Here is a 72,089-nt window from a genome sequence, read left to right on the forward strand (position 1 = left end):
CGGCGTTTTCTGCCTTTAAGAAGGAAGTATTGGTGACAGAGAAGCGCAATCGAACCGTCATGAACACAGTATTGCCGGATACGAGCTCCATCTTCGCCACTGATACACACCACTGATACACGCCACACCACATACTGATACTGATACTACACCACACGCATCACTACGCATTTCGTTCGATCCTATTACTCGCAATACCTTTAATCTTAGGCTTATGGATCGCACTCCTCCACTTTTGCGCACTCCTCGCAGGATCCACTTTTGCGACATAGGTTCCCACGTACCGAGAACACTAGCGGGAAGTTTAACTATCATTTGGATACAATAACACCATTTTCGGGCAGAAATCCAATTCTTATTTGTTTGCGGTAAAGCTAGGGACTATACGGCCATTCCTTCGCGCGACCTCCCGGAGTTTTGCCGTCAACAGATAGTATGATCAACGCAACGAATAGTATGCGAAAAGGAGGGGACATTAGTGCACCCAATGCAAAGAACAGTAAGCTGAAAGAGAAAACGACATAATACGGCGCAACGCGAAGAAGAGCGGACAACAGGAAGAGTGGTTCATCAGCGACAATTTGAGTAATACTAGCAGTGTGTAATGACATCAAAGCTAGCACGCGGAAAGAACTGTACGAGAACTACACTGTGTCTGAACAGCGGTAACGACTAGAGGTGGGTCGTACGATTAATTTTACGACCCGCCCCGGAGTCGGGTGCGAGCCCATCGGAATCGATTACGACCCGTGGGTGCAGCGGGTTCACTACGTCTGAGTTCGACCCGTGGGTGCAAGCAGCCTTAAGCGACTCCGACCCGTGGGTGCAGCGAGTTCGGGTCGGAATCGCTTATGCTTGCTTGCACCTACCGGAATCGTTGCACCTACTTGTACCTACGGGTCGACCCGAACGGGTTCGGGTCGCTTATGGAGCGCTCCGACCCGGTAGGTTCGGTTCGACCCGCACATCACTACTTTGAATCCTCATATTAATAGTGTTTACAAATGAACAATATTGTTACTTATGTTCTTTTTGAAAATACCAATCGAATGATGTATATACGTCGTGACCAGGTATGTAGAATTAAGTACAGGAGCCTCATAAACGTGCAAAAATAGCGGCTCAATGGCAAAAGGGATGCGTACATAGAAAAACGTCCCAAACACCACTACAACGATTTGTTAGAAAAACCAACATTTTTCAGAGAGTTTTGAGCTTAGCGAATGCATGTTATGTTCATCAGTCCATAGATACTTGGATACACATTTTCAACACATAATACTTTTTGGAAATTGTAATTTATCTATTTATCACGACTATTTAAACCTCATCTATGCACCAATTAGTTCTGCTATAGGTCTAAACTTTGATGCGCTAGTCCAAAGTCAGTGTTAGAAACGAGTGTACTCATGAAAATGGATGTAGAATGAAAGCTTAATGTTTTGTAGGAATTTTCGATTACTTATGTCTCCAGAATATTATTTAAAAATTATCCTAATTATTTAAAAGATTTCAAATAACAATAATTATAGTTTTAAATAATGTTTTGACCAATTTTAAAATTGCTCTGATCCCGTCCACCATTAACCTTACCAGTACGACATACGATATTTGCAAATCGTTTTCGTGTTCAGGATTCCTAGTCCTGCAAATTTAAGTTAATTTTTTCTGATTTTATTTTCTTATAAACCCACGAATGCGCTTTTCCAAAAAAGTCAAGCATTTTCAACCTACAAAGCTGAAGGGACCACTATCTTAAGGAGCGTCCCGACTGTAGACCATAACAGCCATTCATAACAAATTGTTGATATGTTGATACATGTTTCGAAAAACAAAAACAGAATAGCGAAATGTCGAATCCACACCATAACATATCCTCGAAATTGGCAAATTCCAGACGTTTGGAAACGGAAGTTATTTATAATATTGGTGATTCAACTAAGCACTGAAAAATATTTACTTAGCAGGCCTGAATGGGAAAAAAATTGTAATAAAATAGCCGACACGAGCTCATTGACGAACCCCAAAACATTGCTACCTTAGAGAGATATTGATGTACAAGCATTATGTGCAGCTTATTCATTGCATTCAAACGCAAGTAACTTCAAATTCATTGAGAATGGTGCACTATGACCAGAATTGCACAAAATAAAATTTTCCCGGTTTCTCGGTGAAATTCCCGGCTTTTTCCCGGTTTTTTTTTAAATTTCCGGCTAATTCCCGGTTTTCCCGGTTGAGTGGCCACCCTGTTTATGGAATGTGCCACTGACATCAATATATATCCACGTTGGTTTGGTTGAACCTTGTAATAAAACATTGCAGAAGGAATTTCCAAAGCTTTTCTCTGGTAAGCTAGGTTGCTGCACTAAGGCGAAACTCCAGTTGAAGCTGAAGGAAGGTGCAACGTGTATAGCATATCTGCTATACAGTCTTAAAAACATTCACCCCATGTCTTATGTTGAAATTCACCCCATGCTCCTCTATCAAGATATTAGAACCAGAACTGCAATAAACAATTAACGCAAATAGCATAAACCTCAGGCGCAATTAAATCAAACATTAATCGCTCACAAGTTACAGGTACTCATTCAATGCACACAAGTTGCAGGTACAAACCCAATAGGCAAAACATAAAAAACATACACCATAGAAGCGTCGACCGCGCAAAGAGCTTACGCAAACCCAATCCATACCCGATCAATACGCAGCGTCAAAAAAAACCCATCGCGACCTCATTGCAAGACAGTACAGGTGCGCTTCACGCCAGAGTTGCAACCTTTGCAATATAGCAATAGACCCTATTGCTTGACTTGGTTCAAGGTAACAACAGGAAACGACCTGTCCATACATAGCTTATATGAAACAGAACTAAGCCGCCCAATAAATAAGAACTAGAACTCAAGAAAACAATTAAACCAACCAATCAAAATTCAGACAAACAAAAGCATCAAATTTCAACTAGTTCGATATCTAGGTTAATGGAAATTTCCATCAAATTTGTTCTCACGATGTTTACCCGTAATTATGTTATAAAATAAAGATTGACAATTGACTAGGCAGTCACTCGGAGGCACTCGCAGCTACGTGCACACGCTGTTACTGTCGTAGTTGATCGTTATGCTCAACTAAAGAAGTCTAGTGTTTTATTGGGGACTCTGTTCCTATCCGTACTGAAAGAAATGTAGACCTATACATGGTGTGTTGTCCCGTGGTGATCACGTATGACCGTGTTGTATCTATGGGACAAGCAGTTATATTACATGGCGACCGTGACCATAAGCTGCAATCGTCGGAAAGCAAAACGCAACAGTGATCGACCTAAAACGAGCGATGAAAAGTGTTGAAAAAAAAATTGACAAGTACAGTGCCCGTGGCATTCGTCTGTGGTCTTCAGAATGTAAAGTGCAGTTACAGTATGATCAGCGGGAATCGACAAGTACGAGTGTAAAAGAAAAAAAAAACTTTACGTGGATTGAACGCTACGTCGCAAGTGTAGAAATAGGAGATCCAAAGTGAAATATGGCAAATGAGTAGCGGAGAAACAGACTAGGTGCATACCAAATTGTTACAGTTTAATCTGCAATCTTGCAATGGAAAAGTGCGTGAATTCAATTATAAATCGCTGGATGTGAGGCTAGAGAACCAATCATTCTGCATAGAATTATAGACTTGTTATTGAGAACGGATCATAAGTGACAGACGTGACAAATACTTTATTCGGTGTGTAAAAGAGCTATACGTTTACTAGTAGCGAAACACTAAAAATGACATACAACGGCAGTGTAACGTTTTTAAGAAATCAGATTATTACAGTGTAATATGTATAATTACAATGGTGCGCAGAAAATGTGTAAACGACGTATAAAAAATTTCATCTCGCTTAGTGAAAGATATGTGCAAGATGATACATGCAAGTAGCATGTACACTAAATTGCGGTTATTCCGAAATGAATAGTGACAAAGAAGATACAGTGAGTGTGAAAGTGATACTAAAAACAATGAAATAGTACTGGTGAAGGAAGAACAACGCAGTGTTAAGAAGAACAGAGCAAGTGGAAAAAAGACAGTGACTTTAATCTAATAATAGTGGAAACTGCTAGAAAAGTGAAGTGAAAGTAAAATGCAGAAGGAAGTCAGAGTGTCGAAAACAGGGGAACCTCAGTTTATCACAATGTTCGACAAATTCGACCATAACCCTTCGTTTAGTGGGGACGCCCAAGTAAAAGTGATGAACATTTTAGAAAATCACAGTCAAGCCCACGAGAACCATGATTGGAAACTGTGGTTAATCGTAATATTGTGTGTGTGTCAACTAGTATATGCACTATGGAAAGCATATAAAGCAATAATGAAAAAACAGACTGTAAGAGCTATACAAATTGCAAACGCAGCCCGAGTGTAAATCGACAATGGGCATAAGACACCTATTGTGTAGTAAAACAAGTTAAAAAAAAAGTAAAAACTAGTGGAAGGCGAGACCACGGATCATAAACTTGACCGGCGGGATCCCAAGAGACAGGAGTCTCCAACGAGGAAGAAATACATGTACATATGGATGAGGATTATCCGGAACAGCTACAAGCGACGAGGATGACATCGAGCACCATCAAACACGCTATATTGAGTAAAGTATGAAATAAGCGATTTTTATATTAAAATGAAATCAGAAATAATCATAAACAAAAGTTAAAGGTCATGCAAAAAGTAAACGATTCAGTAACGAGTGCAAATGGACATTATTGACAATTATATACACAGGTTGACAAACATTTTAAGCAACTTTAAAAAAGCACCTAATCGACGATACAGGCATTCTACATTAACCAATAGATTGCGCGAAGTTAAATTAGTATATAACAACATTATAACATTAGTAGAAGACTTGGAGGAAGATAAACAAAAATTTGCACTAAAAGTAGCTAGAGAAATTGTTGCTAATATCAGAGCAATTATATTACAAAAACTAGAAGGAACAAAATTAATATCGTTTAAAACAATTGCACTAATAATTTTAAAACTTGTAATTTGGAATAAAAAAGCAAAAATGGCTACTCTTGATATGAAAACAGCCACAGCATTGGTACAGGTATACTATGGAGATGCTGACAAATTAAACACTTTTATTGATTCAGCACATCTAGTGAAAGATTCTATACCAGTTGAACAAGAAGCAATGCTAGTAAGATTCCTAAAAACAAGATTAGCAGGTAAAGCAAGAATTGGTTTACCACAAAGTATAGTAACATTTAAGGAATTAATCGAAGATGTCAAAAGCAGATGCGAGGAAAAAACAGATCCTCACAAAATCATAGCAGAACTAAAAGCGGTTAAGAAAAGGGAACCGAAAGCAATGTGTGACGAGATAGAACTCCTCACAATGAAACTGAAAGAGGTCTACTTACAGCAAGAAATACCAAGCAAAATAGCAAACGAAATGGTAATCACAGTAGGAGTAGATACCCTCATAGAAAAAACCACCAACCAGGAAACAAAAACATTACTGAAAGCCAGACCCTTTACCTCAATATCAGAAGCAGTACAAAAACTGCTAGAAAATGAAAGCGCAACCACGCACGCTCAAGTGCTATACAATAGGCAAAATAGATACACACCCCGTTTCCACTCTCAAAACAGCTACCAATCGCGATTTAGTAGTAATATCAACTACAATAACAGATACCCACAAAACAATTACGAAAGACCCCGAAACCCTAACAATAGAATGCAAAACAGCGACAATTACAGACGCAATTTTTCGCAAAATCAACAACAGAACAGGTACAGGAATGGAGCATATAGTTCCAATCCTCGAAACATGGGATATAACAACCCAAGAAACAGGCTAGCTATAACCCATTACAACGGGAATAACACCAATGCTAGACGAGTCTACATTGCTCAAGAGGAACAAGAGGACGAAAATTTTTGGAGACAGAATTCTAGATTGAATTCCAATATGGCCCAAGGCAGAGAAACTTACCGTAACAACAGAGGTAACAATTTTTTAGAAGATCGAACACAGTCCACAACAGATTGCCAATCCTTGTAGTAAATTTATCTGCATGTAACTATGTCAAAATAAAACTTGATATGGCTAATGATGAGTATTCAACTCTCATTGTGGACACAGGAGCTGACATATCACTATTTAAAGTTGATAAAGTCAAACCTAAACAACAAGCATATACGGACGAAAGAATAAATCTGACCGGAATCTCAAACAAAACAATCAGCACTCTAGGCACAACCATGACTAAAATACATTTTGAAAATAACTCATTAGAACATAAATTCCATTTGATAACAAAAGATATTGAATTAAATGCAGACGGTATTCTAGGAAGAGATTTTTTTTACAAAACACAGATGTAACATTGATTATGAACACTGGTTATTAAATTTTATGCATAAAGGAGAAACAATCTCACACCCAATCGAAGACAATAGAGAAAGAAATTTTATGCTACCAATGCGAAGTGAGGTAGTACGCAGGATTTATTTACCAACATTGACAGAAGATTCAATAATTTTCTCTCAACAAATCCAAGCAGGTGTATTTTGCGGAAATACAATTATTTCCAAAACTAATCCATTTGTAAAATTTATAAATACAACTAACGAAAATGTAGTCATCAATGAAAATAATTTTTTCCCTACAATAGAACCACTGAGAAATTTTTACATCCTAAATACAACTCGTAGCGAGCCAATGAAAGATAATAGCCGTCTTAACAGTATTTTAGAAACCATCAAGATTGAAAACATTCCTACATATGCACAGAAAGAATTTAGAAAAATCATAAATACATATTCAGATATTTTTTGCACCGAAAATGATCCAATCACTACAAACAATTTCTACAGTCAGGACATAATACTTAAAGATAACATTCCATCCTACATACCCAATTACAAACAGATTCATTCTCAAACTGAAGAGATAAACAAACAAGTCCAAAAGTTGTTACAAAATGACATAATAGAACATTCTGTATCATCTTACAACTCACCGATCCTTTTGCTACCAAAGAAATCGGATGACGTTAATAAAAAGTGGAGATTAGTCGTAGATTTTCGACAATTGAATAAGAAAATCCAACCAGACAAATTTCCATTACCACGGATTGACACTATACTGGATCAACTAGGAAGAGCCAAGTACTTTAGTACTCTAGACTTGATGTCAGGCTTTCACCAGATCCCTCTCGAAAATGACTCACGCAAGTTTACAGCATTCTCAACCCCGTCTGGACACTTTCAGTTTACCAGAATGCCATTTGGATTGAATATTAGTCCAAATAGTTTTCAGAGAATGATGGCGATAGCCATGGCCGGGCTAACACCAGAACTTGCTTTTGTATATATAGACGATATAATCGTTACTGGATGTAGTGTACAGCATCATATCAGTAATTTAGTTAAGGTTTTTGATAGACTTAGGAAATATAATCTAAAGCTTAATCCGAATAAGTGTAGATTCTTTAAAACAGAAGTAACATACTTAGGTCATAAAATAACAGATAAGGGAATTTATCCGGATGACGCAAAATTTGATACAATCAAAAGCTATCCTATTCCAACCAATGCAGACGAAGCAAGACGTTTTGTCGCATTTTGTAATTATTATCGTAAATTTGTACAGAATTTTGCTAAGATTGCAAAACCCATCAATAAATTAATTAAGAAAGATGTTAAATTCGAATGGACCCATGAATGCCAAGAAGCTTTCGATAAATTGAAACAAACTCTACTTTCACCTACAATTTTGCAATACCCAGATTTTACCAAACAGTTTATAATTACCACAGATGCATCGGATATGGCATGTGGTGCAGTACTATCACAAATTACGAATGGAAACGATTTACCAATCGTGTTTGCGAGTAAAAGTTTCACACCAGGAGAAAAAAATAAGCCAATTATCGAAAAAGAGCTTACTGCTATACACTGGGCAATCAATTATTTTAAGCCTTACGTTTATGGTCGAAAATTCAAAATACGAACAGACCATAGACCACTAGTATATTTATTTGGTATGAAAAACCCTACTTCTAAGTTAACTAGAATGAGATTAGATTTAGAAGAATTTGATTTTGAAATTGAATTTTTAGCGGGAAAAGCTAATGTTGCAGCAGATGCACTCTCAAGAATAGTACTTGATTCTGAGGAATTAATAGCATCAATCCCCAAAAACAAAGAAGCCGCTCAAACCTTACCAATAAAAAGTACGATATTAATGGTAACAACCAGAGCAATGACAAACCAGAAACGAAACGAAACAAAAAAGGAGTGTCATAAAAAGGAAGATAACCAATCGCGGATTGATCAACCAGCGATGTGGCAAACAGATAAACCCACAGAGGTATCCAAACTATTGAAACTAAAGTCGACAAAAACAATGAAAGGAATAGAACTCGAAATATATAATCACAAAGAGAATAAAGCGCTAGGGTCGATAATAATCCCCATAAAAGAAAATTCACATGGAAATGGAAGTCAAACATTAGAGTTTGCTCTTCTAAAAATGTGTAAAATTGCAAAACGATATAAAAGAAACAAAATAGCTATGTCTAATGAAGACATCTTATTCAAATATTATTCCCATGAAACCGTAAAGGAAATTGCCAACAAATCCATTTCAGGTTGTAACATCATTCTGTACATTCCAACTAGATGGATAACAGAAAGGGAAGAAAGGCTGAGAATAATCAACGATTATCATATGACCCCTTCGGGAGGACATATAGGTCAATACAGACTATATTTGAAATTAAGAGAAAAATACAGATGGAAAAATATGAAAGAAGACATAAAAAAGTTTGTGAGAAATTGTCAAGCATGCATAGTTAATAAGACAAATAGGCATACGAAAGAGGAAACAGTTGTGACGACAACTCCCTCGAAACCATTTAGCGTAATTTCAATAGACACAGTAGGACCATTACCCAAAACCGACAATAATAATCGTTACGCAGTAACAATTCAATGCGAACTCACTAAATATGTAGTAATAATACCGATTATTAACAAGGAAGCAAATACAATAGCAAGGGCTTTAGTCGAAAATTTTATTCTTACTTTCGGAAACATCTTAGAAATGAAATCAAATCAAGGATTAGAATACAATAACGAAATTCTTAGCAAAATCGCTGAAATTTTAGAATTAAAACAAACCTTTGCTACAGCATACCACCCACAAACAATAGGATCTTTGGAAAGAAATCATAGATGTCTCAACGAATATTTAAGATCATTTTCCAACGACCACCATGATGATTGGGATAATTGGACAAAATTTTATGAATTCGTTTACAACACCACAACCCATACAGACACCAACTATACTCCATTTGAATTAGTTTTTGGCAGAACAGCTCATTTACCCCAAGAAATATACAAACAAAAAGTAGATCCAATTTATAATATTGAACAACTATAATAAAACTATAACTATAATGAAATGAAATTCAAGCTTCAAAAAACACACGAAATAGCCAGAGGAAACCTTATAGCTGCAAAAGAAAAAAGAAAAGTTGCATTCAATGAAAAATTAAACCCCATACACATTAAAATAGGTGATAAAGTATATTTATCAAATGAAAACAGAAAAAAATTAGATCCATTATACATAGGACCATTCATAGTAACAGAAATTGAGAATACTAATTGCACCATTAGAAATAGTACCACACAAAAGGAAACAACAGTACATAAAAACAGGTTAATTAAATATACAGGAGAATAACTTCAATCATTATCATTCCTTACGTTATTCTACTAAAAGGGGGGAGGTGTAGCATATCTGCTATACAGTCTTAAAAACATTCACCCCATGTCTTATGTTGAAATTCACCCCATGCTCCTCTATCAAGATATTAGAACAAGAACTGCAATAAACAATTAACGCAAATAGCATAAACCTCAGGCGCAAATAGAACGAACATTAATCGCTCACAAGTTACAGGCACTCATTCAATGCACACAAGTTGCAAGTACAAACCCAATAGGCAAAACATAAAAAACATACACCATAGAAGCGTCGACCGCGCAAAGAGCTTACGCAAACCCAATCCATACCCGATCAATACGCAGCGTCAAAAAAACCCATCGCGACCTCATTGCAAGACAGTACAGGTGCGCTTCACGCCAGAGTTGCAACTTTTGCAATATAGCAATAGACCCTATTGCTTGACTTGGTTCAAGTTAACAACAGGAAACGACCTGTCCATACATAGCTTATATGAAACAGAACTAAGCCGCCCAATAAATAAGAACTAGAACTCAAGAAAACAATTAAACCAACCAATCAAAATTCAGACAAACAAAAGCATCAAATTTCAACTAGTTCGATATCTAGGTTAATGGAAAATTCCATCAAATTTGTACTCACGATGTTTACCCGTAATTATGTTATAAAATAAAGATTGACAATTGACTAGGCGGTCACTCGGAGTCACTCGCTGCTACGTGCACACGCTGTTACTGTCGTAGTTGATCGTTATGCTCAACTAAAGAAGTCTAGTGTTTTATTGGGGACTCTGTCCCTATCCGTACTGAAAGAAATGTAGACCTATACATGGTGTGTTGTCCCATGGTGATCACGTATGACCGTGTTGTATTATGGGACAAGCAGTTATATTACAGGTGCACTATGACCAGAATTGCACAAAATAAAATTTTCCCGGTTTCTCGGTGAAATTCCCGGCTTTTTCCCGGTTTTTTTTTAAATTTCCGGCTAATTCCCGGTTTTCCCGGTTGAGTGGCCACCCTGTTTATGGAATGTGCCACTGACATCAATATATATCCACGTTGGTTTGGTTGAACCTTGTAATAAAACATTGCAGAAGGAATTTCCAAAGCTTTTCTCTGGTAAGCTAGGTTGCTGCACTAAGGCGAAACTCCAGTTGAAACTGAAGGAAGGTGCAACGTCAGTTTTTCGTCCGAAGCGGCCTGTGGCCTACGCAATGTTTGAAGCGGTAGATAATGAGCGCTGGAAAGGCTGGAAAATAATGGAATAATCTCCAAGGTAGATTATTCGGAATGGACGATGGCAATTGTTGTTGTGCGTAAGGCAAATGGTAAGATACGAGTGTGCGGAGACTATGCCACGGGTCTGAATGACATGCTGCAACCACATCAATACCCGCAACTACTTCGCAAGACGTAGTTGCTAGTATGGCGACTTGTACGATATTTAGCCAGGTTGGTTTATCGGATGCATTTCTCCAAGTAGAGGTTAAAGAATCTTGTCGGATGCTGCTTAGTGTGACTATTCATCGTGGATTGTACATCTATAACAGATTACCTCTAGGCATGGATACTGCACCTGGTGCATTTCAGCAGCTGATGGAGATAATGCTAGCAGGTCCAGATGACGTTGCTGTTTATTTGGACGACATAGTGGTTGGAGGATCAAGCGAGGATGCCCATATGAGAAATCTTCGGGCTGTGCTTAAAAGCATAGAAGATTATGGTGTCACAATACGGTTGGATAAATGTTCGTTCCAAAAGAAGCAGATTAAGCATTAGGGCCATTTGTTAAATTCGAAGGGACTTCGACCAGATTCTGCAGGAATTGAAGCTATCCTCAACTGATTATGCCTTAGAGCAGTGAATTATTACGGCAAGTTTGTAAGGAACATCAGTATGCTACGTCGACCACTGGATAGTCTACTAAAGGAATGAGTTACTTTTACGTGGACAAAGCAATGTCAGGAAGCTTTTGACCAGTTGGAGGTAATACTTTCTAGGATTCGCTTTCGAACAGCCGAGCAGAGCAGACGTGTTTGCATCAAGCTCCGCATCGGTATCCAGGGTTCTACTTGGCTTTTCTACACGGGTACGGGTGCGCAGAATTAAGTCTTGTGCTCTGTGTGTGATCCGTCTAGTCTGGGACGCAGCATCAACGGTGGCAGGAGTTTCTTTGAACTCTATGCTACTTAAAGGACCAGATATGTTGGTTCATTTACCGAAAGTCGTATGTCGATTTCGGGAACGAGCTTTCGCCTTTGGAGGCGATTTGAAAGAGATGTATCATCAAATGCGCGTCAGAAATGAAGACAAACAGGCGCAACAATTTTTGTTCGGCAGCGATACGAAGGGCAGGCCGCAGGTCTAAGTTATGGACGTAGCCACGTTCGGGGCTACGTGTTCACCCTGTTCAGCGCAATTCATCAAGAATTTAAACGCCCTTGAGTTCAGTGAGCAGTATCCAGAGGCAGCGCGAGCAATTATAGAAAAACACTATGTCGACGACTATTACGATAGTGTTGATACAGAAGCGGAAGCCATTAAAATGGCAAAGGAAGTCCGGCACATTCACGCCCAAGGAGGATTTCATATCCGAAATTGGTTGTCTAATTCAGAGGCATTCTTAGATGAGGTTGGAGAGAGGAGCGATAAAGCAGCGTTGCAGTTTTCAAGCGACAAGAGCACCATATATGATCGTGTATTGGGCATTAGCTGGAGATCAACTAACGATGTTTTTAGCTTCAGTGTGCTGTCGGATGCGGATCATCAAAGGTTGATCGCTACATGTTTTTTTGCGATGCGAGCGAAACGACGTTTGGTGCAGTTGCCTACTTCAGAGCAATCATCGGTGGATCAGTGAGTTGTACATTGGTAATGAGCCGTGCCAAGGTGGCTCCCCTGAAGCCGATATCGATACCTCGTCTGGAACTTGAGGCTTCAACTCTAGGAGTACGTCTATCGACAAAGGTGCTTGAGAGTCATTCGTTGAACATCTCTTGTACATACTACTTGACCGACGCAAAAGTAGTCTTAACTTGGATACGCTCCGATCCGAGACGCTATATAAGCAGTTTGTTGGCTTACGTGTAGGTGAGATTCTACATACATCGAGCGTTGAGGATTGGAACTGGGTTCCATCGATGTCCAACCCAGCGGATTTATTGACGAAGTGGGGAAATTCTCTGGACATGACACCGGAAAGCCTTTGGCTAAAAGGACCTTCATTTATTTACGAAGAAGAGAAGAATTGGCCGCAGCAGGAGCTTCCACCGAATAACACTGCTGAGGATTTAAGAGTCCATCTCTTAATTCACGACGTGAACATTCCCTGTCGTATTATTGATGCGAATCGTTTCTCAAAGTGGACGGTATTAGTACGCACCATGGCATGTGTATTTCGATTCATCTACAACTGCAGGAAGAAGGCAGAAGGTAAGCCTTTAGAAATGTTGCAAGCGACTGATAGACAACAAAAATTGCTGATGCATTTGAAGGTTGAGACGAAACGGGTTCCGTTTCAAAAACAACAAGAGTATGAGAAAGCAAAACGAATGTTATTGAAGATGGCACAAGTCGATTGTTTCATCGATGAGCTGAAGATATTGATGAAGAACAAAAATCGACCAACTGATCAATGAATCAGTTTAAAAAAAACAGTGCTTTGTATAAACTTTCGCCGATGTTAGATGAGCATGATATTATTCGTATGGAAGGTCGGTTGGAGCGAGCGGAATTTCTTCCTTTCAGTTTGAGATTCCCAGTAATATTACCCAGCGATCATAGGGTCACCCAACTGATAGTGCGACATCATCATGAGAAGAGCGGACACGGTTACCGCGAAGCTGTGAAGAACGAGCTACAACAGCTTTACTACATCATACATCCGTGCGAAAGGAGGCTACAGCTTGTGTCTGGTGCAAGGTACGTCGTAATCGCCCTAACGTACCAAGGATGACGCCGTTGCCGGTGCAACGCTTGACACCTAATCGACGCCCCTTCAGTTTCACCAGAGTTGATTACATCGGGCCGTTCGATGTGACCATCGGACGACGTACAGAGAAAAGGTGGATAGTTCTTTTCACGTGCCTGGTGGTACGTGGAATCCATCTTGAAATCGCTTATGGGCTGACTACGCAATCTTGTCTGATGGCTCTGAAGCGATTCATTTGTCGAAGAGGCTGGTCTGTTGAGTTCCTGTCCGACAATGGGACCAACTTCAGAGGTGCTAGTCGAGAAGTCACCGAGGCGGTCGGGAACATCCAGAACGAGTGTGCTGACCAGTTTACGAACGCGCGGACAAAATGGAGCTTCAACCCCCCCCCGTCACACCTCACATGGGAGGCGTGTGGGAACGATTAGTGAGGTCCGTTAAAGGTGTTCTAGCAACAATCGATGACGGAAGACGACTGACAGATGAGATCCTTCAGACGGCCATCGTAGAAGCTGAATACATTATCAACAGTCGACTATTGGCTACGGTGACACAAGATGGAAGCGATCAGGCGACCCTGACACCAAATCATATCCTGCGTGGGGTTTCTAATATGGATAAGCGTACGATTCCACAAAGGAATATGAAGGAAGCGTTGCGGGATTCTTATTGTAGAACACAGCAATTGTCCGATGTAATGTGGGATAGATGGGTAAGCGAATACGCGCCGACTATAAATCAGAGGTCCAAATGGTTCGGGGAAACCAAACCGCTAGAGTGCGGAGATCTTGTCTACATAGTAGATGGGAAAAATAGGAAATGTTGGGTGCGAGGCGTAATAGACGAAGTAGTGGTAGCAGGAGACGGGAGGATTCATCAGGCCTGGGTAAAAACGAATCAAGGAAGATTTAAACGGTCAACTAGTAATTTGGCGGTTCTAGAGATAGAATAAGGTAACACCAGCCAGGAGATAGGGACTGGGTTACGCGCCGGGGATTGTTGGGACCGCGGTGTGAATCGTGTAGACAGAACTTAAGAAATTGAACGCTACGACGTTTTAAACTGTCGAAAGGTTCCGTGAGATCCCTGTAAAAGAATATAAAAAGAATATATTTTTTTTAATATATTTTTTTGAAACCTATGATTCATTCATACAAAGTTTTTCAATTGGATTAATGGTATAAAAGATACCCGCTGTGCAAAGTACCCCATTTCTAAATGAACCAAGCCTTAAAAGACTTTTATCAGTTAAATAGACTATTTGAGTGGATAATTTAATTGTTCTCGGTTTTTTGTTATCCAGAACGAAAGAAGCGAGTGCGGCGGTGCCGCAACATTGACTGCCAAGTCTTTTTGAGCGAAATTCTTTGTCAGGCCACGGAAATCGCTATAGCGCGAGTGCAACTCTCGCATATGCCTTTGTGCGAAGCGCTTCGCCTGCTCATCACCTGTGACCATTTCTCCCGATACGATACGATAAGAGCTTTATTTTTAAAAACAAGCAATTCAAACATACACAAACAAACATATATTCTTATTATTGTACCGGTCTTATTACGCTTAATTAATTTCATATTGTCAGGTTTCGTGCATGTGACCGAAACAACAGTAACAATGTCCCGTCAAAGGATTGTAATAACGTAAAATCTAAGCCAAAGATGTGTGAAGAATGCTTCACCATCTTATACCATAAATAATACTCCTAGGTCGACCGAGTACACGGTGTTCTTTCACTGTTTGGAGAAGGAAATGTCTTCAAACGAATGTGAATTGTACAATAGATTAAGTTACCGTTAGTTGTAAGCAATACGGCACTGGCCGTCTGGCAAGTCTGTGCTGTGTGCGCAGAGATAGCTGGGAGAGTTGGGATATTGCTATTTCCTGTAAGCGCTGTGTGCGCGAGGCTGTGCTGTGCGCACGAAGATAGCTGAGCACGTGGAACACTGTGATTCCTGGTAAGCGCTCTGTGCGTTTTATTGGTGCTTTGTGTAGCGTGTAGGAAAAACAACTTTTACGAGAGTGCGATTAATCCATAACAATTGAGGTGTCAGACAAAATAGCGGAATCGACCAAAACGTTCACTCGAGCTGGCTTGGTTAAAAAATGCGAAGAGCAGAAACTTCCTACATCGGGAACAAAAGAACTAGCGTCTCGGATAGCCAACATGAGTGAAGCGGAAGGAAAATGTAGTGAACCAAATTTACTGAACTCGACCAGCGCGAGCGAATTCCTTGACGCGCAAGCCGTGTCCGAGCCGTCAAAGTCTATAAAGATTAACTTTAACGATGATAAAGACGCATTGCCAACATTTGCGGGTGATGGTAAAGGACTAGACATAACCAAATTTATTACAGAATTTGAAGAAAACGCCATATTATTTGGTTGGACCGAGCTACACAAGTTGGTATACGCCAAGCGGCTTCTTACCGGTCCTGCGAAATTGTTCATTAGCAGCGCTAGTGGTCTGTGTTCCTGGAACAAGCTGAAAGACACGCTTGCTGCAGAATTCCGGGATGAGACAAAGAGTGTAGATATTCACAAAGCGATGCGCGAGCGAAAGAAAAAAACAGAAGAGTCATTTATTGAGTACGTGTACGCTATGCAGGCAATTGCGAAAAGAGGGAAGATTGACGAAGAATCAATTTGTGAGTACATTGTTCAGGGCATCGAAGATGACCCCAGAAACAAAGTGTGTTTGATGGGTGCGGCAAGTTTGGCCGAACTAAAGGTACCAAACACTGAAATCACAGATGCCCAGTGCGCGCATTGCAAGAGATTCAACAACAAAATCCCATCTGTCATTTGTGAGTTTCTGATGTGTGTCTGTTAAGCTCCGCTTAAATTTATAAAAAGTTACGTGCAAAAGCATCTTTTTAGTTATTTATTTGTGTGCGCATAGTTGATCTCGCGACCTAGTGTTCGTTCTATCTATCGCCCCTAGTACCGGCAGCTCAGTGTGACCAGGATTTGTCGATTAAGATTGGTGCAGTACAGCATCGCTATTTGTTTACGCAGTGTTGAGAATGGTGGCTGTGTGCTCCGCCTGTGCAACCGTCGCCTCCGCTGACGCCGACATGATTTGCTGCTGCTTCTGCGAATCAGTGTATCATAAAAGCTGCACCACGGTTCCGGATGCAGTTCTGGCCAGCATCAGCCCTCTTCATAACATTCATTGAAGCTGTCCCGCCTGCACGGAGGCCTGGGAGATCCGTCGCAGATCATCAACGAAGGAAGGCAGCTTCCAAGCGGGTTTCCAGACAGCACTCAACACTATCGTCGCGTCACTCAAAGATGCCATTCTCCAGCCTCTCTCGTGTGAGATGCGCGCCCTGATGTCTCCGTTGAAATCAATCGCCTCTCAGCATCGGTGCACTGATCTCACCTCCTCTCTAGGTGGTAGGTCGACAGTCCAGTCTGCCGGCCAGACGCTTTCATATGCAAAAATTGCGAGTCGAACCCCGATATTGAATGCAGCCGCCGTTTCCGGCTCCAACGATATCCCGTCTCCCAATCTTGTGGCTACACAGGAGCGTGCTCCTCAAAGATTCTGGCTGCATATCTGGGGAATTGCTCACCACATCACCGCTGAACAAGTGAGATCCTCTGCAAGCCGTCGGCTCAACACGGACGACGTAATCGCTTTCTCTCTCCTGCCTCGCGGTGTTGATCCAGCATCCCGCCGCTCACTCTCCTTTAAAGTGCGCATCCCGGAATCCTTACGCGCGGCCGCTCTCTCTCCTGAGACTTGGCCTTAGGTTGGCATCCGCGTAAGAGAATTTGTGCCTGTCACTTATCAGGAGCCACATCGACGTCCGTTACCATCCCATCTCTCTCCGTATACTGCGGCTGCAGATCCCCTCATCGCCATGCACTCGTATCGCAGGGATACTCCCAGCCTCAACAGAACGCTTCTCCATAACAACTCTCTCTCTTCTTTATCCCCAGGAACTGCGTTTAACGCATCCGTACAGCACACTAACACACCACGCTCATCCTTGCCACATCAGGCCCCGCCTAGTAAGCGAAAGAGAGCACTGACTCGCAGCCCACACCAGCAAACTTTGGACCAATTCTTTCGGGCGTGATCATTTGTCGGAGAACAATGTCAACATTTATTACCAAACCATCTCTGATTTCGACTACAACATATATGTCCTGACTGAGACCTGGCTGGACTCGTCGATCCCTTCTTCGTTACTGTTTGAAGATTCTTTCGTCACTTTCCGGTGCGACCGCAGCATCCTAAACAGTTCCCGGTCACGCGGTGGCGAGGTGCTCATCGCATGCTCTTCTTTGCTTGCTGCCACGCCGTTTCCCTCACCGTGTACGTTGCTGAAGTCAGTATGGTTGCGCATCGACCAGGGCAACTCGAATATTTACCTCGGAGCCATCTACATCCCGCCCTACAACAGCACTTCCTCATCTATCATCGAAGCCCTGCACGATTGCATTGGTGTAGTCCATGAGCGCATGAGCCCAGTCGACAAACTATTTATATTTGGCGACTTTAATCTACCCTTTATCACGTGGATCCCCGACGCCTCTAATACTATATGTTTTATCCCGTCTCATTTTAGAAAGCGCGAATCGGAATTCATTGATGGACTGAGTTTCAACAATCTGAATCAGCTCTCCGGAATCACCAATGCGCAAGGTCGTCAACTAGACCTCATATTGTGCAACTCCGCTGCCTTACCGTGCTGTGGTTCTGTTTGTCGAGCACCTTTAGCTTTAGTTGCCGAGGACGCCTATCATCCTGCCTTAGAGCTGGCTTTCTCGGTCGCTTCCACCCCAACGGACCGACCCACTCGTACATCGTCCTGCGAGTTAAATTATAAGAAGCTTGACTGTGCGAAATTCGGGCGCCTCATAAATAAGCATGACTGGAGTTTCCTGGATGCGGCTCCTTCGATTGACGATGCTGTCGCTAACTTTACGTCAGTTATTTTATCATTCCTTTCTATATGTTGTCCCTTTCGTGCCCTTCCTCCCAAACCTCTGTGGTCGGACAGGCACCTTCGTTCACTCAAGTCGGACCTTAATCGGGCGCGTCGTGCTTATCGCATGCACCGGTCTCAGTACCATCTGCGTGTTTTTAAGTACGCCGCAGCAGCTCACCGTAGCTACAATCGGTTTTGTCTCCGTACCCATATCGCGCGCATCCAATCCCGCTATCACTCCAACCCTAGAACGTTTTGGCATTATGCCAACAAACGCCGCGGCCAGTCCGGCATCCCGTCCTCTATGACCTCCGGCAACCGTTCTATTTCCTCCCCTTTGGCGATAAGTAATTTGTTCGCGCGTCACTTTGGCGGTCTTTTTGTTGATCCCGACCAATCGACCGCATCTCTTTCGTCCGGGCTATCGAGCGTTCCCCGCGACGCCATCAACGTCAGCACCGTCCAGTGTGATGTTCCGTTGGTCCTCTCCGCCCTCAGCAAGCTGAAGCGCTACTTCTCCCCTGGTCCCGATGGCATCCCCTCCTCCGCCCTCATAGACGCTAAGGAGGCTGTGGCTCCCGTTTTAACTCGCCTTTTCATAAGGTCGGTGACTACGGGTGTCTTTCCCGCTCTATGGAGATCTGTTTGGATGATTTCCATCCACAAGAAGGGATGCCGAACTTCCCCTTCCAATTACCGAGGCATCTCAATCCTTTGTGCAGCGTTCAAAGTCCTCGAATCTGTCATCCATTCCGTGATTCTTCCCATCGTCTCTCCGCTTATCCCATCTTCCCAACACGGCTTTATGCCGAGACGGTCCACCCTGTCGAACCTGATGTCGTTGATGCTCGTCCTGTTCCCTAACCTCATTGCTGATAGGCAGGTCGATGTCATCTACACCGACTTTAAGGCTGCCTTCGATTGCTTGTCCCATAGGCTGCTCCTGGCTAAGCTCGAGCGTATTGGTTTCGGTGGGCCTCTTCTCCTCTGGTTCCGTTCCTTCATTGAAGGCCGTACTTACAGAGCAAGGGTTGAGGGGGTTCTCTCTGATCCATTCATCGGCAAGTCGGGAGTTCCTCAGGGTAGTGTCCTGAGCCCCTTATTGTTTTCCCTTTTCATCTCGGACTGCATCAGCTCTCTCCCTCCAGATGGGTGTCTGCTGTATGCCGATGATGTCAAGTTCTTCCTTCCCGTGTCTTCGTCCCATGACTGTCACTCCCTTCAACACTTTGCTGATGCGTTTGCTGGGTGGTGCACTGCCAACGGTCTCATTCTTTGTGTCGACAAGTGCTGCGTCATCTCTTTCGGTCGCTCCCCAGTCAGGAATCATCATTACGAGCTCTGTGGCTCCACACTCCCACGAGTCTCTCTTGTTAAAGACCTTGGGGTGTGGCTCGATGACAAGCTGTCTTTCGAGCCTCAACTCAACTCGGTCATCGAGCGAGCCAGCAAGGTACTGGGCCTCATATTTCGTATGGCGTCTGAGGTTCAGGATCCGCTGTGCTTGAAGGCTGTGTACTGCTGCTGGGTGCGTCCTATTCTGAACTACGCCGCGGTCGTTTGGCCGCCTGTGGGTGCCACCGCGTTGGACAGGTTGGAGAGGGTGCAACGGAAATTCACGCGTCTTGCCACCAAGCGCTTCCTGGGCAACCCTCGCGCGACCTTGCCTTCCTATCCATTGCGGTGTCGGCTGCTGGGCTTGGAGAGCCTCAAGGTTCGCCACAGTCATGCCCGCGAGTTGTTTATCGCCAATATTCTCCTGTCGAATATCGACTCCCCTATCCTACAGGCGGCTATCCCGTACTACATCCCTTCCTACCGCTTGCGCGTTCGTCCACCTCTCCTTATCCCCCTACGTCGTACGCGGTTTTCTTTGAGCGATCCGTGGATGCGTGCGCTCTCCGACTTCAATTCGGTGGGCAATCTGTTCGACCACAACATAACTATAAATAGTTTCCGCTCCCGTCTTTTGTCTTCCAATCCTTAATGTCTTGTTTTACCCTCCCCTCTTTCAGTCCTTTCTATAGTTTTTTTTCTTTTTCTTCCACGTCTTTGCTCCCTTCGTGTTTAGTTTTTATGTTCTTAGATTGTAAGACTTCAGTAATTGTATAGCCCTTGTGGCAAACAATTTGACTAATAAAAATGAAATGAAATGAAATGAAACTAAAGACACGGGTAGGAAGTGCTACAAGTGTGGACAAATGGGGCATTTGGCCAGCATGTGCAAATCAAGAAACGCTGGACTGAGATGCTGTAGTTGCGGTTTGCCAGGTCATGAGGCTAAAACGTGTAGAAACGCGTTGCGTCTCAAGTGCTTCCGTTGTGAAAAAACGGGGCACAAGGCTAACGAGTGCGGAAGAAAACCAATGATGAGCGCTCCTTCAAATTTAATCGGTGACTATGAGGAACCTACGGAGAGCATGCAAATAGGAAATTGTGTGTTGTACAGTTTGTTTGATAGTGGTTGTTATTTCAATCTCATCACTAACGTAGCCTATCTCCGAATTGGAGCCCCACCTGTAAGGAACCTTACCGTTGCATTACACGGATTCGGAGGAAAACGTACTCCCGCAAAAGGAAGGATTTCGACGGATGTAAAGATAAACTCAAAAATTTATCGTGAAGTTCCATTTTTCATCGTGCCAGATGGAACCATGAAGTACGAAGTAGTTATTGGAAGAGAATCGTTGCGGCTATTCGATGCCGAATAGACTGACAAGAGATGGTGTCAAGCCCATTCCTCGAGGAGAGAAAGACAATAACGGAGGATAAGGTGCTTATCGCTAACGGCTTTGGAGTGCACGAAGAGAGCTGGGTGCAACAAATTTCGTGTGACCTGGAAGAATTGGTAGTTCCAGAAAAATTTAGAGACATGCTAAAACCATGGGTTGAATAATGCCAGTCTTCTCGCGAAAATGTGCTTAAGCCGTCGAAGTCAGATTTCGCGAGCAGGGTAGTTGTGGTGAAAAAGAAAGACGGAACAAATCGTGTGTGTATAGATTTCAGAAAGCTAAATGCTGGTGTTTTGAAAGACGGCTTCCCGGTTCCAATAATGGAAGAAGTACTCGAAAAGTTACAAGGAGCCAGATGGTTCACTGTTATGGATTTGGAGAACGGATTCTTAAATGTTCCAATAAAAGCGGAATCGAAAAAGTATACAGCATTTGCTACTCAAAGAGGACTATTTGAATTTAATCGAGCACCCTTCGGGTTCTGTAACTCACCCGCTGTGTTTATTCGTTACGTTAATTATGTGTTCCACGAGTTGATAGCGGATAATACACTTGGTCTCTATATCTTTGGATTGTCGGAGGAGAGAATCTTCATAGAAAACCCACATCCTTGCCAAGGATGCCTGTTAAATCAGGAACCACCATAGTCAGGGAACTTCGTCGGAGCGCCTACGGTCTAACAACTCCTCAAGCCTCAGAAACCCATACCGGATGGCCCGTTAAGGCATTTACGTCAGCATGGGCCCTCTGGGTACATTTGTCCTTACTAAGAAGCTAACAAAATTCCCACGGCGCCGCTCGATGAGCATTGGTTAAATGTCAGGCGTTCGAGATGATCACGGCATCCACACGGGAGTAATGAAACTATCCGTGCTTCAGCCTACTCCCCTCGCGATTGGCAAAGCACGGTCCACGTATAGACTACATGGAGAAGGGGCTAATGATGCTCCTCCATGGTTCCACATAGTCACCCTTCGCGCACTCAACCTCACGAGTCTAATGCTGCAGTGACGGGATTGCCCACGTGGCGCACCCCTACAGCGGCGCATACCACGATGTCTACGACCGAAAACTTCTCACAAGGAGTATGTTAACGGCCTCAAGCGTTCAAACCCCAAGTAGACACCGATTAGTATACTTGCCGCACGATACACCTGTCAACTACCACCGTTGACTTATGCGCTCAAGAGCCGGTTGGTGTACCTGCGACCACTCAATTTTTGTGAAAGGGGGTTCTGTGTGCGGGGAGCTAGCAGTGAGGACTTTAGGTAGAAGAGGTGAATGAGGGACCTAAACTCAATTCGGAAACCCTCCTTCCACCATTCGTCTCACTTGGTCTCTATATGGATGACATTGTGATCCATGGAAAGACTGACAATGAGTGTTTTGAGAAAACTACGAAAGTTTTGGAAACTGCGGCAGAACATGGATTGTGTGTAAAGTGGAAAAAGTGTTATTTCTGGCAACAGTCCATTAATTTCCTTGGGCATCACGTAGAAAAGGGAATGATATCTCCAGGAGCTGAGAAAATTAGTGTCGTGGAAAACTTCCGTGAAAGCTGTACAATCATTTTTAGGATTGACAGGGTTCTTCCGTAATTTTCTTCAAGATTATTCTCATACAGCCCGCCCACTAACGGACTTACTGAAAAACGATGTTCCGTTGAAAATGGGTGATCAGGAGTTAGTTACGTTTCAACGACTGAAAAGAGAGCTAATAAAAGAACCAGTGCTGCGATTGTATGAACAAGGTGCAAAAACAGAACTGCATACCGATGCATCAAAAGACGGATTTGGTGCCGTATTAATGCAGTGGTTTGACGCAAGCTTCACCCAGTGTGATATTGGAGCAAGAAATCAAGTGATTCTGAGTCGAGAAAACTTAGCTATATCCTGGAAGCAAAGTGTGTCTATTTGGCAACCAAAAAATTTCGTAGGTATCTTTTGGGTGTTCCATATAAACTCATTACAGACTGCATTGCATTCAAACAAACGTTAAAAAAGGCTGAGGTGCCTAGTGAAGTTCTACCATGGGTAATGTACTTGCAAGACTTTACGTTTGAAACCGAACATCGACCAGGAAAAAGGCTACCACATGTTGATTGTCTTAGTCGGTACCCACCGAATGTAATGACTATAGTACCGATTGTGTCAGTGCGGATTAGGGAAAATCAACAGAAAGATGAACTGGTTAAAGCAATTATGGCGGTTCTAGAGAAAGGGACGTATGATTCATACAGAATGAAAAGTGGGCTACTGCACCGAACTGTGGAAGGACAAGATTTGTTGGTGGTCCCACGTTCGATGGAAAAACAGCTAATAGCGGATGCTCATAATGCCGGTCATATTGGAGTGCAGAAAATGATGCACGGTACAAGACAGAACTTTTGGATTCCACATCTGGAGTTAAAGGTGAGGCAACACATTTCGAATTGTCTACCGTGTATCCTGCACAACAAAAAGCTGGGATTAAGAGAAGGTTACTTAAACCCCATCCCAAAAGGGGACGAGCCCTTGCATACTCTGCATATGGATCACGTAGGACCAATGGACACCACCGCAAAACAGTACAGGTATATTTTAATAATTGTTGATGGTATTTCTAAATTTGTTTGGTTGTACCCTACACGTACCACGGGCGCCGATGAAGTCCTGCGGAAACTAGAATGTTGGTCAACTATTTTTGGGAACCCGACCCGTATAATTACTGATAGAGGATCAGCCTTCACCGCCAATACATTCGCCGAGTACGTTCAGAGTCGAGGTATCGAGCATATTGTCTGCACCACGGGGGTGCCACGTGGAAATGGACAGGCGGAGCGTGTTAACCGAACTGCCCTGGAGATGCTAAGCAAACTATCAACCGAAGATCCTTCAAAATGGCAATAAGTCGGGTGCAGCGAGCGATTAATACGTATTATCACTCAACAACAGGCAGGTCACCGTTTGAGTTGATGTTTGGGGTGAAGATGAAAAATGCGAGTGATGATCAGAGGCCTCGTGAAACAAGCTCAAGCGAAGATAATATGAAACTATGGGCCTTTGCGTCAACCGTGGAAGAAGAAGACGAAGAGGATAATCAGGGACCGATTATGAGTCAGGAGGGTCGAATGTAAAAATCGAAAAAAAAAAGTTTATCACCCCTTGTAATTTGCGCGGCCATCGTTGATGAGAACTGACAGTTGGCGAACTGTCAGTTAAGGACGAAATGTCGCGACGCGACAGAAAACGGGAGTTAAGCGAAACAGGATCAGTGGCAAAGGAGAAGCGGAGATGAGAACACTGATAGATTTTATCCCTGCGCTTCTCTCAGTGGAATAAAGAAGAAAAAAGTTAAAACTAACAACTCGAGTTTTATTTTCACTAAAACGAGTGGCTCGGGATCAAGATCGCAGGCGGAAACCTCCGATTTGCCACACCCCTGGTGAGTGTCGTGAGGGACCGAGGTACTCAAACATAACTTAAACTTAAAGGAGTAATAAAGGAATCAGTCGTATCCTGGACTCTCGTTGTTACAGCACACTTTTTGTACGCTCCCGAAACTTAAATTTACATTTATATAAAACATACAATTTTACAAAGGTAAGATAGTGTTGTGTGCACCTTGGTCACGTACGCAGCCAGTCTATTACTCGTTGCTATCTGGGAACCGACAGCAACCGATGTGCCGTAGACTGTTCGCGCATACTGATCGCTCTCGCGATCCTTGCGATCCTTCTCGTTTGTGTGGCCCTTGTCTCGTTGGTGCAGGCTCTCTTCTCGTTTGTGCGTCCACTGGAGACGGTCGTTTGTCATGATACCGTGCGTGTCTTAATTTTAGAATAAACGAGTTTTAATGTGTAATTGTCTCAGCATATATTTTTAACGAGTGACGACACAACAGATAGTATGTTCAAATGGAAATGCTATAACAGCATGATTTGTTTTAGAGCGCTGTCCGTATTAGCACGGTACGTTGAGCGCTTTTGTAATCACCCAAAAATTGATTGATGTGGCCCCCTAGGAAATGTTACTATCACCCACGAATGGTTGATGTGGCAACCCAAAATGCAAAAGACAGCCGGACGGACTAACATTGTCGATTTACGCTACAGAGTTCAAGAGTGCACGTGTTTTAAGGCATTTTTACTGCATTATGGTCAGCAATTTTATCTTATATGACTTTAAGAAGATTTTAACTAATTTTACAACTACGTTTTATTAACATTTAGACGATTTTTCAACATTTTGCAAGTTTTAGCCCACCTTCGGGGGCATTGCTATTGTTGATGTTGGTATCTTGGGCAGCATATTGGTTGTCACACCTTCACCAAAAAGAAGAAGAAGAAGCTCACGTAAACAACATGAGAGAAGCCGCTGCAGAAACGAACAAGTTTTATCTGCATTTATATGAAATGCAGTTGTTTACATGTTGAAAATAACAGTGAGGAGTCTTCTGCATCTTCTGCCATTGCGAATAAAGCCTTATTCGCTTCTTTATCACCGTCATGTTCGTGCAACCGGTACCACCGTCATGATCATGCTGCCGGCAGAACCAAAGGAATGAAAGAAATGAATGTGCTTTTTTACCATGATACAGGTCCATCTTGTACTAGAAGAGGGTCCTTAACCTTTAGATGATCCTTTTACATCGCACAACAGCTCCAGTGCCATCTCGCAGTGGTTAAAATAGGTTACAATTTTCATCACCGCATCCGACCTATGAATGTGCATGTGATATTCTTCGTCGTGGAAGTTAAATTATTATCGCACGTTTGGTTGCAAGCAGAGCTCTTGTTACATTATATTTGCCCCTCTAATATATTGACAATAGTTTACGTTACAATCCCAGGAAAACAAGACGAGACAAACTCATGATGGTTTGATGACGGTAATGATGATGCTGTTCCACTGGAATCAGTGTCCGAAAATGCATGTAAAATAGAGACTATTTATACCTCCATTCAATCCAGGAAACACTTTTCTCTGAGGCTGAAGCTTCAACGAAACCAAAATACATACCGACCTTTTATTGCACCATCAATTTGGTGCATCTAGCGCAAATTCATGACGAAGACATACACAGCAGTGCATATATCGCTTGACTCCATCATGGGTGCTTTTATAGCCCTATTTTAACCCCCAACTCAACACAGACGTAAAAGACAAATACATAACATACTGAAGATTGAGACACACGCAATACGAGTTCGATTCTAAATATAGACGGTAAAATGATTGAGGGATGCATAGAAGAAAAAAACAACCAAGAGGGAAGGGTGAGAGGGGAAGGGGAGATGGAGCTGAAAATTTTGTTTTTGGCAGCGTTGCCAATTTTTTGGCTGCGGCAAATGTCAAAATCGGTCTAAACCCTCGTTAAAAAGACGTCTTTCGGCGGTCTAACGGCGGGCGGTAAGACCGCCAAAAGACGTCTTTTCAGTGACATTTGCGATCTGGGAATACACGTGTTAACACGTTGACCGCCATGTCAGCCACTATGTGGCTGACGGGTTTTTTTCGATCGGGCCACGTCAGCCATATAGTGGCTGACACATTTTACGTTGAAACAGACGATTTACACGCGATAAATTTGCACATATTTGATTCCTTTGCCTTCACAGTGCTTTTTTTCGTGGTTATTTATTCTAAGTAAAAAAGAGAATTTCTATTATGTTTCTATTCTCATTTATTGATCGTTTATTTTTGATAAACAATATTAAAACACTCAGCACAAAGTTGAAGTTGATCGGGACTGCTTGAACGATATGTAAACGATCTTTTAACAGTTTCACGTGCCTTTAAGTGGCCCATATTTTGTCTCTTATTGTTGTACCATTGTTTATATGCGCGTCGCAATTTTTTTCCCATGAGAGTCCTGACGGATGGCTAAAACCTGATGTACTTGTTGCGGACTGAAATTAGTTGTATTTTTTACGGGTATTTGTAACAATTCAGAAGCAATCATCTCTCTAAATTCTCTTATGTCGATGTTTTTTTGTTGCAGTTTTAAAAGCCACTAAGGCGTTTACTACAGAGGTTCCTAAATAAAGCTCGATTCCTAGCTTTCGGTACCATTTGACGCCTTTCCTCATTGTTGTGGCCATTTGGTCCGATATGGCATCTTTGCCGCGAAATATCTTGGGATGAACCTTGCGCTAAAAGATCCGAAGTACAACTAAAGTATTCAAAAAGCTTAATCACTCAGTAGAAAAATTGATTATAGGTAAAACGGAGGAATTCATAGAAGTGATATTGTCAGAGTCTTATAAATCCGATTTCCTTGCTAGCAGGAGTTGGAGTCGGAATTTCACCGACTTTTGTGAGAGGAAGGGAGGAGGAGATGTTCCAAGAATGTTCCAATATATTAGCACAACAAACAACATTTTGGAGCGACTGAGACAACAAATAGAATTGGTGAATGTAATTTAAAAGAGAAGGAGAAAAAACCGAATGCAAATGCAATTGTTTCTACGAGTGATTCGGTGGCCTGACGGGGTAGTTCAGTGAACATGTACCGTGGCAGTCAACGTGTTAAAGAAGGGAGATGTTAGGACCACCCTGTGCTACTCACTAGGCATTAAGTTGTCAGCTGTCAACGGGACGAGATGGGTTGCGCTCTCCTGTTCCCCAACCGTCTAACCGGGCAGACGCGGTGATCGTGATATATATGTGAAATTGTTAATTGTTCCGTGTTATGTTAAAAAATAGACTAAACCTGTTTTAACCGATAAGTGAATACACAACTTTTTCTCGCTGTTATATCAAGAAACATTGTTTAAGGTAGATAAAGTTTCGTTTGGTGACAAATGTGTTCTTCCTTGCATTATTGTAACAAGACATACTTATTGATAAATATTGAGAAAGGTCAGTACTGTTGTTTTCCTTTTTATTATGTTACTAGATACCAAAATGACTCCTAACAGCTTTGGATTGGAACTACTAAAGACAATTATCGATGAACTATTTTCATCGTTAAAATTCTCCTCAACAATACGGATGCCCCATCCTTACTATCTATACTAAACCTATGTTCCTTGTCGTCGTCTCCGATCCCGTCCTTTATTCATTCCGGTGCGCCTTACCTCTTACGGCCAAAATGATCCATTTCTGCGAGCTATGAAATCATTTAACTGCTTTTTTCACCATTTCGATTATTACATCTCGATATTTACCTTTTGGGCTCGGTTTATGTTTAGTTTAGCAATATGTATAGTTTAGTTTAATCTCCTCTGACGCGATATTAGATTTGTAATTAGACTATAAGATTCCTTTTGGGCGGACAAATTATGTCCGTATAATAATAATCATAATAATAATAATTACTAGAGTGGAACGTCACAAAAAACGATTTGTGATAAATACCGATTGAAAAAATTGACCGTTTCTAGACTGTGTTTCAAAACTTCGTTCAACAGGAAAGATTTCTGTAGACAACAGAGGTGAAAGACCACGGTCCACCACGTCAAATGAGGGCTCTATGATCGTCAAATGTATTAAAAAGGATCTGTGATGTTCGCCTATCCTATAACTAAAATATCAGTTTCGTGCCGTGTATAACATTCCGCTATGTTAAGGGTTAAGTAGGATAACGAATAGAGAGTAGCAAATAACGCAAGAGTCGGGCAGGACACGAATAGCTAGGACAGGTGCGTAAGCTAGGATAGGTGCGTATGAAAAGGCGGCCGATCGAAGAAGCGATCTCTTTCTCTCGATACACTCCTGCGTGCGCGAACACCGGTATCACCTGATATCGTGAAGAAACACACTTTGTAATAATAAATTGTAGAAACCTACAGATCCTTTCACGTTTTCCTTCAAGGTGCGAAAGGATTTTGATCTGTTTCGGACCGGACAATCAGACGAGTTGCCATTGAAGCATTGAACCTCTGATTTCACTTAGGAACCGGAAGAAAAGACTTAAGTTTGCTCAATCTCATATTGGCTGGGATGTAAAGAAATGGCGGACAGTTTTCTTTTCAATGATGAGTCAAAGTTCAACATTTTCGGAAGCGATGTTATAGTCTGGAGTCTGGGCAATTCATCAAATCAATGGAATAATGATCCGTTTCATGTACAATAACATCTCAAAATATTTTTTGCTGCTTTATGCAGAAAGGAATATGCCATTAAAATGGATATTCCAACGAGATAAAGACGCCAAGCATACCGCCAAAGTGAGAAACAGTGGTTTAAGGACAACGAAATAATGGTGATGGACTGGCCGTCCCAATCTCCGGATCTGAACCCTATAGAAAACCTGTAGGAGATCGTGAATCAGCGAATTGATCATGAAGGTGTTCGACAAAAGGGTCAGTTGTTTGCACAAATCCAAAAGGCATAGGCAGCAATTCCACAAAACTCCATTCATCATATGATCGAGTCTATGTCTATGCAAATGCAAGGCCGTAATTGAAAACAAAGGATTTGCAATGAAATATTGAAAGCCAATTTAAATTTGGTTAACAACACGCGAAGTTGCACTTGTTTTATGTAAGAAAAAAACGTTGACCCTTTATTTTTTTATATTTTTCATGAATTGTTATGTATGAATAATGTTTTGTTGTTATGATAAACATGAAAAGTTCTGTTTCTATAAAATAAACAAACATGTTTCTCGTTTCAGTTGCTATCGGCCGCTCGTAGTGAACAGTCGTGTTTTTAAAACAGTGCCAAAAACAGTAGTTGTGTATTCTCCCCCTTGTACCACACTTCTCCAATTCCCTAACCCTAGTTCATATCACACAGAGGAATTATAAAAAACAACAAGTGAAGTTCCTAGAACTGCTTCAAACCATGACGGGTCCGCCGGCTGTCACTGCCGGGTTCCCCCCGCTCCCTACTAGGGAACATAACGGGAGAACGTTACCCACATATCTAGACTTAAATAACGAATACGGAGAAAAACGATTTTTGATTGTTCGCGCTGCAGAAGGTAAACAGCTACCCAGGAATCCATGGATTCTTAGCGATACTGTCAAACAGGCTATCGGTAAGGTAGAGCTGGGGCGACAAATTGACCCCAGTAACTTTCTTATCGAAACCAGATCGGTAAAAACTTCCAAGAACTGCAAAAAATCACCGCACTGATAAACGGGGAAACAGTTACAATAACACCTCACCCGACACTTAACTCAGTTAAGTTTGTTTTCTCCTGCAACTCAATCAGCACAATGGAGCTCGAAGAAATAAAAAAACACACAAACACAAACAGAAATCAAACGGCCAATCTATCCCGACCAACTCTTACGTTGTTACAATGCAAGCTACGCGAATCCCAGAATACATTGTCATAGGTCTGGAAAGAATTAAAACCAGAGTATATTACCCGCGTCCTATGCGTTGCAACAAATGCCTTAAATTTGGCCACACAACTAAAAATTGCAATAGTATTGAAATATGTGCATCATGTGGAAAGCAATCACAAGGAGAATGTAACGCCTTGGCAATCTGTACAAACTGTAACGGTAACCATAACAGCTTCGACATAAAATGTCCGATATACATCGAGGAAGCCGAAATAATAAAAATTAAAGTCGACAACAATTACTCCCTCCGCGATGCGAGAATAGCATACAAACAAAACACACACAAACAATCTTCAAACAGCTTTGCCCAACAAATAATAGCCGCAGCTCAAAAAGTAGACCCAAAGGACAAAATTATTGAGAACCTTTCCCAAACTGTTAACATGCTAAAGGAACAGATAACCTCACTTACGAGTACCATTGAAAAACTCACAAACAAGCTCAACAAGACAGAACAAAAACACAACGGTACAGAATCTGATATGGACGAAACATCATTGTTAAAAAATGATTCGGCAATCACGAAAAAATCTGGTATGTTTAAGCACCTTTTGTCCTCATCCAGTGAAGAGTTATCAGTTAAAAAACCAAAAAAAGGAAACCGTAAGTAACTATACTACACCAATTCAGAAGAATAGTCCCCGATCACTCTCTTTTTTATAATTTTAAAATTCGATGTCCAGCCTAATTCAAATAATTCAAGTACAGATCATATACAAAAACTCATATTGAATTGGAATATTCGTAGTTTTTCCAATAACCTGAATGAGTTAAAAATGCTGATATACAAACACGAGCCTATATATTCTCGGTTTATATCTATCACCTAATTTTAACCACGACATTGAAACCGAGTTAAACAGTACTCTTGCTAAAATCCCTCATCCAATCCTTATTGTAGGAGATTTCAACGCACAGTGCACTGAATGGGGATGCCCCCAAACAAATAAGCGCGGGACAGAGATTAGTAACATCCTAGAAAACAACCAGATCCACACTCTCTACCATAAATTCCTTACTCGGATAGACCCTTCTACTGGACATGGCAGCTCAATAGACCACTGTTCAATATCTTCATATATAGCTTCCAATTTCAATCTCTCATCGGAGAACGACCTCATCGGTAGTGACCACATCCCATTCATAGTCAACTACAACTCTGTAAACACCCATCCAAATCGTCCTTCTTTCCGTCCTCGTTGGAAGTACAAAGATGCAGACTGGTCCAAATATCAACGAATTCTAAGTAGTTTTCCATGGAGTATATTAACAGTCAATGAGTCGAGACTCGTTGAGCTGATCCTTGAAGCTGCCTCCAAAAGTATACCAAAAACCAACGGGACTATTCCAAAAAAATACGTTCCTTGGTGGAATAAAGAGGTTGCAGAAGCAATAAAAGCTAGAAGGAAACATCTTAGACAGCTCCGAAAACTACCCAAAACGAATCTGAATGACCATATCCGCACTGATTTAATACAGAATTATAAATAAGCGATCAAACTGGCTAGAACAGTAATAGCCAAAGCTAAGCAAGATAGCTGGGATAAGTTTGTTCAAGAAATTAACCCATTCATTTCCTCCAAGGAAATGTGGCGGCGAATAAATGTATTAAACGGCAAAAAATCCAACACGAATTTCCCTACTCTCCTCAATCCACAAAACCCTACAAATGACCCCTCTACTGTAGCCGAAAAATTTGCAAAGCATTTCCAATCTATTTCATCCAACTCTAGTTATCCCAATTCGTTCCTAGCTCACAAAAGAGTCGCTGAAAGTAATAGACCATCTTTTAATACAAACTCCAACATCAAATACAATAAACCTTTTAATATGAATGAACTCCTCTACGCTCTAAAAAAGTGTAAAGGAAAATCAGCTGGTCCAGACGGAATAGGGTACCCTCTCCTTCAACACCTACCTCACTGTGCGTTAGACTACCTCCTTAAATTATATAACGAAATCTGGATTTCGGGAAAAATCCCGGAACATTGGAAATTTAGTTTCACCATCCCCATCCTCAAACCAAATAAATCCCCTTTCTCTGTCGACAGTTATCGACCTATTTCTCTTTTAAACTGCATATCTAAAATCCTCGAACGAATGGTTAACAGAAGACTTGTTTATGAATTAGAATCCAGAAAACTCATTCATCAAAACCAGCACGCTTTTCGGAGCGGACATGGCACAGAATCATACTTTGTTCAGTTGGATAATATAATTACAGCAGCGAGAAAAAATAGCAAATTTATAGATCTTGGTATAATCAATCTCGCTAAGGCATACGATCTAACATGGCGACACGGAATAGTCCAACAACTAGTTCGTTTGGGTTTCCAAGGAAATCTCCCAATATTTTTACAACATTTTCTTGAAGTTCGCTCTTTTTCTGTTAATTTCGGTAATACCCAATCCCAACCTAAAACAATAGATAACGGAGTTCCACAAGGTGCTATCCTTTCCCCTACATTATTCTTAATTAGTATCGAATCAATATTCTCTTTCATTCCGCACAATATAACACCAATAATATATGCTGATGACATTGTATTAATTTCTTCAACATCATCGTCCAGTCAAACCAGGAAAAACCTACATAATTGTATTCAAAAACTTAATAATTGGTGTAACGTTACAGGTTTCCGAAACTCCCTTGAAAAATGCAAAACACTTCGTATTGGCAAACTGGGATTCTCCAAAAAATTAAGGCATATCACCATGAAAAACGAAATTATCCCAAATGTTACTACAGCAAAAATATTAGGAATCACTCTAGATTCTAAATTTTCATTCAATGCTCATTTAAAAACCCTTAAAACATCTACAAAATCCTATTTAAACGTGTTTAGAATGTTAGGTTCCTACAAAGCCAGAGCTTCTCGTTCTATTATGCTACGTTTAGTCAACTGCTGGTTGGTACCCAAAATCTTATATGGGTTGGAATTGTTGTGTGTAGACTTTGATAAATTAGATAAAATATTCTCCCCAATATACCATGCGGCTATTAGAAGCGCCACGGGAGCTTTTGTTACTAGCCCTCTAAGATCACTGCTTTGTGAAAGTGGCATGCTTCCATTTTCACATATCATCACTCTTCGTTTGATAGCTACAACTCTACGCAGCCTAGAAAAAGATATGGAGTGTACTTCTCTTGTCTTAAGAGCTAATAACTATTACAAAAACATCACAAATTGCACAATGCCGGACATTATCAAACTTTCCCGTGTTTCTGATCGCCCTTGGGTTATTAGATAGATAGACTAGGGGAATAGATTGGACTATTTATAATATGAACAGACCAAACAGCAAACAAACACATCAATTGACTTTAGCCCATATAAACCAAAAATTTTCCAAATATCATAACATTTACACCGATGGTTCTATTTCTGATAACTCCGCAGGATGTGGAATATACTCCTCAAATACAAATTGTGCAATAAAACTCCCAGATCATACATCAATATTCTCCGCTGAGGCTATTGGCATATGCATCGCAGGAGAAGAAAATTACAATTCGGAAAAACCCAACGTGATCTTTACTGACAATGCAAGCGTATTAGCCGCGATTGAACAAGGGCACGTTAAAGACCCACATATTCAAGCAATAGAATCAATTCCTCAAATCGATAATATTACATTTTGTTGGGTTCCGAGCCACATTGGAATCACTGGAAATGAAATAGCAGATAAACTGGCAAACGAAGGTCGACTATCAACATATCCATGTACTTACTCTATATCTAGAAATGACCTTATGAAGCAGGTAAAACATAATATTCTTTCATCTTGGCAGAGAAACTGGCAAAAAGAACAATCAGGTTTGTTAAGATCCATTAAAATTTCTACCCAATCCTGGGAAGATCTTAACAATAACAAGGACCAACAGGTGTTATTAAGATTACGTATTGGTCATACTTTCATCACACACAGTTACCTACTCTCAAAATCACCCCCACCTTTCTGCCAATTTTGCGGTACCCAAATCACGGTCCGGCATCTGCTTACTGAATGTTACGGGTACGAAATACAGAGAGATCAGTGCGATCTGGATTTTAATCTAGACACAGTTCTGTCGCCTCACCCTACAGAACAGAGGAAACTAATAAGATTCCTGAAAAAAACTAAACTATATAAACAAATATAATACCATATTCACAGTTATAATACAATAATAATTTTATATTTGATTTCAGAGAGGAATAAAAAATAAAAACCATTGGGCGAATTCGACTATACCACTAGTCTGTCGGCTCTTAATGGCAATAGGTTTGGGCTACCTTAACAACCCTACTTTTTTCCCCAAGGTGCAGATTCTACTATTTTTATATAGTATGCCACATCCTGGGTAATTAGGTTCGAGATTCCTCAAAATCTCAAACTTTACCCCTCTCACATCCTTTCCCCTTTCCTTTTCAAACTCCTTTCCCCCTTTTACCACCAGAGGCGAAAGAGACGCAGGAGGTCCAAAGCCTCTCTAATATTAGACAACAACAACAACATGTTTCTCGTTTCAAGATTGGGATAGATTGGTTGCACATGTTTTGTCCAATACTGTACATGTACACGGCAATCGCTAAATGCAACAACTCGAAGGCTTCCGATCGGTATCAAACAGGGAAAAGCGAGGTGCTCGATTATTTCCGTTCAACAGGGAATCAGAGATTAATGCGATACTCTCTGATTTCTTGCGCATTAAATAAAAGAACACGTGATTTTGCCTGTCGTTGATGTGGCTGTGTGTCCACTCTGATTTATTTCCGTCTGTCACTGAACTGTCAAATTTTAGCTTGACTGACAGTTATGTTATGTTTACGTTTATATGCTATGTTTGGTTGCTGGAGTTTAACTCCCGGCCGTACAAAATATGAGAACCCCACTCACGGAACTCAATTTTGCAGCGTTTCTCCTTACTTCCGTGATACGTTATGCCCCTCTGATCCATGTACCGTACTGTCGCACGTCAACTTGTTTTCTTAGCTCTGTTTTTGCAACCTTTGGATATTTTTTTGCATATTTTGTATTTCAATCTCATTGATTTTAGAACAAACTTGCACCAACTTGTAAGAATGGCATTCTGATTGTTCCCAAAAATAATATGTCAATTTGGTCGTGTTGTCAATATCGAGACCTGTTGAGAACGAGACGATATTTCTGTTACGAAACTCATTTTGATTATTAGTTTGAAAGCAATGCGTTTAACTTGTAACTTGTGGAAGGATCGTTATCGTTTGCCAAAATAAACATATGAGCATCGAAAGGCGCAATACACGAGACCGGAAACAAGCATAACCGGAAACCATAAAGTGGGAAAAATAGCGCAAAGGCAAGAGCAACTCTACGAACCGAACCATACGAATGCAATAGCCACGATCGGTCAAGCCATAAAACTAGGTAACGAACGTTTTCAGGATCGGCCATAAAAAGAGGCTCGTTCAGTAAAAATAAATTGTTAGGCGGACAGGATATGTGCTCCGAACACATGTTTAAGTAAAACATTGAATCCTTCATCGTTTATCATCGAGATAGCACTTTACTCTAGGCTAATTATTTGTTTAGGATCAAATAGAGAATATCATAGGAAAGAAAGGTCCCGATCGACTCCACCAATACGTTTGAAAGTTACAATACTACATTCACCAATACATGGTTATAAAACTACTATATAAGAAACGAAAATTTGGAATAAATCATCCTTTTCCGTCGATCCGTTGTCGCGATAAACGTGCAGATTCAGTAACTAGCTGAAGTCGAGTGCCCTACAGAAAGTTTTCCTAAAGTGCCTTATTAACAAATATCAAAATGTCGAAGCGTTCTAAGCAGACTGGAAATTTTTATAAAAAACGAACTAGGTTGTTAAACGAAGCTGCAAGTAGCGTCGATGCTTTAAACATCACACTAGAAGCAGCTTCGACCACTATATGGCCTGAACTAGGAGTGGGTAAGTTTAAAATTTGTTTTATTATTGCTTTTAGCTATATTTGTATGTTATTTGGTTATCTTGGTTTTCAGAAATTACGCAACAGGATCTTGAATCTCTGTTTGCATCATGCAGTTCTGCAACTGGAGCTGTCGGTAGTATTAGAAGTAATACTATCGATAATACGATAGAAATCGAGGATATGGATGTATCCACCGAGGAAGGTATTGACGCAGATGCCACATATCATTTCATGAATAATTTAAATTTGAAAGATGCACTTGTGCATCTTATAACTCTGGTCCGTGCATCTCGCTTTTTAACCGAAGGGTTCCTTGCAATTTTGAGAAAGTACTTCAACGCAAAAGTACCCAAAACTAAACGAACCCTTTTAAAAACGCCCTCCCAAATTGGATCTGAAATCAAATCAATTCAAGGGGGCCATTTATGGTATCATGGCATTGAAAAAGTCCTTCTGAAATATTTTGAGTAAGTAGTTTTGTATATAACTTGGTTGGTCCGAAAAATTGCACTGAAATTTTGACTCATTTTAGAAATGCTGTGCCGGAAGTGGAACAATTAACGATCGATGTGTCGATCGATGGGCTACCACTGTTTAGAAGTTCTCGTAAACAACTTTGGCCAATACAGATTCGTGTGGTAGAACTCGCTAAACACCCGGCATTGATAGTTGGAGCTTTCGGCGGTTCTGCTAAACCTAATATTGAAGAGTTTTTAAGACCATTAGTTGAAGAAATTAATGATCTGCAGAAAAGAGGTTTACAGTTCGGAGAAAAGTTAGTGCCGTTTTCTCTTCGTGCATTTATTGCCGACTCACCAATGCGGACCACTTTAAAAGGTATGTCCAGCTTGCAGTAATTGTTGATTAAATGGTAGACAGAAAAATATACGCATCAATTGTTTTATTTGTATATTTGCAGCTACCATGAATTACAACGCGAGACATGGATGCTTAAAGTGCACTTGTGTTGGAATGACAATCGAAAATAGCGACTCTAACAAAATAATTTTTGATTCGGTAAACGCTGAGCCGCGTACCGACGCAGGGTTTAGACAAAGAATGGACAAATTGCATCACAAACCATGGCGCACTCCTCTAGAGGACATCGACGGTTTTGATATTGTCGAAGGTATTCCCGTTTCGGATAGGCTTCATTTAGTGGATGAAGGAGGCCCTCAAAAAATTTTAGCAGGCATTCTTGACGATAATTTTGAAAATGTGGACCACTTGTTTCCTCGGCAGAAGGAAGCTACATCAGCCTTTATGATGAAAATACGGCTCCCTTCTGAAATACCCCGTAGAATCCGGCACCTGAACGAAGTTCCTTTATGGAAAGCTACAGAGTATCGGACCTTCCTACACTATTTTAGTGTAGTTATATTGAAAGATATTTTCAAGCAAGAATCACAATTCAATCATTTTTTGTTTTACTTTTGCGGAATAACGATTTTTTCTGCAAAAGCGCACCAACAATATTGGCCTCTTGCAAGTAAAATGTTAGATGAATTCGTTCGACATTTCGGAAAATATTTTTGGCGGTCAAATTTAATAAGCAATATTCACAACCTACAGCATGTAGGTCTAGAAGTTATGAAGTATGGACCGTTGGATTCTTATTCGGCCTATGAATTTGAAATTAATTTGCGATTCGTCAAGCAGTGCGTTAAATCTGGAACTAAAATAGTAGAACAGACTGCTGGTAGATTGATCGAACGTAGTCATGTTATAAAGGCCGGTACGTTAACCGTTCCTAATTATCCCCTGCTCAAAACAAATGGTCGTTTTCATAATATGCGGATAATATTAATATTAATATGCGGATTTTTCTCTCCAGAAGCAGTTCCAGAATCGTTGGTTTTTAACTAAGGACAATAGTATCATCAAGTTTTTAGGTGTAAAAAAAAAACGAAAACTCTTTTGTAATTGTTGGTAACATGGTAGAATCATGTGAGGAGTTGTTCAATGTAGTGTCTGACGAGGACTATATTTTATCAGACATACAAATTTCGTCAGTTCAGCTTTGTATATTCAAAGTGAAACTTAATGTTCCCACATTGAAGGTGGAATTGCCGCATACTTGTATAAAATGCAAACTTGTTCCTATTTTCATACCATCCCAGTCCTTAATTCAGCTTCCTATCGGAGTACCTCCCCAGCCAGATTCAATAGCATTATTTCCATTGTTGCACACTTTCATATAGGATTGAACTCTGTAAAATTGTGGAATAAACTATATTACTACGCAATTATGTTTTGGTAGTAGTTCAAATTGTTGTTCGATCCTAACTTTATTTGAGAAACAATCATCATTTCATCATCAACTTATTTTTAAAAAAATCCAGTTTCTTCATATATATTTTCATTTTAAGTTCCGTTTTATTGAACTACTTCCTACTTAGTGCTAGTGCTTTTAATTTCCTCATCTTTTATTGTTCCGTTTGTGCGTCTTGTGTAGCACACTTTTATTTATACCTTGAGTAAGGGATGCGCTTTTAGCATTTTAAATTCTTTTTTTACGAACTCCTCAACCTCAGTTAAATTTGCTCCTCCTACTCGTTTCAACAGGTTCAATACGTTTCTATATGCCACCAACGCCACTTTGTTTGTACCGTCCTTTGATCGTCCTGTCCAGCTGCATTGCACTACAAAATTGCGACGAAACAGCAAATAAAAAGCTGCGAGCATTTTGGTAGCTTCTCTGTACAGTTAATTTCCGTTATTAACCCATTTTCCATCAGTTCCGCATTATTCGCCATGCAAAGACTGGACTCTAAATTGTCCAACTCTTCCTTGTTGGAAACGCTCGCGGGATGAAACGTAGGTAGTTGGATATTCCTTTCTATGCCCTGCCGATTTCCTTCATTTGTGGAGATCATTTGGTTATTAACCACATCTACCACATCGTTTAATGTTACGGCAACTCCAACTACAACTGTGGACAACCGTGCTGTTTGCACAAGATTTGCTTGAGTTGCCGTTTTTATGAGCCTCAACTGCTCCATAATAGCTGCTGTTTCTGGCATGTTACCATTATTATCCATGTCCTGATATGAACAAAAAAACGTTAACGTTGATGAATAAACATCAAATTGAATTGTATTACTTGCTTGAGTTTTAGAAATAATTTTTCCACTTCAAAATGAAGTTTACAACTATCAACAAACTTCGAAGCAGCAAGTTAGGCGATTTTAAGTGGATTGACAGAGATTAAAAAAACAATGTCAGAAAACCATGAGCCGCACTGTCACATTGAAGAAAATTTCGAATCAATTCAATTATTGATTGCATTTTTTTCAATACCGTGATACACTCTGTGTCGTTTTAGTACATGTTATTCTTTTTAGTAGTAATTAAAAACTAATACGAATTTTTAAACAATTTGTTTCTATATTGGATCAAAATTTTAATGCGAAATGCCATTTGAGCGGTGTCATTACGGCGATTGTCAACACAACTGACCAACCCGAATGTATGCAATGGTATTTGTTTGACAGTTCATGTCTGAGTGATCAAAAAGAGTTGGGCAAAACAAAATTACGTGCAAAAAGGAAGTTTTCAGCTTAGTTAGGTAAGATTTCCTTTATAATTGTTCGTCTTTTTATAGTTTTTTTAATAGGCGTGATGCATTCAACGACAAATCTGCATGAAAAAGACTGAAAGTTGGGACCCGAAGCAACAAATCCTGGAGCAGCAACAGTACCGCATCCAGGTAAGAATGTCATAAGGGTTTGCCGATGTTTGTTAATTAACAAATTCATTATATCATTATTTCCAGATTCTACAACTCGCCAAAAGTTGCGCAGCCAACAAGGAATTAACGTAAACTAAGTTGTTTTATCCTGGCAAACGGTTCGCGATGTATGCCAGCAACAGGAATCAATTTAACCGCTTACGGTCAAGCGCATTATCAATGCGCTAATCAATTATTGTGGGTTTGTCTTTTAATCCTACAATGGTAAATAAATTGTGCTGTTTTAATAAAATCCAAACGGGGGTATGAGCTTATTTTTACATGATGACACGGCAGAGGCATGGAGGATATGAAAGAAAAGCAGAGAAAGGGGAAGAGAGCAAAAACCACTCACGGCACTCAAAGTCACTCACTGTCACTCATAAATGTGTTGCATTAATGCTTAACGGCTATCTTCCTTTAAGCCTTCGTTAAGCAAAAGTTAAGCAAACGAGCGACGCAACTTCGTGTCACGGGGCTGCTACAAGATTAACTAGTATTTTATCTGGTATCCCGTTTGGCGACCAAAAACCAAGTGGACGACGGAAATTTCGTCGTATGGGCGAAGAGTAATGTTCTGATACCATTTTGGGCAACAGATGGCAACGCGCATTACCTAATACAATACGATGAATAATCACGACTACGTCATCTGCATCGCTTGATCAACAAGCAAAAGTAGCAGATAAAGTCACAGAATGAAATATCAAATAGAAATAGTGTAGCAACGAGAGAAAAGCACAGTAACACTAAAAAAGCAAATAGACGAATTATCACAGCGGTTGAATGAAGTTCTCGTCCAAGAGAATAACTCTTCACACTTTGACCAAATTTCTGGCGAACGTTATTTCTCCAAGTCGAAAGAGAGATGGGGTCCACGATCTTTTAGCTCAACACGCGGCCGCCGAAATATGTCCACAGTGCGTTACTCACCTTTTGGAAATAAGACCGAAAAATGCGAGAGAATACATCCAAACAAGAGTCACAACGTGATTTTTTTAGGAGCATTTGCCGACACACTCCCGAAAAAAGTTGTGCGTTTTTCTCTCCCCACTAGCAGCTGCCAAACCCCAAACTTCAACCTTTCGCGGAACTTATGAATGCATTCAGATATATCACCACATTAAGCACTGAACACAAAACAACGAACGAATCCGTTAAACATCAAATCATCGCCGTTCGTATTTGTCCCCCATCGTAAATTGTCCCCTGATAAGTTAATTGAAGCGAAAGCAGAACTATTGTATCCTATGAAGCTTTGTATATGTCAAACGTATAAAATCTGCTGGGCCAGCTCATTGCACATGGCACAGAACCAGACGGTAAGTGGAGGTCATGTGGAGACTATGAAATCTTGAATGCTGTCATCATCGCTGACCATTACCCTGTACCGCATATACACGATTTTTCAAATATTCTGTTAAAAACCATTTTCTCTTGCATTGATCTCCAACGAGCGTACTATAAAATCCTCGTGTCTCAGAAGGACATACTAAAAAAACGGCCATCAGAATCCCTATTCGAGTTAATTACCTTTGGACTCAGAAACGCCGCTCAAACATTCAGAGACACTTGCACGTCATTTTAAGCGATTTGGATTTTGTGTTCCCATACGTAGATGATGTATGCATTTCTGCAATTTGAATCGGATCTTTTCCGAATATTGTCACAGATACTCGGAATCGACCACTCGAAAACTACGTCGTACCACTCAAATCGAACGGGCAGATTGAACAAATGTATAGGCAGTTGAAAGTCGCAATAGTAACATACGACCTTAATAAATGGACAGAAGCATTGGCTATCGTGCTATTGGGTAAGCGATCTTCACTCAAATAAGACATCGATTCCACCGCAGCAAAAGCATACCGTTAATGTATGGCGTGATTTTATGGTTGTTGGGCAAGTTCTACACCACTGAACCGTAAATATGAGACGAAACTCCGGAATACATAAGCAAATTAAAATCAGCTATGAATCACACAACGCGCAGCATAACAGCTATATACAACCCATTCTTCCATCCCGCACGCAGCAGCGGGTTTAACGGTACGCGTACTGAGCGGCCGCGGGGGGCCCCGAGCTAGCAAGGGCCCCCGAGCAAGTAAGGAGCATCGAGCTTCAAACAAGCTCCTAGCTAAGCCTTCCTAGCGCACGTTTTACACTTAATTTCAATAAAAGATGCTCACAATACTCATTTCTATCTAAACAGCTGAAATTTACTTACAAAATCATTACCTATACGTAACACGTCACGTCTATAGCCTACCTATTCCTGGATTCAATGTGTGGGAGTGCGAGGAGCTATTATAAGCGGTGAGAATAAGACGATGACGGTCCAATTTCACGTGAAGTTCCTCTCCCACTCTTTTTACCGGTGTAATTCGTTTCACCTAGAGTCACACATTGAATTTACACCAAAAGAAGATTTTAAAGTCAATGTATTTTATGTAATTTGTGACAATATCATACAGCAAATCACACATAGAGCAGAAAAATATGAAGAGGTCCTGAAACCTTTTAGAATTTTCTATATTTGTAATATGCCAGTGTCAGACAAGGAAGAATGTATAGCCAACATAGTATAGTATAGCTCAAGAAATTATATTCATCGGATATAGATGGGAGCGTACTTGAAGATGAAATTAATCAATTTTCAATATTCTTGAAAGACTCTTACGAACAGGAAGGAGGAGCTCAAAATGACTGTCTTAGCTCCCTAGAAATTGCTAAGCTGTATAAAATATCCCGCGAAATGTCCTGTACTTTTCCAAATGTGGAAACAATTTTGAAAATTTTGCTCACCATTCCCATTTCGAATGCATCAGGTGAAAGATCCTTTTCTACTCTAAAGCGTGTGAAAAATTATTTGCGGAACTCAATGGGAGAATGTAAATTAAACAATATGGCCATTCTTTACATAGAGCAAGAATTTTTGGATAAAATTGACACAACAACTATCATCGAAGAATTTGCTCGAAAAAAATCAAGGAAAAAACTAATATAAGTGTTATTTTTCATTATAATGTTTAATTATTAGGTTTAAGTATTTTTTATAGAATTATTTACTTCATAAGTATAGAATGTAATGTGACATAAATCATAAGATTGTTGGTATGTATTTGTTTCTACTTATTTAACAATTTGACAAATTGAAAATATTATTGAAGGTGTAAAAGTACTTTGAACACATTTTCTCTCCTGTCCAATGGTTGTAGTTTTTCTCTTTATATATATATATTTTTTTTCAACTAAAACCCAGCATTAGAAAATCCAGGGTTAGCAAAATTTTTAAAGTGGTTATAACCTAATTGCCTAATCGATATTTTTGTAACCTTTATTAAAACTTAAGTGATAAATGGTTTACTAATTACTGAAGCGATTATTGCGTATTATTGAGCGTATTTTTAAAACAAATAAAATAGGATTTTTAATGCGATTTTACCGGCCGTATTGCTTCAATTATAAATTTGAATCTATAAAGAAAAAAGTACGAATTGAAAATAAATGGTAATTTTACGGGGGCCCCATTTTTTACCGCTTAGGGCCCCGGGACGTGTAAATCCGCCACTGCCCGCACGTATGTTTTCATACGGGTAGACAGTGTCAGACCATCACTAACAAAGCATATGATGGTTCGTATAAATTGATAAAAAAGGAGAAAACGTATGTAATTACAGTGCGAGGGAGGCGTACGGAAATATTTATAGACCGTTTGAAAGGAGCATTAATGTGTCCTTAAGAACGATTCGTATCATCGACAACATCCATCACACCATCCGCCTTTGACCTTACAGAGAAGACCGATCAAGATCCATTGCATAAAATTCGATATGATCGTACGATCTCTGCGTCAGAACGTTTTTAAACAAAGAGGGAACTGATGTAGCGTTACATTGAACGAGCGTTGCAAGATCCGAGCGTGTGTCAAGCGCTCGACTCAGAAGGATCAACGGAACATACATACTGTAATATCTGAACTACCAAGCAAGTAAGACGTACCAAACATTTCCACAGCAATCCGAAATCCGTCGAATTGTTCCTGCGTACGAATTGTTCGTTCGAATTGTTTCTGTAAACCCTACAAACTCAATTGCCAGAGTTGTAACCCGGTCACGTGTACACCACTACTGGTCAAGTAGAAAAATAACTATGAATCCAATCAAATTTATATAATTCGTTTCAATAAAATCAACCTGCATGATTGAGAAATAAAACTGTTTCAGTCTTAATAGATGTTTTAATAATACTAACTGTTATGGCCCAACCTGATTGCTAGCGCCACGCACTGACAGTCGCTCGGCTATGGTTGTCACGTGTGATGAGTGCGTGAATACCCGAAGGGCGCTGACCGCAGGATCGGCTCAGCGCGCAATCGGCAGGAGCTAAGTGCGGGTTCAGAAAGAGTTAGCGTTCGGTGTGCTACGGGCGGTACGTGTAAAACTGTAATAAATTATTTGTAACGTTTGTGTCTATAGTCATAGTGTGTTAATTTAAACTTAACTACCAACTTAACTACCATGAAAATACGGCATTGCACACAACAGTGGCGACGAGGATATTTTCGTGATAAAGTTTATTCCAAAAGTAATTGTGCTAAATACGTGTAGAGAAGTCACAGTCCGCCATCGCATTGCATTCGTTTTCGTTCACTACGTTGTCCCATCGTATCAGTTTTTGCGTCCGCGTCCACGTCCGCATTTGTGCGTGTTAAAATTCCGACGTCAAGTAAAAGACGCAGGATGAGCAACACGGGAGGAGATCCATCATCACATGAACAGCGGCGTATATCAGACCTGTTAAATACAGCAGCCGTTTTTCCCCACCAGCAACCACCATCACAAAATGCTGCCCAAGCGTCATCATCGGCGTCAGCATTCTCAGCAACATCGGCGGAAGGGAATATCATTTTCGAAATGCTGCAACTCATGCGACAGCAAATGGCACAGCAACAAACATTCATGGCTCAATTCGCGCCATGATATCCCAGCATATCCCGCAACCAGCAACGCAAACGCTGAACCCGCCACCCCCGCAAATTAACACCAACGAACAGCGAATAGAATGGATAGCAAGCAGCATCACCGAGTTCTGGTTCGAGCCCGAGTCAGGCATTACATTTGAAGTGTGGTATTCGAGATATGAGGACCGTTTTACCAACGAAGCTTCCTGATTGGACGACATAACCAAAAGCAGACTGCTTTTGCGCAAATTAGGACCGACCGAGCATCATAGGTTTTCTAATTTCATTCTGCCATCCTTACCGAAAGATTTGTCGTTCGAACAGACAGTAGAAAAGCTAAAAGTAGGCAGAGGCAGACACAGAGTTACGAACAAGAGCTTTAGCGGCAATCGAAAAGGCAAAGGTGTCAAACCTAGAGCAACTTGCAGCAGAATGCCAGTACATTGCAAGTATAAAACAGTACACCACATTACTTGCTGCAAAGGATGAAAAAGTCCTAGCTATACAAAAGAGCCAGCATCTCGTTCGAACCAACAGCATCAGCATCACCACTTAATTGGGTGAGCGAATGCTCTTTCAAATCGCATAAGTGTCGTGATGGCGATCAAACACGTCATCGAGAGCAGGTATGTAAAGCTAACGATAAGTGGAACTCCCGCTGAATTTCAGTCAGATATGGGTTCCGATATCACGATCATCAACCGTAAACTGTGGCAGTGTAACGGAAAACCGACTTTGACGCAGCCTGCAGTTAGAACTAAAACAGCAACAGGTGAAAGCTTGCAGATGTGCGGAGAGTTTCGAGCAAACATCTTGATCGGAGGCATATCAAAGTCGGCTACATTTCGAGTAGTAACGGTGGACGTTTTACTACTCGGAGCGCACTTAATTAAACTGTTCGATCTGGGATCAATGCCGATGGACAGTTTCTGCAACAAGATTTGTAGTATGGCAGCTATACTAAGCGGCATACAGCAGCAGTTTCCAGCACTTTTTTGTGGCCCAGGGCTATGCACAAAGGCTAAAGTACAACTCCACTTAAAGTACGACTGTCACGTGCACGTAAAGCACGAAGAAACAGTGGATAAGGAGCTAGATCGCCTAGAAAAATCAGGCATTATTCACCTATACCGAATGGGCATCGACTATACAGAATGGGCAGCTCCGATAGTGGTAGTTCGCAAGGCAAATGGTAGCATTCGTATTTGCGGCTCCGACTACTCCACTGGACTAAATTCCGCTCTTAAATCACACGACCATCCACTACCAATACCGGAAGATATATTTGCAAAATTAGCCCATTGCGAATATTTCAGTAAAATCGATCTTTCGGACGCTTTTCTGCAAGTAGAAATCGAGGAGCAGTATCGGCCACTACTCACCATTAACACTCATCGTGGCTAGTATTTATACAACAGGCTGCCACCGGGAGTGAAACTAGCGCCAGCAGGATTTCCACACATCATGAACGCTATGTTGGCCGGTCTGAAGGGAGCTTGCGGATACATGGATGATGTGGTTGTTGGAGGCAGAACGAGCAAAGAACACGATGACAATTTGTCCGGGCTGCTTCAGCGAATTCAGGATTATGGATTCACAATTCGAGCGGAAAAATGTGCATTCAAAACCACAAGCATCGAATATTTGGGCTAATTCGTCGATCGGCAAGGTTGAAGACCAAATCCAACAAAAATAGAAGCAATCCTTAACCTTCCTACACCAAGAGATGTGAGCGGTGTTCGCTCATTTTTGGGCGCGATTAATTATTATGGGAAGTTCGTCCCAAATATGCGCGACCTTCATTATTCACTAGACATTCTGTTGAAGTACGACGGCAAATTCACCTGAAACCAGCAATGCGAAAATTTTTTTCGTAAATTCAAACAAGTCCTGTCATGAAACCTGCTTCTTACGCACCACAATCCTGCAGCGGACATCATTGTCGCAGCGGATGCCTCATCAGTGGGGCTTGGAGCAACAATAAGCCACAAGTTTCCGGATGTATCGGTGAAGGTAGTTCAGTATGCTTCACGAGCATTGTCAAAAGCCGAACAGAACTACAGCCAAATAGATCGTGAGAGGTTAGCCATCGTCTTTGCGGTCACAAAATTCCACAAAATGTTGTACGACCGACAGTTCAACCTGCAAACCGATCACCGGGCTCTGCTTCGTATTTTCGGATCTAAAAAGGGCATTCCAGTCTACACGGCGAACCGTCTGTAGATGTTTGCCTTGACGTTACAGTTGTATGACTTTACAATTGAGTACGTGCCTACTGGATCGTTTGGAAACGCCGATGTCTTGTCTCGACTGATCAGGAACTACGCTAAGTCGGAATCGGAATACATCATCGCTAGTTTGAGTTTGGAGGATGATTTATGATTCGTAGCAGTGCAAGCCATTAGTTCATTTCCTCTGACTTTTGTAGATGTGCAGAAAGCTACACGAGAAGACACACTGTTACGGAAACTCAGCCATTATGTAACGGACGGATGGCCCCGTAACGCATCTTTCGGGTCGGAGCTGGCACGATTCCACCATCGGAAAGAGGTCTTGTCTACGGTAGACGGCTGCATTATGTTCGGGGAGAGATTGGTAATCCCTGAAAAGCTTCTTGCCAGATGTTTAACGCAACTTCACCAAGGACATCCAGGCATTCAACGGATGAAGGCGTTAGCCAGGAGCTACGTTTATTGGCCATCCCTAGATAAAGACGTTCAGGAGGTTGTTGAGACTTGCGCAGCCTGTGCCGTCGCTGCAAAGTCTCCACCACATTCAGCTCCAGCACCCTGGCGTACGGTTAGTACACCTTAGCAGCGAGTGCATATAGACTACGCAGGACCTTTAAACGGAGAGCATTTCTTAGTAGTAGTCGATGCATTTTCAAAGTGGCCCGAAATTGTTAAAACGTCCAGCACCACGACAGTAGCAACCATAGCGATATTAGGTCCATTTTTGCTCGTTTTGGAGTACCAGCTACCATGGTCAGCGATAATGGCACACAGTTTGTAAGTTCAGAATTAAGGGAATTTTGTGTAAAGAACAGCATAAATCATGTGACTACAGCACCTTTCCACCCTCAGTCCAATTATAGTCTGGCTCTGAATCTCGAAGCGAACGGACGTGAGATTCTAATGAGCTGATTTAAAACAAAAAAAGAGAAAGTGTCGTCATCGCCGCTACTCTGAGAGAAGACTTCTCAAATTTGCCTGTTAGGCCACCTGTGAATGATGTGATGGATTTCATCACATCTAGGCTGCAAATCAAGCAGGATCAAGTGCTGCGTGTACATTTACGAACGTCAAGCGGATGCGCCTTTATTGATTTAAAGGACCAGAGTAATGCTCTGAAGATCGTTGATGACAACGATGGAAAGCACACAATGCTTTGCCAAGGGAAGGAATTCTCGATTCCCATCGCCATGGATGATGGATCCGTGCTTATTAAGCTGCACGACCTTTCGAACAGAGTAAACGACAGTGAGATATTAAAATTCTTTTCTAGTTACGGAAAAGTAATAAATGTATCGGAAGGTACATGGGGAGATGCAAGCCCTTTTGCAGGGCTTCCCAACGGTTACCGTTTTGTACGGATGATAGCAGCAAAGGCTATCCCATCGTACGTACAAATTAAAGGTGAAACCACTCTGGCAACACACAGAGGACAAAAGCCCACATGCCGTTACTGCGAGCTCCACGTACACCATGGAATGTCATGCAATCAAAATAGACACTTAATAGGACAAAAATCCAAGGTGAACGATCGACTAAAAGTGTCCTACGCAAATGTTACCGCTTCACCACCAAGACAAGGCTACGAAAATGTTAGCAAAAGTAAAGAGACGACACCAACACCAATTCAACAGGTGGTAAGATCGTATATCGGATCTCCTTCCGAAACGCATCCTAAAGCATTTGATCCTGTGAGTACAAATTCGGATGAGAGCACGGGACGACGGAAGAGCAAGAGCGTATCACCCACAAACAAGCAGAAAACAAATGGAAGAGAGCGATCGATATCGGCCAAAAGACAAGCTGAGAAACTAATCACGGATACAGTGAGTATCGAAGCAAAAAGGGGCAGAACACGTTACGTGGCAAAAACCAACGGTGATGATAGAGGCAGATTGCACACTTCAAAATGAACAGTACGAATCCGCAAAACATTGACACTTCCCTTAAAATCGCTTCAATTAACATAGCAAATATTTCAAACTCAACAAAATACAACGCGCTAAAACTCTTTATACAAAAATCAGACTTGGACATAATATGTATACAAGAATGCAATCGTTCCATCATCGAATTAGAATCATTACACGGATATGATATAATTAACAACATAAATGAAAGACAGAGAGGAACAGCGATCGCTATACGGCAAGAAATTAAATACACATACATTGAAAAAAGTGTGGATGAACGGATGTTATCGATGTGTATTAACGATTCGACCAAACTGATAAATCTGTACGCACCATCAGGTACTCAGAACAGAAACGAAAGAGAGTTATTTTTTCAACACACCCTAGCGCATCACTTAAGACACCCTATAGAAAATATTATAATTGCTGGAGATTTTAATTGCGTTGTTGACAAAAGAGATGCAATGGGGAGTTCAAACTTTAGTTATGCCTTGAAAAATGCAATCAATCACGTGCAAGTTGTAGACACATGGAACGTTCTAAAAAAAAAAGCATTGATTATACATACATAACTTCGAACACTGCATCCAGGATAAACAGGATTTATGTTTCACGCAATATCAAAGACAAAATACGGACGGTTGACATCCAAAGTGTTTCATTTAGCGATCACAGAGCGTATTTAATCAGATTGGCATTACCAAACAGCAAAAATGTGCATATTTTAAGGAAAAAAATGTGGTTGTTTAAAAAGCACCTAATGACAGAGGAGATATACAACGAATTTAATGAAAACTGGAACAAATGGACAAGACAAAAAAGGAATTATAACAGCTGGATAGAATGGTGGACAAAATATGCAAAGACAAAAATTAGAAGCTTCTTTAGATGGAAAAATAAGCAAACCAACTCAAGAATGAACGAACGATACGAAAGACTGCAAAAAAATCTAAATGAGGCATATCTAAAATATGTCAACGATCCCAATGAAAAAAGTAATATAAACAGGATAAAAGCTGAAATTTTAACCCTACAAAGAGAGCTAACCAAAAACTATCTAAGAGCAAATACCAATTACATTGCGGGGGAGCCATTATCCACAATTCATATTAACGAGCGAAGAAAAAAACGAAAATTCATTAAAAAAATAGTAGATCAAGACAAAATAATTGATAATGAAAAAGAAATCCATATGTGCGTATTTAAACACTTCAAAGCTCTCTTTGAAGTAGATGACGAGCATCCTAATATTTCAATTGAAAGCAAATCTAAGATAGACGGGAACTGTGAGCTGAATGGAACACTCGCTGATGAAATCACGACAAAGAATATATTTAATGCAATTAGAACTGCAACAAAGAATAAAAGCCTGGGGTTGGATGGGGTTCCCTACGAATTTTACGATACATTTTTTGATGTAATGCATAAGGAATTAAATCTAATTCTGAATGAAGCACTTTCACTAAAAATTAATCCTCTGTTTGTTGAAGGTGTTATTGTATTGGTACCCAAGTATAACAGAGAATTATCCCAAACGGAAACAGTAGATATGTTTCGGCCAATTACTCTACTAAATTGTGACTACAAAATATTTAGCAGGATCCTAAAATTCAGATTAACAGAAATCATGGAAAAAAATAAGCTCCTTAATGAGTCTCAAAGATGTTGTAGTAAGGGGAAAAACATATTTCAAGCCATCCTATCGATAAAAGATAAAATTATGGAGTTAGTAGAAAAAAAGCTAGTTGGGAAGCTCGTCTCCTTCGACTTAGAGAAGGCTTTCGACAGAGTGAACCATCAATTTTTATATAAAATAATGTATTCCATGGGTTTCAATAGGAAAATAGTAGATATAATAACTGCAATCCATAGAAATTCATCATCTAGGATATACATAAACGGAACACTGAAGTCCAAATAAAGAGGTCAGTCAGACAAGGTGATCCTCTAGCAATGTTACTGTTCACCTTATATATAAATCCATTGTTAGAAAAGTTAAAGGAAGTGTGCAAATCAGACGATTTGTTAAATGCATATGCAGATGATATATCTGTTAAAACAACAGACAGTAAAAAATAGAACAGTTTAAAACTATATTTAAAGAATTTGAAATCGAATCGGGCGCTAGGCTTAACACTAGTAAATCAAAATCAATTGACATTGGGCACATAACGGACAAAAACAAAATTATAGTAGATTGGTTGGACAATAGGGACAAAATCAAAATATTGGGAATATTTTTCACTAACTCTCTCAGGCTTACAATTAAATTAAACTGGGAAGCAACGTCCCACAAATTCGCTTAAATAATTTGGCATCACAATGCAAGAGACTTAAACCAAAAGTCACCAAAAAGTCATAGTAGCGAATACCTATTTAACATCTAAATTATGGTTTATTGGATCAGTTCTGTCAATTAACAACAAACTTTTAGCGAATATTACATCTAAGCTAGGTTCATTTATATGGTCTAAAAGTGGACCTAGAATAGCTCTGCACCAATTAGCTCTGCCTAAAGAACAAGGAGGGTTAAACCTTATGATCCCCGAAGTAAAGCTCAAAGCCTTACTAGTGAATAGACAACTAAAAGAAATGGAAAACACTCCATACAGTAGCAAATTATTAAATCACATTCAAAATCCACCATACATAGCAGATATTCCACAACAGAATCCGTGTATCAAAATTATTAAAATTGAGATGGCTTATCTATCTGATGAATTAATTAAAAACTCAAGCACAAAAGCCGTCCAAAAATCTATCAGTAGTACAATTACAATACCACAAATAATACAAAAATATCCCACATTGCAATGGCACAAGATATGGAAAAACATCAATGCAAATAAGCTTAGTTCTAGCGAAAGAAGTGTTCTGTGTAAGTTGGTTAATGAAAGAATATACACGCAGGAGTTAAAATTTAAATATAAAATGGTACAGCATCCTAACTGCGAAAACTGCAAATGTGTGGAAACTATCGAACACAAACTAAAGGATTGCAAAATTAGAAACAAAACTTGGAATTATTTTTGCCAAATTGTTAAAGAACACAATATTAAAATGCCAACATTTAGCCAGCTAATGAAACCGGAACTAAAACTGATGAGTGCAAAAAAACGAATAACGATATTGTCAATTTTTAGCAAATACGTCCAGTGTGTTTTCAATGATGAAATAAATCAGGACGTTTCAAAGGATGAACTAAAACAGCTGATAGGATAACAACGGCATGGTGCATTAGTAGGAAATCCATAATGTAAGCTTATGTAGACGAATAAGGTAATAAACTTGAAGTATTGTTTTATATAAAAAAAATGGCCAGGCAGAACGTTGCGTGGACACATTTAAAAGGGCAATAAAAAAAACGTACAGTGGACTTGCAATGCAGGAGGCTTTAGACATTTTCCTTTAAACATATCGCTCAACACCAAACGCCCAGTTGGAAAACTACAGTACGCCAGCGAGGATTATGTTTGGTAGGCCAATACGTACATGCTTAGAATTGCTACATCCCGTACCATCCCCTTGTTCAGAGAGTCAGCATGGGGCTAGAAGAATGTTTCAAAACGGCCCTCCAGTGTATGCCAAAGTGTTTAGGCGTAATAGTTGGGAAAGGGTGCCGGGCACTGTTGTTGGAATCACTGGTAGGGTGATGTACAAAGTAAGGACGAATGAACGAATAATTCGATGTCATGCCAATCCATGTAGTCCAACACCAACGCAAAATCCATCAGCAGCGACAATCAGGCCATTTATCCCCATAGAAGGTAACACCCCGGTGTTTTCGTCACGCCGCTCTTCTAGGCCTAGAAGATTCCCGCGTAGGTTCGACGGATACCACCTCAATTAAAAGGGGGAGATGTTTTGGCCCACCCTGATTGCTAGCGCCACGCACTGACAGTCGCTCGGCTATGACTGTCACGTGTGATGAATGCGTGAATACCCGAAGGGCGCTGACCGCAGGATCGGCTCAGCGCGCCATCGGCAGGAGCTAAGTGCGGGTTCAGAAAGAGTTAGCGTTCGGTGTGCTACGGGCGGTACGTGTAAAACTGTAATAAATTATTTGTAACGTTTGTGTCTATAGTCGTAGTGTGTTAATTTAAACTCAACTACTCAACCATCTCGGACACCTCAAAACAGATACAACACTAACAATTCTGACTGTAGTTGGCGCGAACCAGTTGAGCCGCTATTTAATAGCGTCACCTATTCCAAACAACATTATCGGTACAAAACATCGGACTGGCTATTCGACAATATGAAAAACAAATAATCTGATCTACACTGACCGAACTAACGAATAACAAAATAACTGTAATGCGCATTTTACAAAAACACATTTCTAGCAAACGAACCTAGCAATTGTTGCTAATCAATAGCAACACCAATCAATAGCCAGTGAAACATTTCATGCAAATGAATCAATCAATAGGCAAAACGCGTAACAATTTGGTCGATCAAGCAAAAATTTGCGCACCGAATAATACTAAATGAAAAATATAAATTATCGCTCAGCAAGCAGTTTAAGTTTCTTGGGAACATTGTTCCGCAGTTCCAACAAAGTAAATTCAATATAAATAAAACCTATTGTAGTCATGACCAAACTTTTCATCTCAAAAACCAGACAATTAAACAAGTATAAAGGATTCACAAACGTATGGGCATACTGATGAAATAGAAGTGACTGTAAAGTGATTGAAGTTCACAGCTCTAGCTACATTTATGGAATAGTTTGACAGACAAAGTTGTTAATCATTATACACCTGCAAAGGAATAATATGTAGTACTCACTGCGCAATAGTGTGTGGCGATTCCGTCACTTTTGCTGCGTGTTTAGTTCATCCATATTCTAAAATGAGTTATATGATATTAACTTAAAGAACGTGCCAATCTTTCATACAACCTACTTACCTCCATCTGTATTACATTTTTCCAGCCGGAAGGATGTGATCATGAAAGCAAACATCGAACTGCCAACTTGATTTAGTCGCTACGCTCAATTCTTCCCCTTCACTTCCATGCTTACATTTGCACTGTGTGTGGCGTCTCTGGCCGTTATACGAATGGGGATAAATTTTACGATCTTCATACAGAAAGTATCAAATCAAGTAAACAAATTGTACTTGATTTATTATCAAGAAGAAGCAGTAATATTGTAATAGTCAAATAATGTCGCGTGTGTTAATAAACAAACACTTCATTTAATTACGAAACGCCGGCACTTAAAAATGTATCGCCTACCTGAATCAAATCAGCCACAAAAACATGCCACGAAATGACGAATTCATTAGAAGATGAAAATTTGTAACACCACGATCCACTTGAACTCAAAATGCCTACACTATCAAACCTAAACCATGTTTTACAATCAAATATTTATGAAAAAAAAACCTTTTTTAATCGAAAATCAATAATCCGCCTTTAAACACCACACAGCAAGCAGCACAATATCACTACACCAGCGCCATTTGCACGACTAGGTGATTTTTAATACTTTAATGGTAAACACACACCTCATCGCGCATCGGGCGATGGGCTGTTGAAGAGTTGCCAAACATCCGTGAATTGAAAATATGGATCCGGAAGTAAGACGTTTCGAAAATAATTTAATTCGAATATAATTCCATATCGAAAAAATTATGACCAATCTTTGATTGCACTACGAACCCTTTTGCACAAATTTCGAGATAAAACCATTTACAGGCAGTCCCCGAGATACGCTATTATAGCGGACCGCTATAACCCGCGGAAAAATCCGCGTAAGTCGAATCCTAGTGCAATTTCGTTTATACTCCCCAACATTCCATGCGTCACAGTTTTAAATACTTCAAGTAATTAAGCCTTTATTTATCATTATAGCTTATTTAATAAGTTTAAATTTCTATTTCCACTGAATTTCCTTTAACTTACTGTTTGAAACTACAATTGCAACTGATACAAAAATTTTAAAGAAACTTCTATTTTTATTTTGTCCAAAACCATGCCTGCGCTCGGCCCTTAGTGGCATGTCAAAGTTCCCAAGCTCCAAACGTCACACGAAAGGGCGCCCGAAATTGCTACCGTTGGGCGCCCGAATAACGATGGCTAAGGCAGGTTTTGACATTTGCCGCAGCCGAAAAATTGGCAACGCAACGGCAAAAACAAAATTTTCGGTTCCATCCCTTCCCTTCTCACCCTTCCCTCCCGGTTCTTTTTTTCTCCTATGCATGCCTCAATTATTTTACCGTCTATATTTAGAATCGAACTCGTATTGTGTGTGTCTGAATCTACAGTGTGTTATGTATTTGTCTTTTACGTCTGTGTTGAATTGGGGGTTAATATAGTGCTATAACAGCACCCATGATGGAGTAAAGCGAAATATGCACTGCTGTGTATGTCTTCGTCATGAATTTGCGCTAAATGCACTAAATGGATGGTGCAGTAAAAGTTCGGTACGTATTTTGGTTTCGTTGAAGCCTCGGCTTCAGCGAAAAGTGTTTCCTGAATTGAATGGAGGTATAAATAGTCTGTATTTAACATTCATTTTCAGACACTGATTCCAGTGGAACAGCATCATCATTACCGTCATCAAACCGTCATTAGTTTGTCGCGTCTTGTTTTCGTGTGATCGTAGCGTAAACTATTGTACAAAATGCATTGTAAATGCATTAGAGGCTCCTCAAATATTATGTAGCAGGAACTCTGCTTAAAACCATACGTGCGATTATATTATCACTTTAATGACGCAGAATATCCAAGCACATTCAGAGATCGGTATCGCTAAAGAAAATTGTAACCCGTTTTAACCACTGCAAGATGGCACTGGAGCTATTGTGCGATGTAACAGGGTCATTTACGTGTTTAAGGACCTCTTCGGGCACAGGATGAACCTGAAGCATGGTTAAAAACAGCACATTCATACAACATATTTTTCTTTCGTTCCTTTTATTCTGCCGGCAGTATGATTATGACGGTGGTACCGGTTGCACGAACATGACGGTGATAAATGTGCGAATAAGGCTTTATTCGCTATGGTAGAAGATGCAGAAGACTCCTCACTGTTATTTTCTACGTGTAAACAACTGCATTTTTAATAATTTCTGCATTTCAGATAAAACTCTTTCGTTTCTGCACCGGTTCACTTGTGTTATTTACGTGAGCTTTTTGTTGTTCTTCTTGGTGAAGGTGTGACACCCAATATGCTGCCCAAGGTACCAACATCAACAATAGCAATGGTGGCTTAAACTTGCAAAATGTTGAAAAATCGTCTGAATGTTAATAAAACGTGTTTGTAAAATTAGTTACAATCTTCTCAAAGCCATATCAGATAAAATTGCTGACCATAATGCAGTAAAAATGGCTTAAAAACACGTGCACTCTTGAACTCTGTAGCGTAAATCGACAATGTTAGCCCGTCCCGCTGTCTTTTCCATGCTGGGTAGCCACCCAAGCTCCAAACGTCACACGAAAGGGCGCCCGAAAATGCTCCCGCAGGGCGCCCGAAATTGGTACCGTCGGGCGCCCGAATAACGATGGCTAAGGCAGGTTTTGACATTTGCAGTAGCCAAAAAATTGGCAACGCTGCCAAAAACAAAATTTTCGGTTCCATCCTGCCCCTCTCCCACCATTCCCTAGAAGTTCTTTTTTTCTTCTTTGCATCCCCCAATCATTTTACTGTCTATGTTTAGAATCGAACTCGTATTGTATGTGTTTGAATCTTTAATGTGTTATGTATTTGTCTTTTACGTCTGTGTTGAATTGGGGGCTAATATAGGGCTATAAAAGCACCCATGATGGAGTCAAGCGAAATATGCACTGCGGTGTATGTCTTCGTCATGAATTTGCGCTAGATGCACCAAATTGATGGTGCAGTTAAAGGTCGGTATGTATTTTGGTTTCGTTGAAGCCTCGGCCTCAGCGAAAAGTGTTTCCTGAATTTAATGAAGGTATAAATAGTCTGTATTTAACATTCATTTTCAGACACTGATTCCAGTGGAACAGCATCATCATTACCGTCATGAGTTTGTCTCGTCTTGTTTTCGTGTGATCGTAGAGTAAACTATTGTAAATACATTAGAGGGGCAAATATAATGTAACAAGAGTTCTGCTTGCAACCAAACGTGCGATAATAATTTAACTTTCACGACGAAGAATATCACATGCACATTCATAGGTCGGATGCGGTGATGAAAATTGTAACCCATTTTAACCACTGTGAGATGGCACTGGAGCTGTTGTACGATGTAAAAGGATCATCTAAAGGTTAAGGACCCTCTTCTAGTACAAGATGGACCTGAATCATGGTAAAAAAGCACGTTCATTTCTTTCATTCCTTTGGTTCTGCCGGCAGCATGATCATGACGGTGGTACCGGTTGCACGAACATGACGGTGATAAATGTGCGAATAACGCTTTTTTCACTATGGTAGCAGATGCAGAAGACTCCTCATTGTTATTTTCTGCATGTAAACAACTGCATTTTATATAATTGCAGATAAAACTCGTTCGTTTCTGCAGCGGCTTCTCTCATGTTGTTTACGTGAGCTTCTTCTTCTTCTTCTTAATGACGGTGTGACACCCAATATGCTGCCCAAGGTACCAACATCAACAATAGCAATGCCCTCGAAGGTGGGCTAAAACTTGCAAATTGTTGAAAAATCGTCTGAATGTTAATAAAACGTGTTTGCAAAATTAGGTAAAATCTTCTCAAAGCCATATCAGATAAAATTGCTGACCATAATGTAGTAAAAATGCCTTAAAAACACGTGCACTCTTCGGCTCTGTAGCGTAAATCGACAATGTTAGCCCGTCCGGCTGTCTTTTGCATGCTGGGCATCGTTATTCGGGCGCCCAACGGTAGCAATTTCGGGCGCCCAACGGTAGCAATTTCGGGCGCCCTTTCGTGTGACGTTTGGAGCTTGGGAACTTTGACATGCCACTAAGGGCCGAGCGCAGGCATGGTTTTGGACAAAATAAAAATAGAAGTTTCTTTAAAATTTTTGTATCAGTTGCAATTGTAGTTTCAAACAGTAAGTTAAAGGAAATTCAGTGGAAATAGAAATTTAAACTTATTAAATAAGCTATAATGGTAAATAAAGGCTTAATTACTTGAAGTATTTAAATCTGTGACGCATGGAATGTTGGGGAGTATAAACGAAATTGCTCTAGGATTCGACTAACGCGGATTTTTCCGCGGGTTATAGCGGTCCGCTATAATAGCGTATCTCGGGGACTGCCTGTAAATGGTTTTATCTCGAAATTTGTGCAAAAGGGTTCGTAGTGCAATCAAAGATTGGTCATAATTTTTTCGATATGGAATTATATTCGAATTAAATTATTTTCGAAACGTCTTACTTCCGGATCCATATTTTCAATTCACGGATGTTTGGCAACTCTTCAATAGCCCATCGCCCGATGCGCGATGAGGTGTGTGTTTACCATTAAAATATTAAAAATCACCTAGTCGTGCAAATGGCGCTGGTGTAGTGATATTGTGCTGCTTGCTGTGTGGTGTTTAAAGGCGGATTATTGATTTTCGATTAAAAAAAGGTTTTTTTTTCATAAATATTTGATTGTAAAACATGGTTTAGGTTTGATAGTGTAGGCATTTTGAGTTCAAGTGGATCGTGGTGTTACAAATTTTCATCTTCTAATGAATTCGTCATTTCGTGGCATGTTTTTGTGGCTGATTTGATTCAGGTAGGCGATACATTTTTAAGTGCCGGCGTTTCGTAATTAAATGAAGTGTTTGTTTATTAACACACGCGACATTATTTGACTATTACAATATTACTGCTTCTTCTTGATAATAAATCAAGTACAATTTGTTTACTTGATTTGATACTTTCTGTATGAAGATCGTAAAATTTATCCCCATTCGTATAACGGCCAGAGACGCCACACACAGTGCAAATGTAAGCATGGAAGTGAAGGGGAAGAATTGAGCGTAGCGACTAAATCAAATTGGCAGTTCGATGTTTGCTTTCATGATCACATCCTTCCGGCTGGAAAAATGTAATACAGATGGAGGTAAGTAGGTTGTATGAAAGATTGGCACGTTCTTTAAGTTAATATCATATAACTCATTTTAGAATATGGATGAACTAAACACGCAGCAAAAGTGACGGAATCGCCACACACTATTGCGCAGTGAGTACTACATATTATTCCTTTGCAGGTGTATAATGATTAACAACTTTGTCTGTCAAACTATTCCATAAATGTAGCTAGAGCTGTGAACTTCAATCACTTTACAGTCACTTCTATTTCATCAGTATGCCCATACGTTTGTGAATCCTTTATACTTGTTTAATTGTCTGGTTTTTGAGATGAAAAGTTTGGTCATGACTACAATAGGTTTTATTTATATTGAATTTACTTTGTTGGAACTGCGGAACAATGTTCCCAAGAAACTTAAACTGCTTGCTGAGCGATAATTTATATTTTTCATTTAGTATTATTCGGTGCGCAAATTTTTGCTTGATCGACCAAATTGTTACGCTGTAAAATATTTGCTACGATCACGGTCGCTATGTAATATACTTGTATCGCCATGTAGTATATTTGCTGACGCGTTATATAGATGCATATTGATAACTATGCGATTGTTCTTTCGGACGGACTACGGGACAGAGTCCCCCATAACAGAAATAACACTAGACTTCTTTAGTTGAGCATAACGATCAACTATGACAGTAACCGCGTGTGCACGTAGCTGCGAGTGACTCCGAGTGACTCTCTAGTCAACGGTCAATCTTTATTTTATATCATAATTTTCGGGTATACATCGTGAGAACAAATTTGATGGAAATTTCAATTCGTCCACATACCGGACTCTCGGATATCCGATGCTTTTGTTTGTCTGAATTTTGATTGGTTGGTTTAACGTTTTCTTGCATTCAGTTCTTACTTGTTAGATGAAGTAGTTCTGTTTCCTATAAGCTACATACGGTTGGGTCGTCTCCTGTTGCAAACTTGAACCAAGTCAAGCGCACGGGTGTGGGGTGTATTGCTCAACTGCAATGGTTGATACGCACCTGTACTGTCTTGTAATAAGAGCGTTATGGTTTTTACTTTTGGCATTGCGCAGATTCTTTGCGTGATCGTGGGAATCGGATTGATGGTTACTTTCCACGCGCTCGGTGCATTTATGGTGTATGTTTTTTATGTTTTGCATATTGGATTTGTACCTGCAACTTGTGTGCATTGAATGTGTGCTTGCAACTTGTGGGTGATTAATAATTGTTTTAATTGCGCCTGAGGTCTATGCTATTTGCGTTACTTGTTTATTGCAGATCTTGTTCTAATATCTCGATAGAGGTGCATGGGGTGAAACATAAATAGATTTTGGAATGTTTTAAGACTGTATAGCAGATATGCTACACCTCCCCTCTTTTAGTAGAATAACGTAATGAATGATAATGATTGAAGTTATTCTCGTGTATATTTACTTCCTCACAATGTTCTATAAGATGTTTAGCAGAAATGCTACACCTCCTCCGTTTGAAAGAATAATGTTATGATTGAGTGAAATTGAATGAACGAAAGAGTAATATTATTCCATTTTTTCGTTTTTTTTTTTGGGTTTTAAAATTATTATTTAAATTTTAATCTATAGCAATATCATCAAAATTTTAAGGAGGGTAATATTTTACATACACTGATTTGTTAACCAGATAGTTAAAGTTGGATAATGAGTAAATAATTGTTTTACATTTGGTTTTGATTATGAATGTTTTGCTATTTTCGCAACTAAATCTGTGTTCTTTGCCTTTGAATTCTTTGTTTGTTTCTTTAATTTTAAATATTAATGCATGCAATTTCTTTTGAAGAATCTTTTTGAGTTTTTCTTTTACTTGGTTCATTATTTTTGCTTTGCGCAATTCGTCACTTATAATGGAATATTTTCTATTCAATTTATCATTTTCAACGTATTCAGCCTTTCTTGTAGGGCAACGTATTTCATTGCGATTATTTTTCATTCTTTTTTCGTATGACACTTTTCTTTTCGTAGCGCGTTTGTGAATACTCATTGCATCCTTCTTTTCTTTGATTGCTTTGCTGTGCATATTAATATTTTCTTTATCATCTAAGACTTTTGTGTCTTTTTCAAATTGTTCATTATATGGCTTATTCATTTCATACATTTTATATACTTCATTATCTTCTGTTATCTTGTTTACAACGTTATTTCCTTCACATGTATTATAATTGTAACCATATTGTTGATTTAATTCGTTCTGCATTATTGATGTATGGAAATTTTCCTTATCACTGTGATCAGTACTTTCAATTTCATATTCTTCGCTGTAATCATTGTTTAATTCGTTCGCTCTCATGTCGTTATAAAAATATTTGTCTGGTTCTACCATGTACGTCTTATGGTTTTCATGGCTTCTTTCTTCTATGGTATTACCTGTGGTGGCTGATTTATGTTTTCTAATAAAAAGTATTTTATTTACTTCTGTATTATTTGCGAATTTCGTTTTGTTTTTATGACTTATGTGATTATTCGATATATATTTTCCATAATTTCTTTGCTCAAATAAACTTACTTTATTATGATTATTAATATTCCTATTTTTATGACTACTTTGTTTCTGAATTTGATATTTATCACGTTCAGAATTATTTGCAAATGATACAGAACTATGCCTGTATTTGATGGCTGCATATTTACGTCTATTATTAAATTGATTAAAATATTTATTTCTGTCAAAATATTCTGTGTTATAACCAGCATAGTCATCGTATTCGTAAAAGTTAAATTGATTCCTGAATGTTGGTATTTTGTGTCGTTTACTGTCATGGTCGGGGTAATTTTGTCTGTTAGATCGATCATGTGTCTCGTCATAGGTTTCATTTTCCATTACCTTTAGAATTGCTGAAGCTAATGTGGCAAAAGTACCTGCTTTCAGTATCGTTTTTGTTTCCCTATTGTTAACTTTTTCTATTAGAGTGTCTATTCCAAGCTTGACAACCATATCATTAGCGATAGATTCTGGAATTTGTTGTTCTAAGTAAATCGCCTTTAGTTTTGCTGTTAGTATTTCAATTTCCTGGCATAATGTTATTGTATCCTTAATATTAAGAGATTTTAGTTTAGCTAAAATTATTTGAGGGTTGATCCTTTCTTGACATCTATCTTTAATGTTACTAATTAATTGTTTAAAAGACGTTAGGTTGTTAGATAGTCCGATTCTAGCCTTGCCAATTAATCTTGTTCTTAAGAATTTGATTAGCATTTGTTCATTGTCTGGAGAGTTGATTTCATATAACAATGTTGCAGAGTCTTCGAAAACACCAAAGTCTTCTGATGATCCGTCATACACGGATACCAATGAACAAGCTGTTTCTATATCAAATTGAGCCATTTTAGACAATAATTCAATAATGTGCTGTTCTATTATTATCTAATTCAACATTCTTTGAATGATTTACTAATATTTCTTCTTGCTGCTTCTTACTGTTAAATTTTTCGAATTAATCTTTGTTTTATATATTGGTGGAAAAGTTTGTAATCCTTTCTTTTTCCTCATTTATATTAACGGGATATATTAGCGTATTACTTAGCTGCGAAGGGATATTTGAAGATGTTTCTTGTATGTGGTGTTTTCATTTTGGAGTCATCTGACGTCTTCGTATGGACTCCTGTCCAATAGTATCTTCGAACGGCTACTCTTCGTAAGCATTTTTGTTGGAATTCCTGTAAACACCATTCACGGGACTCCTGTTCGTTTTCTTCCACGTTGGAGACTCCTGTCTTTTTGGATCCCGCCGGTCAATAAATATGATCCGTGGTCTCGCCTTCCACTATTTCATTTATCTTAATTCGTTGTCTACTATTCATTTCGGAATAACCGCACTGGTATTTTGTGTACATGCTACTTGCATGTATCGTATTGCAACTATCTTTCACTAAACGAGATTTATACGTTACGAGTTTTTATACGTCGTTTACACATTTTCTGTGCACCATTGTAGTTATACACTTTACACTGTAATAAAATATGTTTTCTTAAAAACGTTACACTGCCGTTGTATGTCATTTTTAGTTTTTCGCTACTAGTAAACGTCTAGCTCTTTTACACACCGAATAAAGTGTTTGTCACGTCGGTCATTTATGATCCGTTCTCAATAACAAGTCTATAATTCTATGCAGAATGATTGGTTCTCTAGACTCACATCCAGCGATTGAATTCACGCACTTTTCCATTGCGAGATTGCAGATTAAACTCATTTCATGTTACAACCACGGCTCTCAAATTTGTCTAGCATCCGTAGAGATTTGTCGCTAAACAATTTTGTATGCACCTCCGCTACTCATTTGCCATGTTTCACTTTGGATCTCCTATTTCTGTACTTGCGACGTAGCGTTCAATCCACGTAATGTTTTTTTTTTCTGTTACACTCTTATTTGTCGATTCCCGCTGATCGCTCAGCTGTGCACTATAACTGCACTCGTTTTAATCGCATTGTTCTTGCTCATGATTAACACAACTTTACGTTTTTTGATTGTCTCGCACTTTTGTCACATTGCGGGTTCCGTACACTTCGCTCTTTCTACTTTTGTTCACTATTCAATCAATCCGATGACTGCAGATTATGGTCACGGTTTTTTTTTTCATGGATTGCAGAATAAATTCACTGTTTCTGTTAATTTAATATGGTTCGTATTTTTATCTCATAATTTTCTTTAAAACCTTGTTTTCCGGTTTTTAGAGAACTTTCGGGGCGTTCATCTTCTTCATTTATTTGGAGTGTCAATTTCACTGCACATTTATCTTACACTTTACATTTTCACTCTTTTTTTTTTACATTCTGAAGACCACAGACTAATGCCACGGGCACTGTACTTGTACCACTGGGCACTGTATTTTTTTTTTTTTACACAACACCTTTCATTGCTCACTTTAGGTCGATCACTGTTGCGTTTTTTCTTTCCGACGATTGCAGCTTATGGTCACGGTCGCCATGTAATATATTTGCTACATTCACGGTCGCTATGTAATATACTTGTATCGCCATGTAGTATATTTGCTGACGCGTTATATAGATGCATATTGATCACTATGCGATTGTTCTTTCGGACGGACTACGGGACAGAGTCCCCCATAACAGAAATAACACTAGACTTCTTTAGTTGAGCATAACGATCAACTATGACAGTAACCGCGTGTGCACGTAGCTGCGAGTGACTCCGAGTGACTCTCTAGTCAACGGTCAATCTTTATTTTATATCATAATTTTCGGGTATACATCGTGAGAACAAATTTGATGGAAATTTCAATTCGTCCACATACCGGACTCTCGGATATCCGATGCTTTTGTTTGTCTGAATTTTGATTGGTTGGTTTAACGTTTTCTTGCATTCAGTTCTTACTTGTTAGATGAAGTAGTTCTGTTTCCTATAAGCTACATACGGTTGGGTCGTCTCCTGTTGCAAACTTGAACCAAGTCAAGCGCACGGGTGTGGGGTGTATTGCTCAACTGCAATGGTTGATACGCACCTGTACTGTCTTGTAATAAGAGCGTTATGGTTTTTACTTTTGGCATTGCGCAGATTCTTTGCGTGATCGTGGGAATCGGATTGATGGTTACTTTCCACGCGCTCGGTGCATTTATGGTGTATGTTTTTTATGTTTTGCATATTGGATTTGTACCTGCAACTTGTGTGCATTGAATGTGTGCTTGCAACTTGTGGGTGATTAATAATTGTTTTAATTGCGCCTGAGGTCTATGCTATTTGCGTTACTTGTTTATTGCAGATCTTGTTCTAATATCTCGATAGAGGTGCATGGGGTGAAACATAAATAATAGATTTTGGAATGTTTTAAGACTGTATAGCAGATATGCTACAACGCGTTTTGCCTATTGATTGATTCATTTGCATGAAATGTTTCACTGGCTATTGATTGGTGTTGCTATTGATTAGCAACAATTGCTAGGTTCGTTTGCTAAAAATGTGTTTTTGTAAAATGCGCATTACAGTTATTTTGTTATTCGTTAGTTCGGTCAGTGTAGATCAGATTATTTGTTTTTCATATTGTCGAATAGCCAGTCCGATGTTTTGTACCGATAATGTTGTTTGGAATAGGTGACGCTATTAAATAGCGGCTCAACTGGTTCGCGCCAACTACAGTCAGAATTGTTAGTATTATTAAAAAATCTATTAAGGTTGAAACAGTTTTATTACCCAATAATGCAGGTCGATGTTATTGAAATGAATTTTATATATTTCATGCTATGCATCAAGCATACTAATTTTTCTGCTCGACCAGCAGTGGTGTACACGTGACCGGGTTACAATTAAGATTATCGGACAATAAAATTGATTTTGCATCCCATACATCCAAGGCAGCAATAAATATCCTTTCGGCAGCAATAAAACATCGTATGTACCATACCATACCAGCAAAGGCTTTAGTTTGAATTACAAGTAAAGTGCAAGCTGCACACTTGTGTCTCATACATCTTCACTCCAATCCAATTTGCTTGCGAGGTGTTAGGCAAGAAAAACAAACAAAGCGCATGCGACAACGGATGAGTTCTAGCGTGAAAAAAGTCAGTTTAAGTTAGGCTCCACCCCAGAAGGAACAGATTTATTCTAGATATGGCAGACAGATTTATTCTAGATATGGCTGTGGTAGGTTCGGTCCTGTCACGGTCGCCATGTGGTAGGTTCGGATTTTTCGTTCGATTGTTATCGCTGACACACGCACTCGATAACTAGGGTAACCCGCGATACTAACGGGGCCGATCGGCGCGCGGCGCTTTGCGCAGAAATGCAGAATTGCATATCCGCGATTTCGGACGTGGAGTGAGGCGCGACTAGGCACTGCGGCTGAGAACTATATCGGGCCTTACCTCGGGTAGGGGGACACCGATTAGTTACAATAGAATGAGACACGTAAGGTTACTGATGATTGTATCTCGAGCGGCATCAGTACCATGCTCCGTCACAAGCTGTAACTCGGCACTGTCTACCTTTGCTTTTCGAACAGATTTATTTATACCAATTTCTTTTACTGTCCCTCCAACATTTGTCCATCATGTGTTTCACAAATGTGAGGTTGTTGGGTTCTTCCGGGTTTTGGGTTTTCGTGTTTACAATGTGTTTTCCGTATTTAATGTTATTGCGTGAAAGCTCTTCCGTTTTCTATTTTGCGTATGGTCTTGGTGTCAACAATAAATGTTGTGCTATGGTTAATGGTTTTCCTATCTTGTTGGTTGTTTATGACCTACTTGGGTTGTTGCATCGGTATGCGGTAGGTTATGCTAATTGCAACTGTCGTGTGTGTGGCCTGTACCCTTTTCTTTATTCGCCTATAGGGTATGCAATGTGTTAGCATACTGTTAGCAGATGTGCTTATTGCAGGGATGCTACATGGCAGAGTGATGTTAACCTTTTGTTCACTTTCATTCACAACCATTTGAGAGTCCCCCGGCACACGATAAGGCCGCAACGTCTCCATCGATATATTCGATCCGAAACGTGATGTCCGACGAGTACCTCGTCCACCAAGTGATGGACCTGGGAAACAAAGTCCACAAAACGTTTTATTGTTTGGAATCTTTACACGGTCCGCACACTTTACCACACATGCAGAAAGGCGGAAAATGAATAAATATGCAAAAAGTTTTTTTGTGACAATTGAATTGTTGTTTTGTGGAACGATCCAAAAAGTGTTCGATAATCACTCACGCTGGATAAGAAGATCCATGCACAATTATATGTGACATATCGATAATCTAACGTTCGAACATGAGGTGATTAGGTCAAATTAGTGTTAGGAAAAACGCTTTTTTCCGGAGTCGGAAATTTTTAATTCTTTCCTGTTATTTTAGGTATGGACAACAAATGTATTAATTTAAATGTTATTGTGTCTGGCTCGGTTTGTAAATGTTATTGCGAAATCTGCGAATAATGTGGTGCATGTATAAATTGTATTTCAAAAATGTTGTAATCATCATTTCAAAATTAATTGCAATAGAACCAGTCTTGAGTAAAAAATAGAAAAAAAGAAATGTGTAGGAATAATGTTCTACAAGTTTAGTTTCGACCATTGCCGAGACCATAATCTCGAAGGTGGATCAAGGTTTCAAGGAATAATGGTTAGAGTCTTATCCTTAGTATAGGCTTTATGGATCGACCCCACATTTGTACTGACCGTGTTGATGGTATTAGTGTTGATCAGTATCATGTGTGGTAGAGGTACCGTCAAAAAACCTCGGAACGAATTCAACAAAGTAGCAGAAACCGTCAACTATCCGAAGGTGACATCGGATTCGACACCGGAGTTCACTACGGAGTAAAATCTGGATTAACCCCGAAATCGACTCCGGATCAATCGGGAGTTGAATCCGGAGTCGACTTCTGATTAATCCGGTACAAGTTTCGGTGAAGCGGAATTTAGAAATATCGACATTCAAGAGTGCATTTGCGATATTACTGTAGAAAATTAAACCTTTGGATGTCTAACCAGGTAATGTTGGTAATGGTTAAAACTATATGAAATTCCCAAATAGCCAGATTTGCTTAAGCAGCCAATTTGGCAACGCTAAAGATCGATCTTTAAGTAGGTCGTTTGCAGTAGATAATCAGCCTTGAAGTTCCGCGAATTTTTAAGCAACCTTTAAGCAGCCCTCGGCCAAAACGTCAAAAAATGTGAATGCCTGACTACACGGTGGAGCTGTTCATATTTATGGCTTTATGTTTCTTTTTTCTTATTTATTATTTATCATTTTATGAGAATCGAACCTAGGGGTTTTCAGAGACAGCAGAACAACCACTTTACTAATTCGGCCATTTCGTTTTATTACGTTACACCCTACAAAATGCATATATAAATGATACCAATCTAAATGGAACAAGTTAACATTTTCGTGTACACAATAACACAAAACAAACGAATGCCACTTATGCCACCACTTTCAATCGGCGGGTGCTACGAACTTTGCCGTAGTTTGTGAGCCTTAATCACAGAAGAGTATGCGCTACGAACTATGTTGCAGGAGCAGATAACCCCGCGATCGCAAGGATATGATGACTGGAGTACATAAGGAGGACCCTCATCCTTAATCGTACGCATGAATCAGATGCGAATTGGAATCCAGGACGTTGATTTAATACACCATTACGCGGATTAAAACCATTTTATTTTCACTTACAACTTCCCGAAACGGATGGCGTCGTTTGCGGAGCCGTCATTTGACAGTAGAGCTATCATATTGTAAACAAAGTTCCAATGAGTACCGTGTGCTTCCTAAAGAACCGCATAGTTCCGTCGGGAACCTTTAACCGACTACTTTGGAACTCAATAGTTCCATCGGGCGCTGCGTGCGGTTTAAGCAACCCCAAGGTTCACACACGGTTCGCTTTTTCACTAAGCAGCCCTCTAGCAGCGTTATGGTTCGATTTCAAACGTTTCAGGCTACTTGGGTTGTTAGTAATTGAAAACTATATGAATTGTTATTTAAAAAAACAGCATGTGCTCGTAAATGAGAAACATGTATGCTTCGCCACCTAAAAGGTAATTTACAGGGTGGCCACTCAACCGGGAATAAGCCAGGAATTTAACCCTGAAGCTGGCTCCAATTTAATCGGGAATTGAATCCGGAGTCAGTGTGCGTTTATGACAAACACAGGATTTTGAGTAGCTCGATATTTCTTAGTGAATTCTACAATATCATCTTGAAAACACGTTGAAAACACAACTGGCAAATTATTGGACAAATAACATAGATCGATTTATTCAATAATTCTCTCGAGCAGGTTTATGATTTTCGCTGATCGATTGTTAATCCGTTTGGTGCCACGTGCCAAAATTTTCTGTTAAATTATGAGCAGTTGGTGGGTTAAATCTGTATAAAGTTTAAATTTTTTGTCAAGCTGTATGCATTTTAAAAATGCTCTTGATATTATCGTTACTATCGTTGATTGTAATATGGAGGTCCTTAAACTTTTCCAGTATTTTGTCCTGCAGAGCGATTAAATTGTCGTCATTATATTCATTGGCATTTGGGAACATTTCGTTAAAAACCATATTTATCTTAATAATGCGTTAAAACAGATTTGAAAATAATACATACTTAAAAAAACAATACTACCAGACGGTCGTCAAATTTAGTAGGTAATGAGAACATTTCGATCATAGTGTCGGTAACATCTACCTTTTTGTTTCCTATGGCACAACAAATTTTACATTTTTTTTCCTGTAAAGATAATATTTTGTATCATAAAACTTACATAAACTAACTTACAGGGTTTAACAGTAGAAAACAAGCGTTTCCATCTTCATACTCAAGTAGCCAGATTTGCTTAAGCAGCCAATTTGGCAACGCTAAAGATCGATCTTTAAATAGGTCGTTTGCAGTAGATAATCAGCCTTGAAGTTCCGCGAACTTTTAAGCAACCTTTAAGCAGCCCTCGGCCAAAACGTCAAAAAATGTGAATGCCTGACTACACGGTGGAGCTGTTCATATTTATGGCTTTATGTTTCTTTTTTCTTATTTATTAACTATCGTTTTCTGAGATTCGAACCTAGGGGTTTTCAGAGACAGCAGAACAACTACTTTACTAATTCGGCCATTTAGTTTTATTACGTCACACCCTACAAAATGCATATATGAATGATACCAGTCTGAATGAAAAAAATTAACATTTTAGTGTACATTGCTTTTAATGTTTTGTCTATTTAGGCATCAATTGTTATTTCGGATTTTTATTAAATTATTGCAAAATAACTGTATATATATTTTTATGTATCGTTGACTTTTTATTACACAATAAAACAAAACAAACGAATGCCAGTTATTACCACTTTCGACAGGCAGGTCCTACGAACGTACTTTGGCGTAGTTTGTGAGCCTTCATCACAGAAGAGTATGCGCTACGAACTATGTTGCAGGAGCAGATAACCTCGCGATCGCAAGGATATGATGACTGGAGTACATAAGGAGGACCCTCATCCATCCAATCGTACGCATGAATCAGATCAATCGGATCAAATCCAGCACGTTGATTTAATACACCATTACGCGGATTAAAACCATTTTATTTTCACTTACAACTTCCCGAAACGGATGGCGTCGTTTGCGGAGCCGTCATTTGACAGTAGAGCTATCATATTGTAAACAAAGTTCCATCGAGTACCGTGTGCTTCCAAAAGAACCGCATAGTTCCGTCGGGAACCTTTAACCGACTACTTTGGAACTCAATAGTTCCATCGTGCGCTGCGTGCGGTTTAAGCAACCCCAAGGTTCACACACGGTTCGCTTTTTCACTAAGCAGCCCTCTAGCAGCGTTATGGTTCGATTTCAAACGTTTCAGGCTATTTGGGTAGCTTCTTCTTCTTCTTCTGTCGACAATGATGTTCCTTTACAGCGTTTTACTATGGTACTCAACTCTTTTGCCATAGATCTCAACATTTTCGGTTTGCATGTCAACTCTTTAGCGGACTTACTTACACATACATCCACGTTCTCAACACTTTGCGTGTGCGTGTCAACTCATGCCGCTTCATTCTGACAAACGTCAAATTGGAACCCGTTTGTTTTGTTTTGTAAATAGTGAAGCGGTTTGAAGCAGATTCAACGATTTTTGGAAGATGTTTTACAAATTACTATGTTTTCAAGTTAGAATTCATAATTCATATTTAATAGCAAATTCACAGCTTGTGTTACAGCCCTTGCATATTTACATACATAATTACTATAATCGCGACACTTCTTACTAATAATTTATAGCCTCCTCTGCTAAGCAACGGTTTAAATAACCCCACATATTCCTAATGTACCCTTCGCAATCCTCAGGTGTTATAAGATTAGCGCCATTGTCAATGGCTTGGAATAACTCGGCCTCATTCTTCGGATTTGTCCGTTTAGCAAAATTTTTCCATTTGCTAAACATATTCTCAATGGGGTTGAGAAAAGGAGAATAAGGCGGGAGGTACAACAATTCACAGCCGTTTTCGGTGATTACTTCCTTCACTTCCTGACATTTGTGCAAGGCTACATTATCCATGACCATCAAAAACTTTGGAATGCCACGTAATTCCATATTTTGTTTCAATTCCCTAACGAATTCAACGAATGTTATACGCTGAATTGCACTGTCTTTCCGCAAGTAGTGAATAATGCCTGCTCTAGACATGGCACAAACTACAGAAATATTCCTAGTTCTAAGCTGAGAAACAACTGCTACGGCCGGTTTGCCAATCCGTGATCGGCCCGATGAAGTTCTCATCGACACGTTGAACCCCACTTCGTCGATAAAAACAATTGCAGTATCGCTCAAGCGAGATGGAAGGCCCATGAAATATTGTGCGTACTCTTTTCGAGCGGTGATATTGCATAATGTATTTCGCCGTTCCGGAATTCTCTGCAGCCGTTTAAACGAATAATGAAATCCCACAGTTTCACGAGAGATGGTTGTTAAGGAGACCTTTACATTGTAGACTTCTTCCACTTTTGCGGCGATTGTTTTCAGGGACAGTGTGCAATCGTCACCTATCAAGCGTTTGATGAACTCTATTGCATCACCGGACAGCTTTTTTGGTTGGTTGCCACCGCGTTTGGCAGATTCTTCCTCTCCTGTGGCTCCAACTTTTCGTAAGATGGAATAAACCGTAGGACGTTTGATATTTAACGTAATCGCTATATCTGCCACTCTCATTCCGTTATTATACGCCGAAATCAC

General features: G+C 40.0%; 1 protein-coding gene and 1 long non-coding RNA gene across 2 annotated transcripts; one reads left to right on the top strand and one right to left on the bottom strand.

Moving 5' to 3' along the window:
- Positions 1–36,435: 36,435 nt before the first annotated feature.
- Positions 36,436–37,046, top strand: LOC128298578 (uncharacterized). Its single transcript, XM_053034347.1, has 2 exons — positions 36,436–36,574; positions 36,646–37,046. The coding sequence occupies exons 1-2, from the start codon at positions 36,436–36,438 to the stop codon at positions 37,044–37,046; spliced, it is 540 nt and encodes a 179-aa protein (XP_052890307.1).
- Positions 37,047–54,132: 17,086 nt separating this feature from the next.
- On the bottom strand, positions 54,133–54,753 carry LOC128298837 (uncharacterized). Its single transcript, XR_008287279.1, has 3 exons — positions 54,654–54,753; positions 54,324–54,495; positions 54,133–54,261 (listed from the first exon to the last, which is right to left on the bottom strand). It is a non-coding gene; the product is annotated as an uncharacterized LOC128298837 (long non-coding RNA).
- Between the last annotated feature and the right edge of the window lie 17,336 nt (positions 54,754–72,089).

The sequence above is a fragment of the Anopheles moucheti genome, chromosome 2, assembly GCF_943734755.1.
Source record: "Anopheles moucheti chromosome 2, idAnoMoucSN_F20_07, whole genome shotgun sequence".
NCBI lineage: Eukaryota > Metazoa > Arthropoda > Insecta > Diptera > Culicidae > Anopheles > Anopheles moucheti.

Coding starts and splice junctions, on each gene's coding strand:
- LOC128298578 (XM_053034347.1), top strand. CDS start 36,436: ATGTCGAAGCGTTCTAAGCAGACTGGAAATTTTTATAAAAAACGAACT. Junction 36,575..36,645: donor ATGGCCTGAACTAGGAGTGG/GTAAGTTTAAAA, acceptor CTTGGTTTTCAG/AAATTACGCAACAGGATCTT.